A 72089-nucleotide genomic window follows, 5' to 3' on the forward strand; every position below is an offset into this window, starting at 1 on the left:
GAGAATGCCGGCCTGGCTCTCGATGTCGTGCTTGATAAAGATGGATCAACACATCGCATTAAGCAAAGCAGATCTCTTTTCCATCTCATTAAAAAGACAACACTTGATGATAACAGAAATATCCTCCAGTGTCACAGAGATTCATGTTGGCTTATTCATCTCCTGACTGTGTTTTATACCAAAGCAGGCGACATGTAGCAGCTCTGCTGTTGCCCCAAATTCATTTCTGTGTATATTTTATTTAAAGGACACTTTGACATGTGGCCCACATCCACATGTTCCTTTTCCAGTGATAAGTCAGCAAAGTGCAGCAGAGCAATATCTGTCACAATGAATGAACAAGCCTTTACAGCACCAGTGAAATGGTTTGCATGCCATTCCAAACAACTGTGAGGGTCATAACAGTAATAATAATAAAGATCAATTCACTGTTTTTGTTTATTCTGCCCAACACAGGCTGAGAACAGTAAATAGAGAGGCAGTGAAGTTGAAAAGGGTTTAGAGATTTTAAAGCTAAAACATGTTGACACTGCGAGATCTTCACAGAATGAAAGCAGAAAATTCATTATCTATAAATCAAATGGGTTGCTTTGGTTTTCTTGTCCTTTTCAACCTGTTTATCTGAGAAAATAAATATTACTCCTGAATGTTCACACGTCGCTCAGACATCTGCAGCTTTTACATTTTTATTTGATAAAACAGATGGAATACAGTCATCTCACCCTGTTGACTCAGATATCAAATACTAAAAAAGTAATGACATTACTTTGCTAATCACTCAACAGTAGGAGTAATACATCACAGGACCAGACTGACATCAACCCTCTGTCAAACTCCAAGAATGACAGAGATAAAACCAACCCCCACACCACTTGGTCTTGATCTACTTTTGACCAGGTCTGGACCATAAAGCCTGATCTGATGTGAACTGATGTGGATTCGACATGTCAGTCGCCACACTGTTTTCAGCAGCAGGCAGAAGTAGTAAGGAAATTAAAGCAAGGCTGAGAGGGTGTTTGGCATTAGATGACAGAGTGGGAGGGGGGCTGTCCTCTACCAGGTGTGGCAGCAGGTTCAGATTGAGTTACTGGTCTGTGATTGATGGAGAGACATCCACCACCCACTGAGAAGGAGATATGTAGAGAGAGCAGGAGGGAGAGTTTAGTGTACTGTCAGGAACAGACAGGGCATTGTCTGTTTTGACTGTGCACATCATACTCATTACCAAGCATTTGCCCTATGGCCGATGTTTTTCTGCTTGTTGACACTAAGTGAAAAATTCCACGAGCTTCTATATCATCAAATTGCCTGACAGAAGAGGAACAGAGCCTCTGGTGTTTCTGCTCGTGGGCACTGCTGATGCGCAGACCATCAATAGAGAGACTGAGAGGGCCAGCATGGTTGCATAGCATCCACCACCCCAGCAAGGCTCTGCAGCAACGCAGCATTTTAAGCTCCAATCAGCAGCTTTTTAAGATTGCAGTGTAGAGAGCATGAGTTCAAGGCCAGAAGGATGCTTTCTGTGAGGACTTGTCAAAGTGGAGAAAAGTATTATTCATTGCTCATTGTTGTTTACTACACTGACGTGTCAAGGTAATAGTCATTATTAGCCACAGATGTAAATAAAAATAAAAATCATCAAGTTTATAGTGAGAGAGGGTTATTGATATGTGGTGATGCAGGAAATATGCTGTGTGAGTCTGTATATAGTGAAATATATGGGCGATCATTAACTTTAATTAAGACTAATATCATTCTCAGCAAGTTGAAGTGCATCTGTACATCAGGCTCTCTGCCCCCCCCAATTCTTCCAGCAGTCATTGTGATTTGTGCAGCAATTACCACACAGCTAGAGGAGAAGAAGTACTTCAGTCAGACGAGTCTGTGTCCCATCTAATGCATGACATCCTCACGGTGTCTGCAAGCGTTTTTTCTGTCGAGCACCTGAGTCTGGAGCGGGAATTAAACCACAGTCAGCTGAAGCTACAGAGAAGTGGAAGAGTTTATTTTGGAGTAGAAGAAAGAAGAGTACTAAAATTGAGACATGAAATGGGAGTCATGCTGAGAGTGTGATGCTTTACTAACTGGGATTTAAGAATATATACTGTGGCTCAGTAAACAGTGCCCTGGAGCATAAGCTCGGTCAGTCAGTGTGTGGGAATGCTCTCAACAACACACATCCTGCAAACACCACAACAAGGTGCATCTGAACAAATAGGCAGGCTGAAGGCTGTGTTCCTGCATCACACTACCCCAGACCAGACCAGTCTTATCTGTGATCTAGGTGACCCAGTCTCCTGCAAGTGGAAAGTCAGGGGATCAGCAGTGTCACTGGGCTTTTACCTGTCAATGTTTCCACAAAATGTTACAGCAATGTGTTGAGTAGATGTCGAGATATACTTAAGGATGAACATTCAGTCTGAGTCACAGAGAGGATTTCTGCCAGACTCAATTTAAAGGTGTAGCACTGACACAAAACCCATTTTCACCACATTTTGACTGTGCAGTCCTACTGTAAGGAAAGCAGGATCTCTTGGGCACTGTCGATATCCTGGTTAACAGAGATAGATATGGTTATACTCTGCTGACTACAATAGTACACTACAGTACACTACTACAGCACAGATGTCACCATAACATTTTTATTATCATTTTCTATGTATTAACATCATTCTCTTGATCACAATCAAACATACATTCTTCACTTTAACGAAGTTAAAGTTTACCAAGTCAAAGTCTAAACTGTGTTCATTCACATACAGCACTGTTATTACAGTTTACAGTTTATAAAACATCCTGGTGGTAATGACTTCTCAGCTTCATTCTTTTCTTTAATAACTACATGATGCATAAATAAATATATTAGACTGATTCACTGCTTTGAACTCCAGCATTATACATGTTGTGTACTTTAAGGCACTGCATTACATTCACAATGGATTTGCTCCATTCCAGTATATGTAACATTAGTCTCATTCCAGTGTGTATTATGTTCCCTGACTGCCCTGAGCTGACCCACAGGGTATGTACTCTGCTGTCCAAGACAGCATCATGAACTTTAACAGCCTCAGGTTAAGCTGCTTTCCATCGTGTATGAAAAGTGACATCAGACCCTCCCCCCAGGCACTGACAGCAAATTGTCCAGAGCTCCGCATGTACCAGCACAGGACTTGTTTAACTAGTGTGCTGGGTCAGAGAGTGGATTAGCAGGGAACTGGGCACCAACATGAACATATCAGTGTGGACTCATACTGCCATCTTGTGGCTGAAGTGTGGATGTGAACAATAATGACAACATTTTGTTCAGGCCAAGCCCCAGCAGTAGAGGATGAAGACAGCAAGTGCCTCAGGAGCCATGTTTTGTCCCCTGTGTGAGACAGGGTTGTCTAGCTCTGCTCTGATTGGCCCATTCTGAGAGTCTCAATCAGCTAATTGATATATTTCTTTTCTTAACATAAACTATCTATTCTATTTGAAGTCTGATTAATTCTGTTGCTCTGGTAAATTAACTTTGCTAGGAGCTGCAGTATCAGTGCAGTGGGCAGATTTCAGTTTGTTGATCCAGCACCTGCTGTCCGCCCTACATCCTGTTTGTCTCAAGTGCATGAGGTGGGACATGGAAGTGCCTTTTGCCTTTTTTTTCCTATTGGAGAAAGAGCTGGATTGACTGATAGAGACAAAAAAGGGCATTCCAGGGGAGTATGAGCACTATAGGGGTTCAGCTGACAGAAGAGAGTTTGTTAACTTGTTTACCAATGAGGAAACACTTGACTGCGGTATAGTGATTAATTATTTTATTATTTTATTATTAATCATAATTATCTGTACGGTTTTTATGTTAGCTGACAACCTTGGTTGTATTTCATTGTTAAAATATGCAACATCACACCACACAACAAACACAGACCCAGGTACTCTGGTGTACTGTGGCATCTGAGGCCACATATTTATTCATCTTTTTTGTTGATGGTGCTGTCTATTGACACCATCCAAGTGGCTTTAAAGTGAGAGTTGTTCAGTTGTTACGTTTCACATACAAACCAGAGGGTGAAGCTGTTTCATCAGATGTGGCTGTGTTGCATCAGCAGACAGTTAGACCTGCAATCTAATAATCTGTGACTGGTTCATGATTAAAATAAACATCTGAGTTCTGAGACATTCAGTGAGTTAGTGTGAGGCATCTTTTCTTGTGAATGGAGAGGCAGCAATCACCAGTGACCACCTTCAGTTTACTGATTCATTTATCCACTGCATTTATTTGCTGCAGTCATTTGGGGCAACTTGCTGGGACAAAACTCTATTTAGGCTGTAATCTGCTATTTTGTTAGATTGTTAATTAGGTCTATTTTATTTTCTCTTCACTTTGTTTTAAATTGCACTGAACTGCTTCCATTTGCCTCACATTAAGCTATATAAATAGCCTTTGTTTGAAAAATGATATACAAATCAAATTTGCCTTATTTACAGTAGACAGAACCCACCGATCCCTGCTGCAGCAGTTAGGTTCATATGTTTGTGGACTGATTTATTAAATAAGAATTTAGAAAAGCTGCAAAATCAGTTATAGTGATATTCTGTGAGAATGCCGTTAATTACTAATTGATGTGATTTTGTTTTAAATCAGTACTTTTTTAATTCCTTCACTGTTTATTTTTAATATTTGAATTATGATGAAACTATTTTCTCTTTTTACACCCTAAATAACAAGTTACTGTAAGACAAAGTGAAAACGACATTAACTAAAACCAACAGACGTGCAGCCTGCAGGGCAAAGCTCCTAGATCATTATGACTCACGGGTGACTGGTTTAGTATAAGGCCTCATGTCTGTGAGACCTGGGTGAACGCAGATTTATCTTTCGATTCGCACTTAATATTTGATTTAAACCACAGTTTAGAAGAAATCAAGCCCACTTCCGTATTACGAGAACTTGACGGAAGACTGAGGCCCCTCCCCATCCCTAACTAATACGGAAGTAGGCGTGTTTCAATCTCAATTTGGTTCGAAAAAAGTTTCCTGCGGGAACGACTGAAAAGCTGTTTCACGGTGAAGCCGTGTATTTTAGGTTAACACCACAGTCTTATGTCAGTTCAGACCGCAGACTGTATTTAAAACGGGGGGTGGCTCCGTTTGACCGAAACTCCTCCCTCCTGACATATTTCCCAGCATGCCCTGCAACCCAGTACGTGGCTTACATTGGACATACTCAGCGTTTTAAGACAGCGATAACATCTTGATCTGTCTTTCTATGATTGTTGTTTGGGGATGTTTGAGTACTCTACAAAATTGGTACAGCGTCTCCCAGTCTGATTCCACCACCGTGTGTGTGACATCAACATCACACTAGGGCTATAAATAACCGGGAACTATGGTTCAATCACTGGCTGGTCCGAAGGCGGTGAGATTTCAATTGATTGCTACAGTGAGTTACAGAACCTCTACGTTTCTTCTCTCCCCTCCCTCACCGCCGGCCTCGACTAGCCTTTTATCTGTTTAAGCTCTTACGCTTTACGTTAGCCAAGCAGAACATACGGTAATCACTGTGAGACGGATGAAGACCTTCAAACTTGTAGGTCGGTCAACGGGTAATAAATCCCTGACTCATCATCGGCGAGATCACATCATTTTAAATTCACTCAGACAGTTTTTTATAAAGTGATCAGCTGTCTGTCATGTCATCTACGTTGAGCTGCTCCTAATTGTGTTTAATTGCTAATAGTTGTACAGCTCATGTACAGTGCTGTTTCTTTAATGCTGTGTTTGTATATTTGTCTCAGTCACAGTGAATTAATCCATAAATACTGTGTATTTGTCGCCTGAAATTAAATATAAGACAAACACATGAGTTAGAATGACAGAGCAATAGCAAATGTACTAAGTTTGGGGATATTTTCTAATTCCACTTATCAATGTGACCCATAAAGAGTCTGGGTGTTTTACTGCTGATACAGAGATCTTTGACTAAAGGAAAATTTATGAATAAACTGTCAATTTAATTTTTTCTTTCAGATTGACAGGGCCGTACACCTCCGCAACATCATTTTTGATAATTATCCAATTACAGTAATAGACTGTAAAATTAACACCATATCACAGCCACACTTTTTTTCTGGATAAAATCTATATTTTGCATATGTTTCACTGGTTGATAGATTTAGAGACTAATTTTGTGTCATTTTCTCATACATTTAAAATATATTATAAAATATAATAAATATATTTTAAATATAATATTTAAAAATAAGAATATTATTCCGATGCTATAATAGTAATGGCCAACAACAGAATACATTAGTGAATTTTGGGGATTGTGAAAGTCTCAAAAGTAAAATGCAGTGAAAACAAATGAATTCAAAAAGTACATAAATCTCAAATTTTCCATGAAGAAATTTGTTCTTGTCTAAGTAAATACACACACATAAATGTTCAGGTGAGAGAAGTCACCAGCTGATGTCTCGATCTCAAAGGAAGGGGGAGTTCATGGTTGCTGAGATATTATCTAAAACATTTTGCTATATTTGTTAGCTGATTTCTCACCATATGACAGTGCTATCACTACTAATTTAATGTAGTTGAAGTTCTTAAGTATGAGGAACTGTTCAACAAACTCCTTGTAGTCTTGTAGCCTTTGTAGTTTTTGACCATTCATCATTCAATCATTATTTCGTAATTCTTTGCTCATTTTTTCCCCTTAGAAAACCATCCAAAGAAAAAGTGTCATTAAAACATCAATGGTTACAGATATCTGCACCAGAAGTCATAGCACCTATCTCCTTAACATGTACAACATTTTAGCTTTGGAACCATGTTTTTGGCTGCATGTAGTGCACCCAATCAGTGCACTGTACACATATCAGTACACTGTAAGATATAAGTAGGGAGCACCAGTTAATAATCTGAGAGGCAGTAAACCATGTTACATTCACTGGTCAGGCCTTTCAGCCAGATTCATCTGTGATAAAGATGTTTACCACAGCTGCAGTTTAAATTATGGTCACATAAATATTGGCCACATTCTTCTTGATGACATAAAACATATAATCTGAGCCCCCAGTGTGACAAAACAAGTTCAACCACAACACTTAAATTATTTGTAAAAAAAAACCCACATTACGAAGAAGGTTATGAAGTTTATTAGAAATACCAGCCAGATTGGAATCATACAAAAGCAGCACTGAATGCCTGTTTCAGAAGACTCCACATCCACATCATTTACAAGGTCATCCTACCCCCCCTACTCCCAACCATTAAACCTGTCCATCCCAGAAGACAACTGACTACAAATCTGTGTCCATTTTCTTTCACAGCAATCCCAGTTTGTATTCCACCATCATGTGAGGCTCACCCATCATTTCACTCTGGGCTGGATCTGAAAGGTGACAAACACAAACACAGGGTGGTGATCAGATTTTATACTCAGTCAGTTCAGTCTGAGATGGTTTAAACAGGTTGATGTTCTCACCATTGAGGATGTCCTCAAAGCCAATGGATTCATCGCTGCCTCGCAGTGTATCCAGAGCCAAGTTTGAACTCTGTAAGAATGGTAGGCGCTGGATCTAGAGGGAGGAAGGACAGACATCCGGACTTAGGACTGACTTGGGGAACAAACATAAAAACATCTGAAAAGGGAGAGGAAAAGAGGGGGGCTTATCGGGGCTGAGACATGCAGTCACCTGTCTGGCTGCCCGGTACTCCATCTGCAGTTTGAGTGGAGCATGAAGACCCTGGATGTTTCTGAGAGTCGAGAAATTCATCTTGTCCTGGTTCAGCTGGAACTGTACACCACAGATACACAGAACACTTGTCAGTCACCCAGGAACACATTCATTCATTCAACATCTCCACCATTAAACCTTAATTTCCTACTTTGCTGTCCATGATAAAATCAAGGTCACTGAGAGCCGGGCTACTGATCGGCTTTTAACAGATTAAATGGGGCCCATCTGTTGTATAACTGGAAGTAAAGACATAAGTGAATGTGAATGTACAGGTAATTCTGTTTCATCGTTTTGAAAAAATTAATATTTCTGAATGTTTTCCATATATATGGCTTTTTTGTAGAATTTAAAATGAACACAGAATCCTGAAAAGCTAAGATACATTACAGTATTATAAAGATGTGTTGTGTGACATGTTATGGTTGATGAAAAGAACAGGTGTGATTAACACCATTAATTATGGTTGTACTGCAGTTACGGGCAATGCTCAATGGACATCTGGATGTAGCAGAGACATTGTCAGCCTTATTGTGTGTTTCCTAATATAACAGGTACAAATATGTGCCATGAAAACAAACCTATAGTGTGCAGTTTTTACAAAACTTATGTGGTCCCATGGAAGTTATCCCCACCAGTGTGGTTCACCAGTTTTATCACCAGTTGACAGCAACATTAAAAGCCCTGAAAAATCTCAAAAGATGTTTGTAGTAGTTGTGGCCAGCTGAAGGTAGACGGATGTGTGTGGACAGGAGCCTTTAACATTTGGTTCATTCATTTATCTCTTACAAAAAATACTCAGAATTACTCACGTTCTTTTCTGATAACTCCAGCGGGTGGCTGGGAAGGAGCTCATTCTTGACACTGGTAAAGCTGCTCAGAAAAAGCAACAACAACAAGAAGATGCCATGTTCATTTAATGTGCTTCAGAGTTGTACGACTAGTAGAGTATTATGGGATGACAAAAACATTTATATTACAAGCAAGTGAATTAACACTGACACATAAAGTGAAAAGTAAATGCAATGTCTTACATCAAGTTTTGACAATGCAGTGTCAATTTAACCAGCATTGAAATCAAAGACACAGTCTGTATTAGGGCTTAACATTTAATCGAAATATAATCAAAATTGCAATATGGCCAAGTGCAATATCCAAATCGCAGGAGCTGCAAAAAAAATAAATATTTTTTTTGGACAAAGGGTAAAATGTGTCACAACATTGTTCAGTTTAGTCAGCATCATAAGCGGTTGTACAGAGACGCTCCGCCCAACAAATCAATGATCATATTCTCCAGACGTAATGGAACATGCTTGTTTGATACAAGACCCGACAAAAATCACATCATCATTTTAAAAAATGAACGAAAAAAAAAAAAATCCGTGGAGATGAAATGCAAAAACGACCATTCCAAGTTAAATCACATATCTCAACCGCAGTCGTGTCAAAATGAACGCAATATGATTTATTTTGCATATCGTGCAACCATTGTCTGTATGAACATTGGACATTTTAATCATATAGAGAAATAATTATTCATCTCGAAATTAAAGTCTTACCCGCCCCGCAGGGAGTCCTGGACTCCATACTGTCCCTGTGGACAGAGACCGGCCACAGGTACGCTGTCTTTCAGCTGAGAGCGGAGTCCCCGAGTGTTCTGTCAGGTACAGACGACAGACAGCATCAACATTTACTCACATTAAATCTTAATAAATGAATCACAGGCGCTGAGAATTGACTTTATCTAACTCCCTCACTCACGGCGGTGCTAACTAGCATTAGCCGAGTGACTAATCAAATCCCGCACCATACACTCAGCAGCGAATAGGAGAGAGGAGAAAGGTACGGAGGCCTGAAACAAATTCCAGTATATCCACACAAAAAAACAATACTACTACCGACACGCTCAAAATTAGAAAATGATGGTAAATGGAGATGATATAAGTGTCACCGTACCATTGTGATTCAGTCTCTTCCACTTTCTTTTCGATCCGCTTAAACTTCCGGTAAAGTCGCGTTCTCATTGCGACACATCCGGTATGAGCCGGAAAGAAAGTTTTACTGGTAGATGAAGATTCAAAGGTATATAACACTGATGTGTAAGTGTGTGTAGTTTGTTTGTTTTTAGCTACAGAGTAATATACAGCACACTTTTATTTCTACCAACATAGAAACACCAACAGTGTTTGAAATATCGCTTAAAGATATGTTCGCTCGTTAATTTTATAAGTGGGGGTATAGCTCAGTGGTAGAGCATTTGACTGCAGATCAAGAGGTCCCCGGTTCAAATCCGGGTGCCCCCTCATTTTCTGTACGTTGTTTTGAACCCTCAGTTTCACTTATGCAATTGAACTCAAGCTTTTGTATTTCTTTTGTACTCAATAATGACAAAATGAGAATAAGTTTTCTGTCATTTTTTAATATTTATTGAAATCAATTCCTAAAAATACTTATAATTCACAAAAGTATTCAGTTAATTCAGTACTTTGTAGAAGCCACTATTGAATTAATTACACCTTTGAGTCTTCTGTAGGTCTCTACAAGCTTTGCACACTTGGACTGGCACAGTTTTATGTGAATCTTTGTCATGCTCTCAGAGACCTTCAAATGCTGTTTGGCGCTGGCACAATTGTATTTCAGAGAACACACAAGAACTGCCTAAAGTTATGACACAACACCACCATACCACATACTGTACATGACAAAGAGCAACCAAATTCAAGACCCATAATGTTAGTGAGTGGATGCAGGCAAAAAAAAAACCTATTGTTACAATTTTATTTTCAAGATAGGATGTTAAAAAAAAAACAAAAGAAATCATTTGAAATATGTTTACACAGTGCGCACAGGATTACAGCTGCCGGCGCCAATGGGCTGTCATATGCCTTTTACTCCTTCTAACCCAATGGCCCAGGTTTGATCTCATCTCTAGACTCTGGAGTTTCTGGTAGAGTTTATTGCTGCTTTTTCTGAACACAGTTAATGTTGCTGTTCTCTTCATCACAGTGTCTAACTACCTGCTGTATAATTAAAATTACATTTGTTCCTCTCCAGCACCCAAAGCTCTCTGCTTTAATGAATTCAGCTGTTGTTTAAATGCTATTCAGACCAGCTAGTTACTTTAGCTTAGCAGTTTGCGCTGGCTTCTCTCTCTCTCTCTCTCACTCGGTGTGTCTTGGATCAGCAGATGTACTTACACATCACAATCCTCTACACTGAAGTTACAACAACACCACACTGTGATGAATATTACAAATTCAATAATGTCTGCTGTCTTACTTCGACACACAGTGCCGCTCATTAACCGGAGCTTCTCTAGTCTGCGGCCATTTGTGTACACAGCAGACTTCAGCGTTGATAGGCTATTACTTGTGACATGTAACCAAACGGATGATGCTGTGGGCGGGAAACTGCTTCAGACCACAGAGTGCTGACTAGAGACTAGAGACAGGCGGCTGCATCAGAGACAAAGTAGCGCATTTTAGAATTAATTTAATTGATCAATTATGGTATTTAAAAAAATTATGATACCATGCCCATGCCTAGATCTGTGTCCTCATTGGAATGATCTAATATGACTTTACTCCAAACATAGTGCAAACAGGTTCACTCAAATATTGGTAGGGACAATTCTGTCCTCCCAAAAAATTGGTAGGGACATGTCCCTACTGTCCATATGCAAACCTACGCCCTTGGTCTAACCGCTCTGGCATAAGGCACTGATAGATGGCGTGCTGCTCAGATGGGCGTCCTTCCAGCAGGTTCTCAATCTCTGCAGGTACACTGAGAGCTTTAGAAATTGTTTTATACCTTTGTCCTGATCTATGCCTCACCACGGTTTTATTAGAGAGAAAGAATTCCTTGGACTTCATGTTTTTTTTCCTGACATGTAGTGTGAATGGTCCCCAGATAGCAAAATGAAACTTCTGGCCCAACATATGCCTGTGTTGTCGGCCTAAGTCTGGCCCATATACTTCTACATCCGGCCACATTCAGCTGTTATCCTCTGGTGCTGTCTCACAGCTGCAAGATTTTCTGTGTGTGCAACAGAATTGGTCCAGATGTGGAAGTAGCATCTGACAGTCATCCTGTATATGGGCCAGATTCAGGCTATGGAACCGGGCGTATACTGGGCCAGAAGAAAACAAGCATGTGGCCCAAGTATGGGCCGGATTAATTTTGCTATTTGGGTAGTTATACCGTTATTATAGTTATACCGTTATTATAGATACGCCACTCAGTCAAGTCAGTCAAGTCAATTTTTTTTTTGTATAGCGCAAATTCACATCATAAGTTATCTCAAGGCACTTCCCAGATAGAGCAGGTCTAGACCTTCTCTTTATAATATCATTTACAGAGGCGCAACAAGAGCAAGCGCTGGGCGACAGTGGAAAGGAAAAACTTCCTTTTAAGAGGCAGAATCCTCGAGCAGAACCGAACACAGGGTGGGCGACCATCTGCCTCGACCGTTTGGGTTGGAGAGATAGAGAGAAAGAGAGAGCGAGAGAGAGAACAAGAGAGAGCACAGAGGAAAAGAACAAGAACGTGCAATGATAACAATATTAATAATAGTGATAGTAGTGGCAGTAACAGCAGTAGTGATGTAATGGCAACTGTAGTGCTCCTACTGATAAAAATAGTAATGACTGCTAATAACATTAATAATTATCATTATTAATTATAGTAAATTTTAGCAGGTTTTGTTGAACAGGATCATGGGGGCAGTAGGTGGTTTTCAGTTGCAGATCCAGACTCTACAGCTACAGCTCAGGAGGTGGGAGGACCTGTGGAGAGTAACAGGAAGGAGATAGAGAAGGAGAATGGAGAGAGAGAGGCACACAGCCTGGGCGCTCATGTGTTTGAGGGAAAAACAAACGGTTGGAATGATGCATTGATTTCAGAAAATTTACAGGGATCTTGTCGGCAGGACCTGGACTATACTGTACTGAGTTTACTGGTTTATTGAGACTGAGACCCACCTGCCAATGGTAGTATGGCAACAGGTACAAAGCCTGAGTTTGTGAAACAATAAGAAGCTAACTGAAAGTTAAGGCATGAAAATATGTTTTAAGTTTAGATTTGAAAGTCTGAATGGAGTCAGACAGGGAGGTTGTTCCACAGCAGAGGGGCCTCATACGAAAAAGGCTCTGTAGCCAGCAGATGTATGGCATGTTTATTATGGTAACCATGACAACCAAGGTCCGATACACATGCAGCCGTAGGGGTGCTATTTCAGGAGACACTCCTATGGGTTGTAGAGGGTTGACAAAAAACTACATACAGGGTTGTTTAGGTTGGAAGACTTGTTGGTCCAGTATGCTGAAGTCAGACAGCGAGACTGGATTTAAAAGCAAAATTTTACTCAAATATCACTAAATGTGTAGCCTATATTTTTTTTAATTTGTCTCTTTACACTTGAAAATATACAGCTCAGCCTGACTGTTAAACACTTCATTCAGTAATGGATTTTATGTTGATAGCCATGTGTTTGTATTGTGGTTACGTTGCTAGGTAACGTAAGGACATGTTTCAGTCATCTGCTGTTAGTTTGGTAGATTGAGTTATTCACAGAAGAAAAAAGAAATAACATGAGGTACTGTATTATTTTCTTGTTGTTTGATAGTGAGTTAGTTTACCTTTTTTATTCTCAGGTTAAACTGTTGCATTGAGGTCAAATCATTTATTAAATCCTGCAAGCATATAGGCAGAGCTGAAGTAAGTTAACGACAGGAAAGTTTTCAGACTGACTTAACTTCATTACCTCTGCCAAAGAGATTATGTTTTCACCTGTTTCTCTTTGTTTGCTTGTTTGCTTGTTTGCTTGTTTGTTTGTTTCTGAAGTCTGGTGTATGTTGTTTGACATTGGTCTTGGCGGAGGTCTGCGCTCTACTGAGGGCATTTTCCAGTGTAGGCTGTTTTTCTGTTGAAGACATAAGCAACAACGACAAAGTGAGCTCTTAAAGCTTCCTGTCTATCATTAATGAATTAGCAGTTAAATACTGTGTAAGACGTGATTTCAAGTACAGTAGCTTAGCCACTCCAGTTTGTGAACTCCACCCAAGTCAGAGGTTGAGATGGCAGTTAGCTACTGCCATGTAAAGCTAAGATGACAGAACTAGTTGAGCTGTTTTTATTCCCCATGACTGGATTCAGCTGCCATCCATGTTAGATAATTTGCTTTATCTGGATTGGTAGCTACACCTGTGCATTTAACTCATATTTCATATGTTTTACTTGTGTTTTCTTTTAGCTACAAATTTAATTTGCTGTTTTCTTAAAGATTTGAATAACAATAGTGTGAATGCTGACTCAGCATTTGTTGTTTTTCAAATCTTTATTAAACTTATTATTTTTCCTCTGTATGTTTTTCAGTCGTTTACTACAGATTTTTTGCTATAGAAACCGTTCAACTATCAAAATGTTTAGCTTTTTTAGGACATTCCTGCTTACATTAACCTTTTCTACTATTCATTATTTTTATTATTTTAATAATAATATTAAGCTTTTTCTGCAGTTTCTTCCCATTCAAATGAATGAAGACGATGTTCAAATCCTTGAAAACCTTCTGCTCTTGGGCATACTTTTACCTAGTAGTAAGTAAATTAGCTAAAATATTGTGTTAAATTTAGTGTTCTTCAAATTGTCTGTGAGTGAACACAATGCCTACTAGAGAGTATTGTTTTCAGTATTTTTGATTTTGCAAGTCTGCGGTCTATCTAGCCATGCTTAGCATTACTTTAGCAATTTCTTCAAATATTCAATACATTTTCGTTTGTTCAGATAATGAACTTAAGATTTCAGGATGTTCTGCTTCCTCAGGTACTGACTTCAGCTTTTCCAAATCTTTAACAATTACACTTTGGTGTGCAGGATTTTCACAACTTTTTTCCAGCATTTTAAACAACTCAGCTGCCTTTTATTTGCCTTCAATTTTAGGCCATTCAACTTACAAGTTCTGCTGACCTACAGCTTTCAGCATTCACGTGCATTTTCCACAGGGAATGCAATTTCTATTTTCTAAAATAAATTTCACAAAATCAGATTTCGGTCTAAACTTAAATTCAGTATGTTATTACTGCGTTTCGTTTTGTAGTTAGGTTCACTTTTACCTCAGTAATGCTGCCACTTAGCAATAATTCCTAGAAACAGGACAGATTTCATCATAAAGTTGAGCCAAATGTTTCTCTACCTGCTGTGTAGTTTAATTTGAGTGTGGTTCACTGCCAAATGCTGTGAGCACCAAATGTTTCATTCTGTTAGATCAGCCCTGGTACAGCATACTAAAACCACCTGTATTTCCTACATAGAGTTTAATAACACCTCACTGCAAGAGAAACCCTGTTTTCAAAATATTACTGTAGCAAAATGTATTTATCCTACTGCAGAATGGCTCCTGTAAGAGTTCCGTTATATATTGTAGTGTAACTAGTTAATCTCCATGCGAGATCTTCTTTAGCGTAGTCACACGGAGATTAACTAGTTATTTAGAAAGGAATAGCTTAATAGATACTGCAGTACAGAAGGCTGGAATACCAGGTTTCGCAGGGTGTTTAGAGCACACTAGCATGATTTGGCATCAGATTTAGGCAGCCAAGACAGAGAAAAGAGACTTGCATGTCATATTTTTGGATTTAGCAAATGCGTTTGGTTCAGTGCCACATAGCCTTATTTGGGAGGCATTTGATTATGTGCCTGGAGTAGTGGTTAATTTAGTAAAATCGTATTTCCAAGATATTAGGCTATGCTTAAGCACAGCAGGCTTTATAACAGGATGGCAGAGGCTAGAAATAGGCATTATGGCAGGGTGCACGATTTCTCCATTGGCATTCACAATGGCGATGGAGGTAATCATTAGAGCTTCTAAGTGGGTTGTAGGTGGAGAGAGGCGGCAGGATGGGATACACCAATTAGGGGCCTACATGGATGACATGACGTTGATAACTACAACGGTGCCATGTATGAAAAGAGTACTTGAGAGACTTAATAAAAACTTTTAAAAGGTGGGCTAGTATGAAAATCAAGCCTAGTAAGTCTAGAAGTATCTCAATAAGTAGAGGGAAGTTAAGTGATAGGAAGTTTGTAATAGACGAAGATGAAATTCCAATAATTAGGGAAAAATCAGTAAAGAGTCTAGGTAGGTGGTACAAGGCAGACTTGAATGACGGAGAACAGGTAGTGCAGTTTCGGAAGGATGTTGCTGAGGGATTGGATAGAATAGATAAATCAGGGCTTCCAGGAAAGTTGAAGCTGTGGTGTCTGCAGTTCGGGTTATTTCCCAGGCTTGTAGCGTTAAGCCATATTTTAGGATTTACTCTCGTTGAAATGGGGTACCAGTCCTCTAGGAGGACAACAATGAATTACTTCATTGCCAAATTTATCAATCTCATATCGGAAGCCATGACTTCTCGATTCAATGGATCTCCAGTCTCTACGTCAAAAGAATACAACAGGACAACAACTGGGTGTAAATAAAAGAGTTTATTAACTAAACTACTATCTACAGAGTAAATGCAAGGTGTAATAATCATAAAGATGAAAATAATAATGAAATGAGCAGTGTGATGAGTTGGCAATGGTGGGAGAGAATATGTTATGGCTATACACTATGGCTATACAGCTAATGATACTACATCTACGAATTAGGTTTGATAATTAAATATCGCTCTATTTCGACATCAACCCAGTCATGAGCAGAGTGTTAAGACCGGCCTACTGTGAGTTGCGCTGTAGCTGAAGACCCTCGGCTGGAACCCAGGCGGCTGTGGTTGCCGTGGTAACCCTGGAGACGCGGGATCTAGGTGAATTCTCCTGGAGGCCGTGTCCCGTTATCACGATAACGGATTCTGCCTGTGTCTCAGCGGTTCAGCTCTGGTGGAGTTTGCCAGGAGACTTTCTGTCTCGGGAACTCTTGATTTCTGCTCGGCTTCTCTGCAGGAGGTCGTGCAGATGTTATCTGCTGGTGTCTCTTGCGGGTTGATGCGAAATAAACTTTAATGCTCTTCACTTTGGTTGGATACTTTAGAGGAGGCTGGCGTTGACCAGATGACTCTAAAGTTGTCAAAATCTTCAAAAAGGAAAACTTGATGATGATTAAAAGTTACAAAATTACTCTGAGGCACTTCTGTTGCTTTGGTTCAGTTGGTCTTGACTTGGCTTATTAAAATAACAGATTGCGCATGTAGACAAAAATCATGTTACTTGGAACTTGTGGCAAAGAAAAATAAAAGACGCGAAAAGTGCAAATATGAGTTTGTGGCGAGCAGCTTAGAACTAAGAGTTTACATGGCTACAGAGCCGGGCTTTGAGCCGGGACTCTGAGCTTTGAGCAAAGATCTCAGCTTTCAGTTTCTGCATCATTTCTCGCTTCTCGCACCATCTGACCTGACTTAGGCTTAGGCCTGGTTTTGGCTTAGGCTTTTGGCTTAGAAAAAAATTGTTCACGACCGTTTTATCCCCTGGGGGCTGGCGCATGTTTCATGGGCGTCACCCATCTTCTCCTGTGTTTCCACTTGGAAAAGAGGGTAATTTTCCACTGAACTTTGGAATAATCTAATTCTAGAGTTTACGTATAAACTCGCACATCCGTCTTCCACCATGACCAAAAAACATTAAATTAAATAACATAAAACTACTTGCACTAATAATAGCAGAGAGGAGTAATAGGAGTGTTGATTTCATATTACATCCTTCAAACCTAATTGTGGTTAATAAACAACAATATAAACATTTCCCAAAGCTAATGGTCTATACATAAGGATTACACAGCAGTTCTTCGACTGTAATAATAATAATAATATGGACATTCTGGATGTCATGTAGTGTGTTACCTCGTGTGAAGGATGCTGACAGTATGGTCACATGAAAGACATTGTCTTGAAATCTACATGTTACATTTCAAACATTCTATGGGATAGAAGTTTGGGGTTAAACTATTGCATAGGAACATCTCATGAGTCACAGAACAGTTAGATATTTAATTTTACATTCATCCTTTGATCTGTGTCTGTGAAGAGTGTTCTGCTGGTCACTACCCAGGATTGGAATGTGGGTAGTAGTTTATGACTCTTATCTAGAGAGGGACAGAGGAAGAGAGGTTGGTGTGTGTGTGCGTGTGTGTTCATGCATGGCACAGACAGTCCAGGATTCACACTTAAGTGTTAATCAGTCCTTTTGTTGTTACTTTTCCTATACAAGAAACAATCAAATATCAATAGACAAAGTCTTATTGTTACAAACTGGAGATTTTGCCTATATTCTCCAGTTGTCTGGTGTCCATTGGTTGATCCTCTGGAGCTGACCCTTTGATCTTTGGTCTGGTTCTGTGTCGTTCGGACATGCTAACAGCATGGTCTGTTTGTGAGATAAGGGTCCATGGTCTCTGTTTCCTATCAATTTGATAGTTTGATGGTGGGAAGAGTCGCAAAGTGTCAATTGCGGGTCCGTAACTCTGCATGTTCTTATAATGAACTTCCTTAATGGCTTGTGACTGATGCCAGGCCACGAATGTACGCTACAGGCTGATGTGGCCACTGTCTGTATATGAGATTCCATTATGTGCTGCAGAAAAAATTGAAAGATTTGTTAGCTTTTACATTAGGAAGTGGCTAGGTGTTCCTAGATGTTTAAGCACGGTGGCACTGTATGGGAAAGGCATACTTCAGCTCCCAGTAACTAGTCTAGTGGAGGAGTTTAAATGTACCAAGGTACTAGGACAGAGCTCCTGTTATCTGGGAGTAAAGATGTGGTAATCAGTAAGGTGGTTCCAAACCCAATCAGGGGGAGAAAGTGGAATCCAAGAATGGCAGTGCAGGAGGCGGAAGCAACGCTCAGGCATACAGAGATTGTGGGTAATGTCCAAATAGGCTGGGGAGGCTTGGGGCTTGGCCCAAGCAAACCGGTGTGGAGTAGAGCAGGTCCCAAGGAGAAGAGAAAGCTATTCGTGGAGCAGGTTCGTAGACAGGAGGAAATATTAAGGGGTGCAAAGGCAGTGGCCCAGGCTAAGCAGGGACAGTGGGTGAATTGGGAAGGTGTAGACAAGAAAAAGCTCAGCTGGAAAGAGCTGTGGAGTATGGAGGAAAGTAGCATTAGATTTTTGATAGGGGCAACTTATGATGTATTGCCAACTCCCCAGAACCTAAAACTCTGGGTAAATGGAGACCCACTATGTTCATTGTGTTCAGGTACTGCAACTTTAAAGCACATTCTGTCAGGCTGTAAGGTTAGTCTGTCGCAAGGCAGGTATACATGGCGACATAACCAGGTTTTAAAAAGCTTAGCTGCAGGAATTGAAGAGTTACGGAGGCAGGCAAATTTAGGAGGGCCTAAAATAAAGAGAGTTGCAATCAAGTTTGTTCATGAGGGAGAGAAAGTTGGTAAGACAACAAGGAGGCAAGGCAGCTTAGAGGGTGCTTGTGATTGGGAAATGCAGGTAGATTTAGGAGGAAAGCTTGTTGTTCCCCAGGAAATAGCCAGTACAAAGCTAAGGCCTGACATAGTCTTGTGGTCTAGGAGTAGAAGGAAAGTATATTTCATAGAGCTGACTGTTCCGTGGGAGGCCTTAGTTGAAGAAGCATATGAAAGGAAAAAGCTCAGGTATGTTCAGTTAGGGGCAGAAGCAGAGCAGCGAGGATGGAAAGTTAGGATTTGTCCAGTGGAAGTAGGATGTAGAGGATTTGTAGCAAGGTCTGTTGTCATTTAGTAAGGGAGTTAGGAGCAAGTGGACAGAGTGTGAGGAAAATAGTAAAGGACATGTCAGATGAGGCAGCAAGATCCAGTCAGTGGATTTGGATGAGAAGAAATAATGGTAGCTGGGGGCCCAGCAGGGGGAGCACTTAGGATAGACAGACTCTTAGGAGAAGCAAGGAAGAAATCCCAGTGTTTTTAAGTGGGGGGTGTGGCCTGTGTGAGCCTCTTTGAGACCATGCGGTTAGTCCAGGTGAGGTGGCCTGTATTGTTTGCTTGTATTGTTTGAATTGGTTTGTAGTGTGTCTTTGGCTGTTTAGGTGAGTTTGTTTGTTTTAGGTAAGTTGAATGGTGTGGTGTTGGAGAGTAGGGGGGGGGGTAGAGCACAGCCTAATCCGGCAGGGGAGAGTTTAGCTCAAAAAGGCATCTCTCCTTGACTCTACCTCCCTCATTCAAAATGGCCGCCACTTTCTCCAACTGTTTAGGGGAGTTTGTTTGCTGAATCTGCTAGTGTGTTTTGTCAGAGTTGATGATGGTGTTGTTTGTGGTAGCATAGGCAAGATAAAGAAAGTAGTCGTGGTGTGAGGAGCAGTGATGGCTGGCATTAGGGGAGTGACTCTGGGATGCCAGTGATCACTGTCTAGCCTCCTGGAGGTGTCGTGGCCAACTAGACGAAACACTGGTGAAAGGAGGTTCCCACCTGATGACCCCAAAGACATGTTAGTTATCACTGCTCATTAGTCTGTATAGCTAAATTAAGTTATCATAGGACATGTTAAGCTTAGGGAGCTATTCACTGAGTCTGGTCCATTTTCTGTAGCACAAGTTTCTTGTGTTTACCTTAAATGTATTATACAGTTTCTGATAAAATATGTTTTGTTTTCATGCTGATATGGAGCTAACTACTTTATATACAGTTAGAATAATGAATATGAATAATGATCATATGTTTTGTATGTAAAATCTCTGCCTGTAATAACTGCACCTGTTTAATACAGGTAATGAAGTAAAAAGTATAACTTGACAAGTATAAAGCAGCAGAAAATGAAAAAACTTAATTTAAGAACAAGTACATACCTCAACACTGTACTTAAAGATAGTACATGAGTAAATATCTTTAGATGTCAGAATTCACCACACACAGTTAGAGTAAAAGAGGAAATCTTAGTGCATCTGACTGTCTGCCTTTTCCTTATCCCCTTCTCTCTTCTGGACACACCTCCAGTTTACAGGAGGGAGGTCCCCAGCAGCCCCAGCAGGAACCCCAGCAGGAGCCACTGCAGCAGATAGGAGCCAGAATAATTCAGAAGGCCTGGAGAAGATATGTTGTGGGTACTCTGCTACTGCTGTGGACACACATACACTTGTACATGCTGCAATTAATGTACACAGACACATAGTAAAACTCTGTCTCCCACCTAAACTGTAGTGCAGGGAGGTCTTCAGCTATTTCAAAGAGCTAATCAGCCACTGCAACCAGCAGGATCCACAGTCAATCCTCAGAGCTGTCAATCCTAGAGAGGTAACAGCAACATTGATTTTCATAAAATAAAAACAAAATGAAAGAAAGAGTGAGAAAGAGAAAAGTGAGATTACATCTCCCTGTGGCAGGCAGAGCTGCTGGATGCTGCTGCTGGCGTGTTCATCAGATTTCGACTTGGAGGGGTAAGTGTGTCAAATCACTCAGTACCTATGAGAATGTGATGACAGAGACTGTTGAAGAAAATTCACTCAAGTTCTTAGTTTCAAGTTTGCTGTAGTGATGTGAGTTTATTGGTATCCCAGGATACGGTGAGCCAACTGACACAGAGTGGGTCTGAGGCAGTAGACTGACCCAGAGTGAAGGGCAGGGGGACAGTTACACAGTTGAAGACAAAGGGATAGACAACTGTATTTGCATATACCTGGAGTTACAGACTTTTGGTCAGACAGGGTAACAAGTTGGAAAGGAGGTTAGAAACAAAAGGTAATGTTCTCTAGAGGTTTTGTAGCGTAACACCTAGGTTCAAGTTATCAAGGGGGTAGGAGGGGCTCTTAGGCTGGATCAGCATATCCCCGGATAGGGCAGGAAGGGCCCCTAGACTGAATCAACATATCTACAGGTAAGATGCTGTTAACACAATGACGCGTTGGTGATGTAAGAGGGAAGAAGGGGTGTTATACGGGGACAGGTAAGTAGTTGCTCCTTGATCAAAGGATCAAGGGGCCAACTCAGTGGGGTTATAGAATTGTTCCTAGGTGTCAGCAAGTCTACACTAAAGAATGTGTATATTGTTCCTCAAGATGTACCTGCTAACAACTTGTCTTCAGATTACCTTTCCCCCCAACATCTATTACAAGATCTTCACCCACCGGCCCATCGCAGACCTGTGTGCCAGCAGCCCAAAGGACTACGCCCAGACAGGCATGAAGAGGCCTGTGTCCCGGTGGACTAACAATAGCAGGCTTCTGGTGCAGCAGGACCGGTCACGATGGTACCAGCGTGTGGAGAACAACAGCTGGAGGCTCTTCTTCAGCAAGGCAAGAACATGTCATCATGTTCTGCCTGTTCTTCGTCCATGTAGTCCTAAATATGCAATACTCAGTGTTGTCTTTTCTGCAATGTACCTGACCCCTCTGAAATAAAATGATAAATTCAACAAGCAGCTATTTTCCCTTACCAAAAAGTGTAGAAGCTGAAATGTAATGCTTTCAGACTGGAGATTCCTTTCAGAGCAGATGATATATATACTTTGTGTTTGTGCACTGCTTATTCTCTCTGATAGGTGGTTCCCATCGGTGAGCCGATGGAGATTGGAGCGAACAAGAAAAAGGACTTTCACTTCTCCAGGTTGCAGCGGCAGCAAGATGTGGACAGTTGGAGGAAGAGGAGGAAAATTGAATGGCTGAGGCACATGTGAGTTTTTGCAGCTCATGTTAACTAGCAGAGTGCATTGAACTGAGCTCAGAAAACTTTTACTGCTCACAAGCTCAACTTCTCATCTCATCGCAAGAGAAATAAGCTATTATTTCAGCTGTCTTGAATCTTGTTTTAATTGACCTCAGGCTTGTCTCACAACATGCTGCTTGGTCACAAAACTTCTAATTAATTGATGGTGAATTTTATACTGCCATCAGATCCTTGTACAGCTGCATGTTGGCAGTTCAGTCATCTCAGGACTCGCTGGTTTCCTACTCCATTTGGGTTAAAGCAGGGAGATGTGCTCTCCCCCAGTTTTTATAGACTGATTTAGTCATATTGATTAACAATAAGAATTTTGGTATTTTGTTCTGTGCTGATGACATTGTGTTGGTTGGTTGATGAAAAAACAGATTACACATTTAAGAAAGCAACATGAACAGCAGAGTAACCATATGTTTGAGTGTGGATCAATTCCTTTATAAATATGTGAGCTTTAAAGGGGGAAGACAAGTAAAGTCAGAATCAGCAGGAAGAGTTATGTTCTGTGATAAAGAAAATGAAACTGTCTCCTGAGCTTGATTTTTATGCTGCAGTAGTGTATGGTTTTAGAATGCCCTGACTGTAGTGCCATGCAGACACAACATACTGCAGTAGGCCATTGTAGGGGCCATGGGATGGGAGGCAGAGATGTGAACCACCTGTTCAGGTACCAGAGGAAAGGCACATAGTTATCCCTGTTGAAAATGAATCATGAATCATGAACATGAATCAATCCAACAAGAATGACTAAAGATCCATAGGCCGAAACTCAGAAAGATATAAAATTAAATTTACGGATCGGCAGAGGTCTCTGTATGCTCAGATGAGACCTGATACCTTACACCTGTACACTGAGGTAAGCAGATAGACAGGGGGATTTGTGAACAACAGTTTGTGGTCTGTTATTGGTATTGGTGTTGTTGAGGATTAATTTAATTTTGTGTTCCATGTGCTGTGAATTGAGGAATCATCGTAGTATGGAAAAATTTAGTTGAAGAACCCTCATTAGAATTGTTTGTCCAAAGGTGACTATGTACATATGTTGAGTTAAGTCTTTAAGTGTGATAGAGATATTACCTCTGGGATGCTGGCTTGATAGTTCTAATGACCTTTAGTTGAACAGATACAGGTTAGGAGGCATTGGTTGATGGTTAAAGTTAGGTGTGTACGTGTGTGTGTGTGTATATGTGTATGTGGTCGTAAGTAAAACAGAAATTAAAATACATTATCAGTTTTCAAACACACATATATATATATATATATATATATATATATATATATATATGAATACCATATTAATAGTAATTTCAAATAGTTAAATAAAATAAGCTGATTAAATTGAATCTAAACATTTTGGTTTGTACATGGAAAATCTACAAAGAGAAATACACTATAATTCAACTCCTTGCCATAATAAAGAATTCTGTGGTAAACAGAGCCCTCTAGTGGTGAAACAGTGTAAATACAGATGGTAATAATATGAACATGTGCTCCCACATAACACATAACACACAATATTATAGGCAAGATATAGGCAAAATAAGGCAAACTGTAATGTTCTCACTCAGAGTGTAGCAACTCTGTTTCAACACCAAGTTAAACCATGTCCAATGAAAACATGAGTCGTAGTCGTAGAGTTGACTGTTTACTCGGGCGTCTTCAATGATGTTTGGTGAAAACTGTAAATACAGCAAATATTGTATTTTAAACAACTGAAAACATGAATTAACATAATTATTGGCACAATGAATTATAGCCAGCAGAATGATTTTTAAATGTGTAAACAGCATAAGCAAATGCGAATCCTTTTTAAATTGTAAATAAAATATATTTCCTAGCGATCATCACGATTTATGCTCTTTAACACTGCAAACATTAAATGTATACACTTACTGCGTTGCCTGTACAATGTTTCTCAGTGGATGGCTACATTTAGCTCCAGCACATGCTTAGCATGTCTGCCTCACTCTTAGTCCAAGAGGAAAAGGACTATAAACAGGAAATGAACCAACACAGGTGACCTTTAAGGAAGTGACATCATCGGTGACTTGAACTTCAAAATAAAATCCTCTCAATAGACCTTTTTAACCTTTTAACAGTAATTCCTTTTAACAACATCACATATAAATGAATTGTTTAAAGCACACATTACAAATGAATAACAGAAATGCCTTAGAGGCAACACACAAACATAAGGGAAGTAAGCTACTGTCGTGTGTGCTGCGGTGTCGTGAAAGCTAGTTAGTTTCTCAGTCCGTGTGGCTGCTGATTGCTGGAGGGTTTTCCCTGGCCAGTAGGGGTCTTTTACCTGCATTACCTCGATTTATTGCTGTGTGTAAATGACAAAAGGTGAGTTGTACAATGTTATATTATAGATTAAGTACTAGACTGTATATTTGTTCACTTTGTGTTTGAGCTGAGTTGGGCGCCATGAGGGGCAGTGTGCTGGAATGCTAGTGATGCTAGTAAGCTAATTTATGTTGCTTATAAGCCTCGTGGGAGATGGTGTGTTTATGTTTATTGGTCATTAATACATTTGAATTGTCAATACATTTGTTAGTTAATACAGTCCTTTCTGTAATATTGATTGTATGATTGTGTCTTTATGTTGAAGTATTTTAATTGCATTGCTTTTGCTGTATTAATAGCCTTTATTTGTTTGTATTATTATTACAGACCGCAGCAGAATAAATCAGTCATAACTGAACAGGAAGTCCATCTCTGTGTTCTCTAATCGGGACACACATCTGTACCTTCTCACTCTAAACCAGCTAATTTCCTGGAGACCCCAATCTCCGTTTTAAACAATATGCTAGGAAGATTATGCATTCAACACTCAAGGGAACAATGTCAGAAAGAATAATAGTAAAGCAGTTGATAATTATATTACATAAAATATTCTGCTGTCCAACATTAACCATAAAGAGATGTTACTCACATTTGTGCATGAACGCACACATAAGGTAAACACCACCGCTGTCCCTCGGAAAATGCACCGGGCGATACCAGACTCGTCTCAGGGAAGTATGACATCATCAACCACGGCAAGTGGGCACAGATTAAACTCATAAAAAAACTCTATAGAGGATGCTGAACTACAATTATAATAATGAAAACGAATACCAGTATACTTTCTGACACAGCCGCCCTCAAATGTAAGCATTAAATTTGCACTTCAGAAAGGACAGTCTACCCATTACTTGGGTTAGTGTCCTCATCATTTTCCCATGCTGGCAGTTTCACCTGCTGAGCAACAGGCCAAAGATATGTCTGTCCTTTAATGTTCACCTCAACCACTCTGATGCGACCGTCCACACCGGGACAGGTCTTGACCACCCTGCCAATAACTCATTGGGGCGGGGATAGTTGAGAATCAACCATCATCATGACCTGTCCGGTGATTAAGTTGTCATTGTCCCACCATTTCTGTCACCTTTGGAGGTCAGGCAGATGGTGACGAAAAGTTGGACCAGAAATGGTCCGCCAGAATCTGGTTGTGTTGCCATCGCTGTCTTCTGAGTAGATCACTGCATGCATAGATTGCTTGAGGGAGTGATGCATCACGACGTCCCACAAGCAGTAGGTTTGTTCTGACCGGATCAGGGTCAGCAACATTGGAAGAGATGTATCCAAGGGGATTTGCATTGAGGACTCCCTCCACTTCTATCAGCACAGTCTGCAAAACTGTCTCTGTGACTGTTCGGTTACCCAGCACAACCTGGAGAGCGCTCTTAACAGATTTTATTTCTCGCTCCCAGGTGCCCCTGAAATCTGGGGAACCTGGAAGGTTAAACCAGAACTCAATCCTTTCACCCACCAACAGCTCTCTGATGGGGGCTTTGAGAGCTGCAAAGTTTGTCTTGAGTTCAGCTGCTCCTCCATGGACATTGTTCCCTCTGTCCAATAGAATGGCTTGCCTCTGTGTGCAATAAACCAACTAGGGCCATTAGAAAGGGATCAGTATCGACATTGTCCAAGAGGTCGAGATGCACACAGCTCATCATCATTCATTTGAATAATATTCCCGACCTCTTTTCAGTAAGTCGGCCCACTGACATTGTAAGGGCCAACTCAGTTTACTCAAGTAGACCAAAACAGTGGTTTGTACAGATGAAGCTTTGCCGGGGGTAAATCTGCCATCTGAGGAATCACCGGGTTAGCTCGCCACCTCTGACACTCTACACAGCTGTACTGGTGCCGCCTGATTGCTTCCCTTCCTCTCAGAATCCAATATTTCTTTCTTATCTCACCAAATACCTGTTCAGGGCCAGAGTGTAGTAGCTGATTATCGTAGTCTTTGATCAGGAGACCAGTTATATGGTGTTTTGAGGCTAGAATGATAGGGTGTATAGCATCCGGGTCCAGACCTTCCACTCTGTAGAATAGCCCTCCAACCCTTATCAGTCTGCATCATATTCAGGAGTGAGGGTGAATAGGCGACTTTGATTGGAAATGGGCTTACCAGCAGCTAGAGCCTGTACCTCTTCTGGGAAACTATCACCTTGAGCTTGTTTCAGAAGATGCAGCTATGCAGCTCAGCAGCTGCAGCATCAAGGTTCTTTTAACCATTGGCCGCCCCATGAAGGAACTGGAGGGTGGCCTTAATGAGTTCTCCCCAGCTATCCATGTCAGACATGGACATCATACTCTGTCCACTACAGGTGGTGTTTCCACAGAACACAGTCTTCCTCAACTCATCCTCATTTTCCTCCTGGGCCTCTTCTATCCGTAGAGTTGGCCAGGTGCCCGGGTGCTGGAAAAGAAACCATAGGCCCTGATTCGAACAGATTGCTTGACTCAGTTCACAGAGGGTTTTGCCATGGGTAAGGTCATCGGCAGGGTTGTCTGAGGTGCTGACATATCTCCAGGTTGATGCTTCGGTAAGATCTTGTGTTTCAGCAACCTTGGTACCAACGAAGACCTTATAGCGGTATGAATCTGATTTGAGCCATGTCAAAACTGTCGAGGAGTTGGTCCATAGGGTTATATCACAGGAGGGAAGGGATAGCTCAGTAACCAGAACCTTGGCTAGCTCTAACTGTGGAGATTCGTTTACGTGGGCTGACCCTTGACCTGGCCATCACAAATGCTACATGGATATTACCGTGGCAATGCTGTGTTCATAAGTAGCCAAATGCACCATATGCTCTTTCAGAGGCATGTGGTGGAACATAGCATCTTGTCATCTCCACTTGTGGCAGGTCCACCAATTCATCCTCACACCATCTCCATCTATCCAGTAGAGCTTTGGGTTGGATCGGCTTATCCCACCCAACCTCAGCTTTCCAATGTTCTTGGATGAGAATTTTAGCTTGGGTTGAGTATGGTATGAGATATCCCAGTGGGTCGTATTGTGATGCCATGACCTTGTAGACATTTCTCAATGTTGGCTGGCCATACTCAACTGACCGATGTCTGTATCCAAGGCGATCAGTAAGGCAGTTTCACTGAAGATCCAAAGCCGGCTCTTGTAGTTCTTGGCTTGTTGGGAAAGCCACAGTTCTGGGCTGGCTGCTCTTGCTTCCACAAGGAGATGCTCTATAACTGATGGAACATTACTTGCTCACTGCCTTATCTCAAATCCTCCTGCAAATAGTAACTCACACATTTGATCAATGAGGGTCCTGGCTTCATCAGCCGATGTGAGACTATGCAAACAGTTGTCCACATAGCAAGCTTTCTCAACAATATCTAGGACGTCATCATTGCCCTGACTTTACATGCCTCTGGAGAGCATATGTAGCGTAACAAGGGCTGCACGTTGTCCAAAATGGTAAGACCTGCCACTCATACATGCTCGGCTCCTCCTCCTTCTTTATGGCTCTCCAAAGGAAGCGAAGCAAGGGTTTGTCCTTAGGCAGCAGGTTAATCTGGTGGAACATCACCTTGATTTCACCACTTGGGTGCATGGAGGACATGGCTGCCTTTGCGATGGAGAAGAGACATTGCATATCTTTTCACACAATCCACTTCCACCTTAATTGTGTGCTGGTCCAGTAGTTCTAGGGCTTGCTGATCTTCCTTGAAAACCAGTAGACTTTCTGTCATTAAGAAGGAGAGGTTTGCTTTGGACAGATTTATAAAAAATAAAAAAAACATGGCAGGTGAGACAGATAATGCTGTGTCCATCATAACAGCACATTTCTGTCATGGAAACTAAATGTCTCAAATTGTTCTCCTTTTGAATCTGGAGCTGTTTGTCACAAGGCTGGACGCTACATTATGCAGGACACTCAAGTAAATCAGTCAGTCAGGTAAAAACTTTACCAGAAGAAGGGATTCAAGGACCGTATTTTATTTCTGACAGGTTGTTGTTACTGCAAGTCCACAAATTGTCACAGAAATATACAAATTCAGTAGCCATTTTCATATTTTTACCTCCTTGGATTCTGTTATTTCTTTCACAAAGTTTTGGGCAAGTTTTGTACTGCTGTGCAGATGTGTCTGTGAGGAAATGTGCTCTCTCCCATACATACAGTTATAACGAGGGTCATCTCCAGACTAATCCAGTGCATCGAGACATGGTGACTCTGGTGGGGAACTCAGCCCAGGAAGTGATATACACCATTGAAGAGAAGGAGGACAATGAGGTAGAGGAGTGGGAGTTGGATGAGCTCCAGGCCTGGATCACCACTCTCAACTTTGAGGAGTAAGACCCGCTGCTTGTAAACTTGTACACAGAAAACATTTATGAGGTTCAGATGCCTCAAAAGTTGTTAAACTGGGTCAGAGCTTATGTGTTTGTGCTGAAAGGCTCTGCAAGGCACTCCCTCTCTATACATCTTACACTGTATTATTCTGTGATATGTGTGTGTCATATTGTGCTGTTTTACCTGTGCAGGTATATGCAGGAGTGGAAACATTTGGGCTGCAGTCCCTCCTCTGAGCTGAGCAAAGGTCAGACTTTTTTACATAAATCTCTTCTTGTCTCATAACCTGCACTTACTTACACTTGACTGCATGTGTTACTGCCACTGGTGTCACTTATACTTGCCACTTATTTAAAGTGGCAATAGACACGTTTTTTTATCATTATGAAAAATGTTGATTGCACAATGTAATGGCTGTAGAATAATGGCACCATCATGTGTTTAGATTGGTTCCCTATAAGCCTTGCTTTCACAATGCAATTCTGTCTGAAATTTCATGAAAAAATGAAGGCTTAAATTACAGCAAAACAGAAATGGATAGTGCTTCTGTTTTCCCTGATAGCTGTGAGTAGTTTCCCCAGGTAGTGGAAATGGTAGACACTGGAACAACTGGAATAACTGGAAACACTTCAGTATTCAGTTAGCCTTATTTCTACTAGATCTGAAAATAAGTTTTTAACACATCTATCTTTATCATAGCACTGAGGTTGTGACTAATAAGGCTGGTTCCATTAGTGTATATCTCATCTACTGTGAAAGAAAACATTTTTGACTATTTTTGTTTACATGTCATTTTATTCATCCTTGTTCTTCTTGCTTTTCTCTTGTCATTCGGTTCTTCTCCAGATCTTCATTCATTAGAGCCGCATGGGTTAGTTGGTGTGACTGACAGAGAATAAAATAATTGATGTAAAAACCAAACCAGTCGTAATGTGCTAACTGAGCAGCCATATTCATTTTTAACATCGTCTCCATAGCAGGTCTGAACCCAGTTGTAGTTGGGACAAAAAGCAGTGAAATTAACATCTCCTTTTTTAGGGATATGAGAAAGTATTATCTGTGCATTCAAGTCATTATGTGACCCCTTTAATACCCCAGTAAAACCAGTTAGTCCAGAGATCCCTTAATGATACAGATGAAGAAAAGAAAATGAAGTGAGACAAGGATTTCCCCCAAGATTACACATTTATTCAAAAAAGGTTTAAAGGTCTATATTTAAAAAAATAAAATGTATTAGTTGGTAATTAAAAAACAACTATAGAAAATATAAAAGAGGTGCTTCAAGACCTAATCTGTCCAAATCAACAAAAGGCATGCAAATAAATAGTGAAGGAAGTGCAAAATTGACCAAACACACTATTATGTGGGGTGGTGAAGTACAGGTGAGGAACTCTACGACCAAACCCTACACCGTCAGGTTTGTTGCGCTCACTGCCGCACCTACAGCACTTGTACAGGGACAGAAAACCATGTATGTATGTCACAGCAGGGGTATACATTCTTGGGGGAAATAACCAAATCAACGCCAGGAGGGCCAACAGTGTACAAACAAAAGAAACAACTAACAGAAAACACCAAATGAACTAAAGACTAAGTGCAAAGCAATGTATCAAACAACAAAACTAAGCAAAACCGTTAACAAAACAGACACTTAAAACACAATAACTAAACTAACAAAATAACCAAACGAACATATATAGAGCAGCGACAGCACTCTGGAGGGTCACCAGGCAGCAGAAAGAGAGAGGGCAGTAGCATTAGGGTAAATATATAGCTATTACGTACAACATACGTGTTGGTTAACAATTAAAACCAACACGTAGGTGTGACTAAACCCCATGGTGACCTGGAAGGGATCTCACACTACCTGCTACATATGCTTTATTTGCATATGTTACGGCCGCTACTCTGGCCTCTTTTGTTGTGTTTAATTTTTCTGTTTGCCAGGCTGCCTGCCAAGCGGCCTGCTCCTGTCCACACGGATGCTCCACCCTCTCTAGCCTAATTGGTGCGGTTTGTCTGCAGCTGGCCAATCCCTGCCGCCCAATCAGGAACCCCCAGCTATAAAGCTCCGGCCCGTCTGTCAGTCGAGGCAGCTGACTGTTAGTGGCAGCTCGCCTCTTTGTTGTAAGAACATTTGTAGAGTGTGAACCTTATGATAGCACAGAGTGGTCGTTTGTTGTGCGACAGTTTTGTTTTGTGACCTACTGCTATTAATCTTAAAAGCCTGGAAGTGGGGTCAGGTTTAGATCTAATACTGCCACCAATTTTGCTGGTTTATCTGCTGGTAGCCATTTGTATTGTTAAAAGCACTAGGTGCAGGGGTGCTGTTTCCGGTGTATTTTGGTTCTTTAGTCGGCCTTGGTAGCCAGTTTTGTTTTTCCTTTTACTTTCAAGTGTATAATTCCTTGTACTGATTAGCTCATAAAGAGTCCTCCTTTTGTTATATTCTGTTTTTGATTTGGACAGCACCCATCGGCCCCATTCCTTGGTTTGTGTTTTTTTTCTTCATATAAACCATTATTTCTACTATTTACGATACAATAAACAACTTTATACCTATTACCAACTGGGTTTTGTGTTGCTTCCCTTTCCCCTGTGAGCCGGGTTGTAACAGCATATGATAAAATACGCATCATGCATGTTAAATTAAGCCTTGTGCCCCTAAATGTTGTTAAATGTGTATTTCTGCTGTATTTGTAGTGTCCAAAGAGTGTCACACATGTGTCACAACATGTGTTTTCTGCAGTTTTAATTACACTTAGACAATAAGCAGAGAAACATATCAAATCACTGGTTCAATACTGTGTGCCTCTTTCATCTCATATCAATGAAGACACCAAGTTTGAAATATCTTTATTCAGATTTTACACAGGCACTGAGCATTGTATTTTTAGAGTTATAGAGTTTTATTTGACAAATTGTGAAATACAACACAGCCTCTCATCTAAAAATAAGTAATTGATGTTTACAAATATTATTTAATGAATAAAGGGTCACAGCACTATGCAAGTGGTGGAGACAAGTCAGTTCTGGGTGAACAAAAGACCAAAGTTATGGTGTTTAGTCCTAAAAGAAAAGTGAAACTGATATAATTCATCTTATTTTCTACTTTGGAGACACTAAAACTAAAGGCAGATTAAAGTGCCTCTCCAGACATGTTTTAAACTATGTAAAAATACTCTGCTATGATAAATATTTTTGCTTGACAATATTTTCCACACATAAAAATTAAAAAAATATTAAAAACCACTACTACTCTCACTTCCTAATCGAAAAATCTGGATCAGGCCCTATGCCCCACCCAGACTCAGGAGCTAGACAGTTTGTCTTCCCTGATCAGATCCTCCAGTTTGATCAGTCGATCTGTCCCTGTTGTCGCTCTAGCTGTCCGCTTCTGCTGGGTATCATATTCTGCTGTCTTTTCTCTCTGGTTGGGAAATTGGTCTTTCTTTCCTTCCTGAGAGTTCACTCGCTCCTCTGTTACTTTTATCTCTTTTTTTTTTATTTATTTTTTCCGGCTTTTTGTGCCTTTATTGATAGTGCAGTAGACAGAGACAGGAAATGGGGAGGCAAAGAGAGGGGGAATGACATGCAGTCAAGGGCTGTCCGATGCGGGACTCGAACCGGGGCCAACTGCAGCGAGCACTGTAGCCTCTACACATGGGGCGGATGCTCATCCAACTGAGCTACTCAACGCCCCTACTTTTGTCTTTTTGTGTTCGAACTGTCTTGATTTCTTCTTCTGGCATATTTGCTTAATACCGTAGACTAAGATGTCCAAAATGTCAGAGGCAACAGACTCCAAGGTCGGCAGGCATGATCTGTGTTGACCCATCATCAGGCTGAAACTCTGTGGGGAGAACAAGGCTAATAACTTTGCAAGAAGACCCTTCAGTACCTGAAGACAGGAGCCATGAAACTCTGCCAGGTCGCTGCTGACCTTCTTGGAGGACACGTAACTCAAGGACATGTAATAGGTAAGGCTTCATGTACATCAGAATTAGAATGTGCAGATGGCTCAGGCTGGTGGCCAAAGCTCAGCCGCTGAGGGCAGGTCTGCAGCTCTACAGACTCTGAGCATCATTCGCCTACTTTGGAGATGAGGTCTCGCAGGATTCTCACAGATTTGTAAAAAAAAATTCTCTGTACAAATACAAAACATATTTACATACTAGAAAATTCCAGGGAAATTTTGAGTGCCACGGGGGCTACTGCTGGGATGAGTACATGATTTATTTCCAGTGTTCAAAAGTCACCCTGATCATACTCTGGTTTTGAGAAATGTCTTGATATAAAAGACTCTGATATAAAACAATGTCACATCCCTCCATCATGTATTATGTGGGAAATATCTCATATTCTGTGTTGTTTTTTTTAATAAAACAAGAGGCGACATGTCTTCAAACTGGCATTTAAAGGGTTAAAATCCCGAAAACTAATAAACATTTCATAGGTTTGAACAGAACTGAAGTGGTTTAAGAGATATATGCAAAAAAAGCAGAAAATAATATTGATATATGATGATTTTATAGCATTTTCTTTGTGTGTCCTTTTTTGGACGCGAGGAACCCCAGAGGGTACAAAATGTGTTACCAGTGTATAATAGACCTGTAACAGTAACTGACATTAGATTTTAAAAATATGTCAAAAAAGACACTTTCTTGCAGAAATCCATACCTTCAGCTGTAACACAGCCAAAATGATCAGCAAATCAAAAAAGAAAAGTGAAGAAAATGTCCAAAAAAGGACAGAGGGACCCCTGAGGGTTAATAAATCCCATGAACCGCTATTTAAATTACCACTATTATGTTTCTTTCTGTGCTAAATTTAACATTACTGGGGAGGAGAGCAACGCGACTAGAAGTGACAGCAAGAGAGGGCTAGTAGCTTCTCCTCTCCTCTGTCTCAGCAGAGACCGTCACAACTTCATTCACTCTTTTAACAAAACAAAACAAAAAGCAACGAAGGAAGCAGTAAATGGACTTACATATTTAAGACCTAACTAAATGTAATTTAAGACCTTACATGCGGCTAATGTAAAGCTAGCGGAGCTTGGAGAGTTGGTTATCTGGTTGCTAGACGCACGCACGCACACAGGTCAGGAGCTGCCGTTGCCATGGCAATGTGAAAATCTGCCCAGAATTTGGCTTCTACATGGCTTCAAACAACTGCAAATTATGAGAAAACCGTTACTTCTTTTCATAAACCGAAAAGACCGTGCCAGACACTGAAGCCAGAAGTTTCTACAGTCTCTATTTTATTCAGATATTCCTTAAAATGAGTGAGTAAGCTCAGTGCGAAGACAGAGAGAGATTCTTTTGAAAAAAAAAGACGATTACATTAGGTGTCAATGAGAGTGAGACAGGTATTGCTGCCGGACTCGGCACCCCCGTTTAATTTTTGTGCAGACCCTGCCTGTCAAAGTTACATTTTATGAATCCCAACAACTATGTCTACATTTTCAGAAAGAATTATTTGTCTCCTTTTTACGGTTTGGCCGTGAGCTCGAGTTAAAAATAAAAATAAAGGTTATTTTTTACTGCTTCACGCACTCTAGCCAACTGACGCTTTCACTCTAACTTTGAAGAAAAAGTGATTTGCACTCCTCCTTTGAGTGCTCACAGTGTGAAAAGTTTACATGTTATGTAAAAACAGTTCCTGTCTTTTTGAGAGAGCAGAAGTTTTCCTCCGTTTTATAGTTTGAATCACATTTCTACGTGCAGGTATGAGAGAGCTGAGTGACTCAGAAAAAAGGTGCAATTTTGTCGAAAAAAGGTGGGTTTCTAAAGAAAATTCCAATGCATTTCTAATGCATTATTTATTCCCAGTTTTTTGGGAATAATTTTGGGAAAAATTGGAATTTTAACACCAAAAGTGATAGCACCCCTTGCGGGATCAAGACGCACGCTCCGCCCCGAGGCACTAATAAAACAACACACATTAATGAGTGGGCAATTTAATAAATAACAAATAATATTAAATAAATATCCTATGTGCCACACATTAATTTAAATGGATATTGGAGCGTTTTTTTTTTTATTCAAGGTCTTTTTATTGACTTTTCAAATTTTACAGAATACATTACTTTCCAGAAAGTCTTATTTAACATTAAATATAAAATATAACCCCCACATGTCTTGCTCCAACGGAGCCCCATCCCTACAACAGAGGTATTGTACCACGTCGTGGCAAGAAACTTAGATGAAATATCCATACAGGTTAAGTAAAAACAAAGACAACAAGGTTAAAAAAGGACAAAATACAACATACAAAAATAATAAATAAAAATAAACATTGCAAATGACAAATAGGTAAACTATACAGTATAAGGGTCGGTGTTACAAAGCTGCAGCCTCAGTGGTGTCCATTTATTCTAAATAAGCTAAGAATGGTTGCCAGATATCGTGAAATTGCTGAGCACACCCTCTTGTAGAGTAGCGAATTTTCTCCAATGTCAAATGATATGCAAGATCTTTAATCCATAGCTTAAAGGTTGGTGGAAGTTTGTCCTTCCACTTCAGCAGAACAAGTCGTCTGGCTAAAAGAGATGCAAAAGCTATTATATTTTTCGCCTGGCGGCTAAGATGTATATTTTGTGGAGCTACTCCAAATACTGCAATGGTAGCAGAAGGTTCTATGGGTACTTCTAAAATATCAGAGAGAGTTTTAAATATTAATTGCCAGAAATTATTTAATTTTGAACAAAACCAAAACATATGTGCAAGGGTGGCTGGTGTTCGTCCACAGCGATCACACATAGGATTGATGTTGGGCACAAACTTAGCTAATTTTGCTTTAGACCAGTGGAGACGATATAAAACCTTAAGCTGGATGACTGTATGTCGAAGGCAAATTGAAGAGGAATGAATTCTATCTAGAGCTTTCAACCAGATTTCATCAGAAAACTGGATCCCCAGATCTTCCTCCCACTGATTCCTTATCATAGTTAAAGGTTCCAAATTATGCGAGTTTAACAACGAATAGACTTTCCCAATATTCCCTTTCGAGCATGGGTTAAGTTTTAAAATTGAATCTAAAAGAGAACTCGGTGGTTGTGATGGGAAATGATTGAATGAAGCTGATACAAAACTGCGAAGTTGTAAAAATCTAAACGGAAAATGTGATCTGGGGACATTAAATTTTAGTGCCAGTTGTTCAAAGGACTTGAATGTATTGTCCATAAATAAATCATTTATTGTTGTGACCCCACCTCTAGCCCAGACTTCAAATGCTCCGTCTGTAAGTGATGGTTTAAACATGTGATTTCTCACTATAGGAGCGTAGATCGAGAGGTTGTTGAGTTTAAAGGATCGTCTGAACTGTTTCCAGATCTTAAAGGAATGTTTTTTTTAATTTGAAGTATACTTAGATATAGGTTCAGAAAGGGGGAGTTTTGAACAGAGAAGGGCATGTAAAGAAGTGGGGCCACAGGATATGTTTTCGAGTTGTAGCCATTTGGGACCAGTGCCATGGGGTGAAAGCCCCTTCCAATATAACAGAATCCGTATGTTAGCAGCCCAGTAATATAATTGAAAATTAGGAAGAGAGAGTCCACCATCTTGATGGTGCTGCTGTAACACGCTCTTACGTATTCAAGGGTTTTTCTTATTCCAGATAAATCCAGATATCAATCTGTCTATGGATATAAAGAACGATTTCGATAAAAATACAGGGATACATTGAAATAAATACAAATATTTGGGCAGCACATTCATTTTTATTGTATTGATTCTTCCTCCCAGCGATAAGGGTAGTAGGTTCCAGCATTCTAAATCTTGTTTTAGGCGAAGAAGCAATGGAGGGAAATTGGCCTTAAAGATGTTTTTAAAGTCATGTGTGACCCAGATTCCTAAATATTTGAATTTATATGTACTTATCTTAAGGGGAAATGAGTCAAGTGAGATAATTTTGGCTGCAACATTCACCGTCATGATCTCACTCTTTTGTAAGTTGACTTTATATCCTGATATTTTCCCGAAGTCTTCTAGCAGACTGAGTGCTTTTGGTAAACTGATCGATAGGTCGGAAAGATATAAAAGCATGTCGTCGGCATAAAGGGATACTTTATGCTCAAAACCATTCCTCTGTATTCCTTTAATGCCAACTTCACCACGCAGTGCAATTGCTAATGGCTCCACTGCGAGAGCGAATAAAAGAGGCGACAGAGGGCAGCCTTGTCTAGTGCCACGACGCAGTGGAAAGTAGGAGGAGAGATTATTGTTTGTACGGACAGCTGCTAGCAGGGAAGAGTAAAGCACCCTTATCCAAGAGACAAATCTCAAACCAAAACCAAATTGTTTGAGAGTGTAAAAAAGATAATCCCACTCCACCCGATCGAATGCTTTCTCAGCATCAAGAGATATTAATATTTCGGGAATATCGGTTGGGGTGGGATCATAGAGAATATTGTACAGTCGTCGTATATTAAAAAAAGAATGGCGACCTTTGATAAAGCCTGTTTGGTCATCACATATAACCGAGGGCAGGACAGCTTCTAAACGGCAGGCCAGCATCTTCGAAAGAATTTTACTATCTACATTTAAGAGCGAGATCGGTCGGTGTGATCCACATTCTTGGGGATATTTATCCTTTTTAGGGATAAGTGATATGACTGCTTGTTGCATGGTTGGAGGAAGGGAGCCATTAGTAAATGATTCTTCAAATACGGAGAGCAAAATAGGGGCAAGTTGGTTTGAAAATTTCTTAAAAAATTCACTCAGGAACCCATCCGGTCCCTGACACTTCCCATTTTGCATGGAGTTGATAGCCTTTTTAAGCTCCTTTACAGAGAATTGTTCCTCAAGGTCAGCTGCAATTGGGGACGTCCAATTTTCCAAAAAATGAATCAAACAACGACTCGTTTCCAAGAGATTCTGTGGTGTACAGTTTTTCAAAACATTTGTGAAAGCAAGTATTTATCTCTGAATGATCTATGTGCTTAGTGCCCAATTCATCACCTATCTCAGCTATTGTTCGATCTGCCGTCTTTTGATGGAGCTGATGAGTAAGTATTTTCCCAGTTTTTTCACCGAACTCGTATGTCCTACTCTGTGTTTTATTAATAAGGTTTTCAGTGTGTCTAGTTGAAAGAAGGTTAAACTTGGTTTGAAGAATTAATCGCTGTTTGAATAAATCATAAGATGGAGCAACAGCAAGCACTGTGTCCAGATTTAAAATTTCATTTGTTAATTGTTCAAGTCTTACATTGTTACATTTTCTAAGTTGAGCATTGTATGATATGATTTGTCCCCTGAGGTACGCCTTCATTGATTCCCACACTATCGAGGGAGACATTCCTGGAGTCTGATTGTGTTCAAGAAAAAAAGTTATTTCAGTTGAGATATTTAATAATTAACGAAATCTTTATCAGAGTTGAGACGCCAAGGACGATAGTTGGTATGAGAGGTTGGTATTTTAAGAGTCATTCGTAAGGGGGCGTGGTCGGAAATAACTATTGCCTGGTATTCACATTTATTAATTAATGAAAGAAGCCTCTTATCTAAAAAAAAAAATGGTCAATGCGTGAGTATGTCCCATGGACAGGTGAGAAGAAGGAGTAACTTTTAGACGTAGGATTATGAAAGCGCCATGCATCAGATATCCCATTAGTAGTGAGAAATGACTGAATTGTAAGAGCTGCCTTTGATGTAGTCACAGTTCTGGTCAGTAGCGGCGCCAGGATTTTGTGAATGGGTGGGCCTACAGAAAAATGGATGGGCCAATTAAAAAAAGGAAAAACACAGCACCGTGCTGCAACCTGCAACGGCATCCGTGACTCTTCACCTGAGTGGCTCCTTTGTCGATGCCCTCAGCTCAGTGCTGAACTGGACAAGGACCTATAACTCAGCAGATTTCATTTCTCTCTCTTATTGACTACACAAAACATATCCAAACGGAAATATATCTTTGGAGGTTTTGTCTCCCTCCATTTATTTAACCAACCAAGCAACAATGTTACAACTCAGATCGAAACGGGGAGAGAGAGAGAGAGAGAGAGAGAGAGAGAGACGGAACAATTCCAATTAACAATGGGAACATTACTGATTATTTAGATAATGCAAGTTAACGGCTCACAGCTCAGAAATAGATCTATATAACTTTGGCGCTTTTACAGCTTGAGACGGCGAGGTTTGGAGTTGAACACTTTAAAAATGTCACTATATTGCAGTGAAGCGGTCAGTTCCTTTTCGAAAGACAGCAGTGACAAAGAGTTCAGTCTCCCTGTCAGCATTGTTACCCTGGTGCAAGTTTTTATCCTTTTGACAGCTGAAAACAGTCTCTCCACAGTGCATGAGGTCATGGGGAGGGTGAGGAGCGCACAAAGTAGTCCGTTCATTTTGGGGAAGATATCTCTGGGACATGCATCAAGCACCTCAAAAAGTGAGGGAAAATGTTCCTTTTTCTCACCAGAGATGGCTTGTGCCTTTCTTTTGAGCTGCTGCACAAATACGGTGTGCTCTGCATCCTCCACGGGGATGGAAAAGTGCGCGCAGGCTTGCTGGATATGCGCCTTATCACCAAAGGTCTCTGAATGTGGCATGCAGGCAGCAGTAGCTTTCATGAAGCCATATGAGTTGGGCTTGAAACGCGAGTTCAGTTCCATCAGCTGCTTGTCCAGGATATCATTCCATATATTTTGAAGGTCAGAGTTTTGCTGTACATGTGATGATTTGCCCACAGTAGAATCAACATATGTGCTATCTAACCTGGCCGGCAACCTCCTTTTTCGTGGCCCACTGGTATCCCAGCGCACAATCTCATGTTTATTCATCAGCTCATCTGTCAGTGCCATTACTTTATCAAATGCATCATTTTCGTTCCTGAATTTTGTGTAGTTGTCCTTGAGCCCTTCGATCAGATCTATGCAATCTGTAACTGATAATGTGGAAGATTGCAAGCCTTTAGTGGCAAAGTCGCTGACTTCAAATAGCTGGTTGAATGTGATGAGGAGAAACAGAAACTTTTTTGTTTGCATTTGATGCAGCAGTGAGTCGGCTTCAATTTTTGTTTGGCCAGAACTTTCAGAGAATGTGGCCAGGGCCTCCAAAATAGGTCCTAGGAGTGTTAACACTTTACTGACTGCATTTGACCACGAGCTCCACCGCACATCACAGGATTGTTCCAGCTCCAGCGTTTTTTTTCCAGGTCGCATCTGCTTTTGAATTTCCAGAAATTTTGCGTGTCTGTGCGCCCCCGTCATAAAAGTATGCAGGCTATTTATGACATCAAAAAAAGTTGAAATACCAGGGGACACTTTCGCTGCTGTGCACAGGACGAGATTAAGTCTGTGTGAGTTGCAATGCACATATACAGCGTGAGGAAACGTCTTCTTCAAAATCACGTGTACCCCTCCTCTGTTCCCTGACATGACAGATGCGCCATCGAACCCAAATCCGACGCACAGAGCCGGGTCCAGCTGCAGTGGCTCCACCACTTCTAAAATCTTAGCTGATATTGCCTCTGCATTCATGTTGGCCATTTCCACAAATCCCACAGCCCGTTCTTTCATTGCCCCCTTTGTGCAGGTATCTGATGCATACTGCCACTAGCTCTCTTTTTGACAAGTCTTTGCACTCATCTGCTAAAATGGCATAATGTGTCGGGCTCATCATGCAAATCTGATTTTATTTTCTTGATAAGTAGTGATGCAGCGATTTCCAAAATCTCATTTTGTATATCGTGGTGCAGTAGTTTCCCATTGTTAGGTAATTCATCCAGGCGCCTTTTGATTTCTGGGTCATATTTAGAAACTAGATTAAGTAGTTCTAGGAAGTTACCCTTGTTTAAAGTATCTGGGTTTTCCCGATGCCCACGCAATGGGATTTCTTGTTTGGCACAGAACAGGACGAGATCTATTACCACCATAAGATGCTGTCTATTTCTCTCAATGAAGGACTGGCTGGCATCATTGTTCAGTTGGTCAATAACATTTCCCCGTCCTGGCTGATGACTTTGCTTATATCCATCCATTTTACCCAGCGCTGCAGCATGTGCCCTGCTGGCTTTATGTTTGGCACAAAACTCCGAAAAATGTTTCCAGTCTTTGAAATCATTAATAGATCGCTCATGTGCTGCTTCAGGGAAATGACGACAGGGCTTGCAAAACACAGCATCTCTTGAGATGCTATATTCTAGCCACGGGAATTTTGAATACCACTTGGCAGAAAAACTTCTAGCTTTCCCCAATATGTCTGTGGATGGGAAGGAGCTGAGGTTGGGCTGGGTCGCCGGCTCATCTATGCTTGACAGGTCTTAGGGCGCTTGTGCCATGTTTCTGGGTCGGGGAACTTGCGACGTGCTAGGCTGCTGCTGAACCCTGCCTCCTATAACACATAACGCCATCATATGTTACCTTTGTCTGCTGCTGCCAATAGTGTTCCCCCCAGAAAAACGTGCAGACATACAAACAGACAGAGACACTGCCGTTAACATTACTTGCCTTTCTCTTTCCCTTGCTGACATGACTGTGAGGGGATGGATGAAGGAGGAGGAGGATTAGCTTTGCTTTGGGATCGGGGCCGGACGGCTGAACTGGCCTTTAAACTAGCACTTGTATTTAACTCAAGTGGAGTTTCCTCTTCCTCAACACGACGTCTTTTGTTAAAAAAGCCAAGTAAGCTGCTCTGTTTCGCCATCTTAAACTCTGTCCTTCTTTTTTCTTTACCTGTAAAGTTTCACATTTCTTTCTTCCTGACTGTTTGCGCGCAAACTAACGCATTCATTTAATTGGGTCCCATGCTGATGACGCAGCCTGGGGGCGGGCACTCACGTATGATAGAAAGCTGCTGATTGACTGAGAAGTTAGCTTTCACATGAGCTCAGCTAAAGCTGGCAATTGGATGAACATTTTAATCAAAAACATATTCTTCTGATTGGCTTGAATGGGTGGGCCTGGCTCAAAATGGGTGGGCCCGGGCCCATTGCTGGCACCGCCTATGGTTCTGGTTGAGCTGTGGTCTAAGGTAGGTGATAACGCACAATTCATATCACCCCCCAGAATAAGATGGTGTGTCCATATTTGGAAGCTGGGAGAAAATTTTTGTGAAGAATGAGCTGTCAACCCAATGCGGTGCATAAATATTAGCCAGAATAACTGGCATGTTGTACAGTCTGCCAACCACAAATATGTAACGACCAGAACTGTCTGTCTGAACCTTTGACATAACAAAAGGGATGTTTTTATTTATAATAATTGCTGCGCTCCTGGACTTGGAATGAAAGTTAGAATGGTACGCCTGACCTATCCATCCTCCCCTAATTTTTTTTAGTTTTTCCAAATGAGATAATACTTTTTTATGTTTAACACAGATATTAAGAGATTTGACATTCCAGCTTATAAAGGTTACATCACAACTGGCTGATCTGTTTGGAAAGTGTAAGTTAGTCATGGTCTCAATTAAAAGAAGAAGAGATTGACTGCATATTATGTTTTAGCGGACTTGAGTTATTTGCAACACCGAAAAGACCTGACAATAAAAATAATAAGAAAAAAGAAAAAAAGAGAATCAAGAAAGTCTGGTACAGTAAGTTCCCAACCCCTGTCACCTAACAGAACAAGGTGACTCTTAAACCCCCCGCAATAGTATCCACACATTCAAGTGTTTACTGGGTTCACTAGCACCAACAGACAAGGCCCTACTGAGTATAATAAAACTTAAGGCACATTGAACAACAAGTTGGAATATCAGAATATTTCGGCCAAAATACACTATTCTATGTATATAGAGAAAAGACATTTGTATTTAGGCTCAGTCTTATTCACTGGTCTCTACTGGAATAAATCCAGTAGCAGCACTGCCATAACAGTATCAGTTTACTCAACACTTGTCTATGGATAGGAATGTCAGTCATAGATGAGTAATTTATCATCCCCATAATATTAAGATTAATTCAACAAGAAGAGGAAAAACTCAGCCCAGCGTCACCGTTTCATTGCTTAGAATAAACAAAAAATAAATTAGAAAAAATTAAAAAATAAAAAAATAAAATAAAAATCACATACTGACCAACCTAAGCTGCATGGCTCCGTAAACATAAGTATCGTTTTAGGACAAAATGAAAAACAGAAAATGGCTAGTAATAAGTACTGCCGATGTTCATCCTTCTCCCTTTAAGGTAGTTTACCGCTGAACTGATACTACATGGGACCTTTGTGGTGTCTTGACATAGAGGTGAGACAGAGAAGAGCTAAGAGAGAATCATATTTGGTATTCATAAAAAAGGATAGGATGTCACATTTTGGCCAACTATAACGGTAGGTCTACACTATTATGCATGTAAAGAATGGAGAAATAAGAGAGAGAAAAAGTGTAAGTAAATAAAAAGGAGCCTATACTCCAAATTTGTCTTTCTTATGTCAGCAAAGGTGATGATACAGTTATAAACACAGGAAGGTGTCCTCTCCACATGTATCTTATTCCTTCTAATACACTGGTACCAATTAATTAAATAAGAGGTAGATGGCTTTTGTAGTCACAGTGCTGGCTGCTTACTCACCGAGTGACAACATCAGCATAGCTGGCGTGAGTTTAAACCCCCTTTACTTCAATCATGGTTAGTTCTCCGGTACTTCTTGTAGGATTTTGGTTTTCACATAAACCATGGCGTCCTCCGGATTCTGAAACTGTCTCTCAGTGCCGTTATACGTGATGCGAAGTCGCGCTGGGTAGTTGAGACCGTACCGGATGCCATCTCGTCCACGGAGCAGCCGCTTGACTTCCATAAATGCAGATCTGGCTTGTGCAACACTCGGTGGAAAATCCGGGAATATGGAGATGGCGGTTCCCTTGAACTGGAGAGGTCCGGACTCCCTGGCACGGCGAAGCACCTCGACGCAGTCTTGGTAATAATGTATCTTCGCCACAATGACACGGGGCTTACCGCCTGGTCTTCTAGCCTGAAGACCCCTGTGTGATCTGTCCACCAATACATCCTTGTCCAGGTGCAGAACTTCTTTCAGGAGTTTGGAGACTGTTCCTGGAGTACTGGAGCCGGGGGTCTCTGGCACATTCAGTATGCGGATGTTGGAGCACCTCATCCTCCCCTCCATATCCAGGCATTTCTCCCGCAAGCTGGTTACCTCCGTCTCGAGTTTGCCCATCTTTGTTTGTAGTGAAGTCACATCGTCCGAGCAAGATGATAATCCCCGCTCCATTACCGATATGGTTGTTTTCATCTTCTCCACCTCAGAACGGATTGTAGCAGTGTTGTTAGCCACCTCCGTTTTTACAGCGTGTAGCTCGGATTTAACAGTTTCAAATTCCTCAGCCAGCACATTCTTTAACTCCGACCTGAACAGCCGGGCGATGTCGTCTTTAAGCGAGGCGAGGATTTCGGCTTTAAGGTCCGCCTCTTTCATTTGTTCACCTGGCCGAGAGGGGCTGCTGCTGCCACCGGTGCGGTTTTAGACCCCGCAGTAGGGTCGAACTTGTACTTCCGCAAATTGTTGGCCATTGAAGTGTTAAAACCAAAACTGAACCGGCAAAAAGTTTAAGTAAACAACTTAAAGCAATATTTTTTTTAACTTTTTGTGGGTATACGGTGCCTTAAAAAAACTTTTTAAACGGATTTCAGCAGAGCTCGTCAAACACACAGCCTACTCCATTGCTGGCTCTGCGACATCTCTAACAGATAAGGTTGTGTTAATAATAGGAGGATTAAAAGTCGTGAGTGCCACAGGAGGACAGTAGGGGGGCTAGTGCTGCAGATAGTGGGCTGGGATGACGGCTACCCCACCTATTTGGATGAAATCCGAGGACCTGTTCCAAAACAAATTAAAATTGTCAATAAAAACAAAACCATTGACTCTACAGGCCAACTGGAGCCAGGAGTTCTAAAGTCATTTTTTAATTTTTTTTAACCTTCTCCTGGACCTGTTTCGCAGTGTGGAAAAAAAAAGGTACCTTTTTGGGGGTCGATCAATTACCCCAGAACTAAATTTAGACCCTGGTTCCAGCGTCTCACCTGCTGTTGTTACTCTAAAGCTCTTTCTTGCTCTCAGAGTCAATATCAATCAATATCAATACATTTTTTTCTATTGATATTGATTGCATGGCTGCATGGGTGGCTGTCAGTTGAACTTTGACCGCGGTGCCTGAGCTAGCTCGCTAACAGTCATGGCGCCAGCGCTTTCAGAGCACAGTGGTGCCGTTACCGCGTTTTGTCTGAAAACAGTTGCCATGAATGAGAGAGAGAGAGAGAGAGAGTGCAAGTGTGTGCGTGTGTGTGTGTGTGTGTGTGTGTTCTGGTGAGATTCTCATTTCTTTACTTCTGACATACTTCTTACATTGTTTACATCATAACACACTCAAACCAAGTGACACCAAGTGTCAATAACAGTCAAAGAATTAATTAATCAAAACAATTATTTTATCTGTATGTGAATAGAACATAGGAACAATTCTGAACATTTCTGCCCGTCAGCCAGTAGATGAAGCTGTTTACCAAGCAGCTCCAGCTTATCTGTGGCTTTCCACAACTCACACAATCCTCAGTATTCAGTATGAGTGTATGCATGCATGCATGCATAAAGCTAAGGACAACCCCTCCTACATACTACATTTGATTTTAATGCTATTTGAATTTATTTTCTAGTAAAAACTGACAATAATGCAACGTGTCTGTTTGACGTCGTCATTAAATGTAGAAGAAGCTGTGACTTCTCCTGGAAGCTCCTCCAATGACTGTACATCGGACTGACAATCTCAGATGAATGAGATTTAGAGAATAAAGTTGTGCACTTCATCAGAGCACTTCAGCAGGTAAACACTGAATTCAATACAGATTCTTCCAGTAAAACAAATAAAAGAGTCAGAAGGAGGAGGACATACAGTACTTTTGCCCTTTAATTCTCCTCCTTCTCTGCTGACTGTTGTTTGTTCTTTCTCTCTTATGTTCTTTCTCGCCTTCTTTCCTGCAGCCTCTCTGCTGCCTCTGCAGTGGGTTCTCTCTCTCTCTCTATCCTCCAAGCTCTCTTCATCTGAAAGTTGCATGGCCGTCGATGGTCTGAAGCAAAAAGCAGCTGTTTCATCCCGATGGAGAGCTTCCATTATGTTTCTCTTCCTTCTCAACCCTGCATCTCACTTCATCTCAGGTTAAACAGAGCAGTTAACTGAACACTAATGTGGCTTTTTCATGATTTAACCAGTCACCTTTCCTGTTCCCCTCATTTTCTTTACATACTGTATCTACACCTCTCTATCGGGCTAAAACAGTGACTGTAAAATGTTAATATCAAAAATAAAATTTGGCATTAAAAACAAAATCTGAACTGAAAAAGTGTTTTTTTACACTGTCGGTACTCCCTCAGTGCCACTGGTTTTCAGTTTCAACTTTCTGTCACTGTTTTGCTGTAAGGGGTGGGGTGGGCTTGACTGGAGGGGCGAGGAGCGCATGATCTACACATAATCTGCATATAATTTGCATACTAAGAAATTGCGTCACTCTGGTTGAACCTGCCGTCCACTCACTTACTTGACCGCATATGTAGACCATGGCCTCAACTAGTTCACCTGGAACTCCCAAGGCACAGATAAGTCTGTTTCTCTCTGCTGCTGTTTCTGTTGTTTTTTCACATAAAACCAGGCATTGAAGTTAATTTATAACGGACGTTATGCTGTTTTGAGGGAGCGCTAGTACAGCACTTATTCACCAAATACACATACACACTGATAGGCTTAATGTTACAGATTTTAGCTTTCCCTGGAGTGGTTTGTAAGCAAGAAAAATGGTTCTTGGTGTTCAATCACCCTTGCCTCCCTTGTGTCTGTTTAGTCTCTGTGTCGATTCGTCTGCAGTTGTTATCCCCTGTATACCAATTAAGTCCTTGTCTTCCTCGTGCTGTGGCCTGCTGTTATTCTCCCCTCTGGTATCTGTTGAAGTTCCTTGTGTTATGTTATTATCCCCTGTGTTTCCTCGTGCTTCGGCTTCTGTTTAAGTTCCTTGTGTTACCTCGTGCTTTGGCTTCCTGTTTTGGTTCGTCCTCTTTTTCCCTGTTTAGATTTTGAGTTTCGTAAGTAGTCACTTTTTGTTATTAAAACATTTTGCACTTACACCCTTGAGTTGGCTGCATTTTGGATCCAGCTTACCACAAACCGTGACAATCTCCTCCTGCACTGTTTGTTTGGGGGGTTGCCCTTGCCGATTAAGCTGCTCATGTGTCGGCACTGAATTGTCCTGCGCTGGGGTTGGACGCTGCTGAATATTTTGCGTGAGTACATTTATGAGACCTTGTGCTGCGGCGATTGAACTTATAACGTCCGTTATAAGTTAACTTCAACGCAGCCCGGTTTTATGTGAAAAAACAATACCAATGCCAATACTTGGTTCATTGCCAGTACATGTTTTTCCAAAGTGTTTCAATGCCACTGTTTCCTTTTTTCAGTTGAGATTGTTTTCAATGCCAAATTTTATTTTCAATGTTTTACTGTCACTGTTTTAGCCCCATACCCACCTCCTCAGTCTGTTTGTTTGCTCTCTCTCTATGGTCCATTAGCAGCTGTCTGCAGACAGTCTGTTGATGTGTGGAGTGTGACGTCTGGCAGAAATTCACCATATCTCTGACTCAACAATTACAACAACTTACTTTTAAGTTACAGAAATACTTCTAATACTTACTGCCTAACATGCCTGTGAGGTTTAGAATAGCTATGGCCGAGGTTGTGAACAAACTGAATGCAAAGTAAATCTTTCCCTAATGTTATTTGCACGAATGTCAACTCTGGAGATTTATTACAGTCTGTGTTTATTCAGCCCAAAGAGCCAAAGTACTGACAGAGTAGCCTATCTAGCAAAACAATACTCAATTCCGAGCACAGCATTTCCAATAAACTAAGCACTGATGCATGCAGGAATTCATCCTCTTCTTTTGTATGATTGACTTCCTTTTTTGTCTCTATTAGATTTCATTGAAGCAGAAGCCTGACAGGACTTGCTGTTTGCCACAGAATGAAATTGAATGTAAACAAATATCTGCTGCTAAACAAAGTAACGTGAGAGTCTTCATCACAACTTCCTTTACTGTAATAATTAGACAAGTTTTTGTGTGGTTTTCATTATGTTTTAGGATGACTCAAAGATGATTGTTGGTTGGTATAACGTCTTTTATAGTGAATCTTGTATGAATATAATCAATGGCAATGTGCAACTGCATGTTGCGGTTGAAACATTAGACTGACGAACAGACTGTTTGATCACCCTTTGTTCAGAATGTAAACTCGTTTCAGCCTGTATCTACGATTGGCCTGATGTGTTTGGTTTGTACAGTGTTCAGGATGGTTTGTACCAAAACGGTTTTATTAGTTGAGCCTGGCATCTCATCTACCACAAGGAAGAGTTGTGGCGATTCTTTAAGATGGGTGGAAACTGTTGTCTTTGGGGCCAGAAAGGATGCCAACCCTGAGCTTGAGAATTAATAACAGTGTGCCTCATTATTACTCCCTGAGTAGGAAATATATTTGCAAATCTTTGACCGAAACCTCAATCATGTGGATTTAGACTTCCTCAGTGTGAAACAGCAGGAGTGTACCACTAAGCCTCAGAACAGAGCTCAGCAGCTAATGGAGCGTGGAAGTTTGGCTCTTTTCCAAAGAGTGTGAAGTGTTTGCAAATTACGTTTTTTTTTTTTATTTCTAACATGTACTGGTCAAAACTGAAGTCACATTGTCAAAAGTCTTCACACAGTCAGTGAAACAGAAGTCTATTTGGACCAAACTGTGAATAATTTTTCGTTGATTTCACTCAAAATGCATTCAATTACCACATTTTCCAAAATCCTTGAACTCTTTTCTCATTCATATTCCACCAGCAGCAAAACACTATATATTTGCAGCACATTTTTCAAATGCCAGCACACTGTTTTCAGAACTATTGAAAACACATGCAAAACAGAATGATGGCAAATTTCATGCATTTCTGCAGTAACCATACTGAAATATATAGAAAAACTTAGCAGAATATTTACGAACTCAAACAGGGTACATACACAGGTATGCATAATTTAGAGTAATTAAAATTGTGGATTTACTACATTGTGGAGAGTAATGGAGATGGAAGTCAGGCAAACTGCACATACATTCATCTTTGCGGATTTAGCTGGATTCAACCTGGCAAAAACTAGAATCCTCACAGTGCTGCATAGTGTTGGGACTCAGTCATTCAATAGACCAAATGTTTCTTTGCTCCACTGGACAAAGGAATTCACACCCCACAGTTCCTCACGGTTCACACCTGGGGATGACCCTTCCCCCCCATGGACCCCACTGGCCAGCCAGTGTGGGCCAGCGTGTGACATGTGACCCCCTAAGGTGTCACAAACAAAACCAGTCTTCTAGACCCCTTCTCTCTCTCTTCCCTTCTTGGCTTGCTCTGGAGAGCAGCTCCAGCCCTCTCCTCTCGGTTCTTCAAAGGGCAACAAGGCCCCAGCCCAGGTCAGCTCTGCTACCTGAGAAACTAGCTCTCTCGCCGGCCTGCAACCAGCAGCCTGCAAACACTCTTCTCCTCCACAACAGCGACCTGCTTCGGATTAACTGTGAGTGAACCAAATCCTCTTCAGAATCAGCGGCTACAACACAAGGCCAGCTGATTTTCCAAGCAACAGGAGTCGTAGCAGAGTTAGCATGGAACAGCTAACTCTGTGAGGGGAACAAAGGAGATACCAGCAAGCAACACAGCCAGACAGGACTTTATTCCACCAGGAAACCCCCCAAACTCACTGGACTTTACAAGACACTGGAAAGGACCTCTTTGCTTGTTCCAAGGATTGGGTAACGTTAACGGACTGGGCCTTACCTCTCCCAGCACAGCATAGCACCGCATAGCTAATCAGCAGAAGTCTTAACTTGTTAATGTACTTGTTGATTGATGTCTTGTTGTTGCAATGTTTGCTTAGGTTGTGGTCAGTCATACAGTTAATCGAGTACTCGTATGTTCACACACATAGCAGTACGTCTCAGTCCTAGAACCTGCATGAAGGTAACCTTCCCCCTCTAACCTGGTACCTTTAGATTACATGAGCTAGGCTAACAAAGAAACTCACACCTCCCCTCTCACACACACTAGGTGGTCTCAGCGGCCATTTTAGTAGTTTCTTTGTTTACCGCCATCTTTGTAGTCTTCTTTGTTCAGGTCATGTGGTCACAGTGACCACTTTGAGTCGGCCATCTTGCCTTTGTCTGTGTCCCCACAGACACACACACACATACACACACACACACACACACACACACACCTGTATATGCTAGATTAGACATTGTACTTTACTCTGCTCCATTGTAAATAAATGCCTTTTTAAGTATAACTACTGGTGTGTTTAATGTTGCACAAGCGTGAATATTGCCAACCTCTACTCGGTAGAATTCCAATCCTTCAACTGTAACTTACTATTGATTTGGTAATTTGGTTATAGTTAGTAAGCTAATGATTAATCAGAGTTCCAGAATAATTGTAATAAATTGAGACTAAAAGCATATTGGCTATTTTGCCTATTAGTTTAGGCTGGTGCCCCGTGAACTTTAATTCATTTTAAAGTTATTCTTTAATATTAATATTTTTAATATTAATATTTTCTTAATTTGTGATAGCCAATAAATTGATAAACAACCGAAATCTAACATATTTGGTGTCCAGCTCATGAGGTAGAGTACTGTTAACATAATGGTGCCGCCCGGGTGAGGCCGAGTACTAATGATGCCCCCGTGTGAGGCCGAGTAATAATGATTTCCAGTTACTAATAGAGCTCAGACCCAACAATAGTATGACTTATTATACTATACATGTTTTGGATGTTTTTTGTAGTTATGTTTGAGTGAGTTTTGAGGTGAGATTAACTGTTTGGCTGAGATGCATGTTAGTAATGCGGACTGTATGAAGAGTTTTGAAAAATTGACTTCAGTATTGACCAACGCTTGTTAGCAATTGAAAAAACTGTAATTCGGAGCAGCATTTTGTGGTTTGCTGCTTTTTTTATTCTCCTAAATTCAATTTTTACTAAATCAGTAAGGGCTGACAAAACTAGAGTGCATATTGGTAATGAAGAGCATGATAAATTATATTATCTACTGCACTAATGTCCCTCAAGGGTGTTGTCAGTTTGTTGGTCGGCCACTTTGTTCCAGGCTGAAACATGTCAGCACCTATTAGCAAGATGGACTCAAAACACGGAAATTCATGATCTCCAGAGTATGAATCCTACTGACATTGGTGATCTTTCGACATTAGTGGTTTCTTATGAAGTGTGTGTAGATGTGAGTATGTGTGTGTTTGTTGAGAGGGCAACAGGTGTTTCCCCTTTTTTTCAGCTTTTCTGATATCAATAGCATACACACACACACACATCCAGATTTTGTCCATTATTTTTAGCAGCCTGACTCACAGCGTCCTCCATTGTTTAAGGTGAACACTTCTGTACAGATCTGTCCATGAGCTCTGATAAAGCCTGAAAAAGTCTGTTCTTATTCCTGTTGCACATCTTGTGCTATTTTAACATGGCCTTAACTGGGACAATGAGCAGTGTTCTCTTCCTCTCCAAACAAAAGATCCCCTGTAACTCCAGTTCCAGTGGAACAGCATGAGTAGAGAGTAAATAGGTCCTGCGTATAAATGCTGATAAATTACCATTATATAAGGTATAACACCTTGTTAGTATCTTTTGTTTTTTGTTTTGACCAATCAGCCCCCTGAGAATAATTACATTATTGTATAGAACGGTTTAAAGATGAGACATGTGCAGGTAGCACACAATATTACTTTATAAAGTGCAGAATCAGTGGAGTAACAACATGAAGATGCTTCATTGGAAGGGACTCAGCACGGGAGAACACTCAGCCATCACTCCTGACACAGATACAGCAGATGCAGCAGTAATTTCCACAGGACGGGTGACTCAGTGCAGGCACGTGCAGGTCAGCCATATTTAGAAAGTCTGGTAATGGCTTTCTAGTCTGTCCAGAACCTCCCAAAGACTCGCCCTGGCCAGAGAGGACAGGAAGAACAGTCTGAGCTGCAGAAGGCTAAATATCAAAGGAAACAGGAACAGGTCTTTGTAAAGTTCCAGGTGCTGCTGTTAATGCTTCTACAGTCTGACTAACTTTTCCTCCGAACACAGTTCACAGACTGAATCATATCCTCTATATGAAGGAAGAGGAAGCTTTTAAAGTGGTAGTAAGTAATTTATGAGCTCTATAGGACCAGTAGGAATTACAGACTACTTCAGTAGTCAAATGCTTTTGTTGTGTTGTGACTGGCAGAAGCTTGTGCACTTGTGTCCAGCCGAACGTGGCCACTAATTTTACAAAAGCACCATGGTGTGAGAGGTTTGTGTTGGTTTCCATCAGCTGCCTTCTCTGCTGCTGCACAGTTTCTTGTGGGAACATCCCAATAAGAAGCCAAACCTCACTCCACTAGTGAGTTCACTGCTACATAAATGATGTTCAGTCTATGCCTAATGACTGTGCAGCCTCATTAAGCTGGGGCAGGACATAGACTCATAACCCTGACTAATTGAAATGAGTTTTCTCTGAACTTCAAAGAGCCCAGAGACTCAGATAAAATCTTCACTAAGATACATACCGGTGAGCTCTGACTTTTCCTCCTGCTAAGAAAGCTCTCACATCTCCATAGGCACACAGAAACAGTCCATTTAAGCTATTTATGAACAAGATGAACTCTTCATACATCCTTGACAGTCAATCTGCCTTTCGTGATGCTCCTTAAATCCAGAGCGTGAACTGTTTCGGATTTCATGTAAGAATGAAGCTTGATGAGATGGTGCTTAGTAAGTGAGTGTCTTCTCAGCCACATCTTTATTCCACTTACAGAGAGTGCTGAACTTGTTGAATTTACTCTGGTCATGCATTATTTTATATATATTTTTTATCCTTTTTGTTCTTTATACAGTCGTCAAATGCAATCACAACTAATCACTATCATCACACTACATATGAGTTGCAGACTGCAAATAATACGATTCAGTGATTCAGCTATTAAACTTTTTTATTCAATCATTTTGAATTCTATAATACACTAAGTTGCCACTCTGTTGGGTACACCAGTAGAATCTAATGCAGCTACTTTACCATAAATTATGTTTATAAGTTGTCAATTAATAACTGAGCTCAGAGTCAAAGGTGCTGGTGGAATGGACAACACTATACTCACAGCAGTTTCTAATATTCACACACACACAAGGTAGTGGGAGTTTTATAACCTCTGACTATAATGACGCCAACTACAACACTGACTATGAGGTCAGTGTTAAACACACAACAAAACTATATGGCAGCACTGTTGTGTTGGACTGTATTAGACTGTAGAGGTGAACCAAATTAATTTTTTATGTGCAATGTTAAACAAGAAGAGTCTACATTTGGTTTGGATCTGGAGGAAAAGATGACATATTGCTGTATCGTAGTTCCACAGTTAAATGACTGACATGACAGGGATTGATTGGACCATTCTGTCTTCAGAATCTAGGTGGGATATCAGATTCTGGTGTCAGTTCAGTGTGTACATGTTACGGTTCCCAGAATGTGGTACCACAGTAACAATGTATAAATCTGTGAAATACAACAACAACAACAATGAGCAACAGCAATGAAGACAAGAGTTTTCAGATCGTCATATAAGTCTGTATTCAAATTCACAACAAAATATTTCAAACATTACATTTTCTGAGTGTCAGTCTCTGTCCCAGTCCATTAATAACTGTTAAAAGTCAGTGCGAATGTGGCAGCATAGTCTATGCGTTGCATATAATATACCTTGAATGCACCCTGATGGCCTGATAGCCTATCCGTGAGCAGGGGCCCGTATTTAGGACGGCCCTCTCCCCTGCTCTTCCGTTTTCCGCATCACTTTCGTTAAGAGGCCGGCTCCCTTTTCACCACAGCGTGTGTATGGCTGTGTGCTGCTCCGTGCCGCTCCTATGTGCTCCCGTTTGGCTGTGGTAAGTGTCCTCTCTCTCTGCGTTGTGGTGTTTGCATTCAGACGGCTAATGCTAGTGTGGTCATAGGAAATGCTGATGTCCGGATCTGTCCCTCTCGTCTTCCTCCTGTATGAGTGTGTGTGTGCGCGCATCCATTTCTGCTGAAGGCATGGTCTCTGTTGCAACTGCATCATTTTCAGCTTAATTGAACAGTGCTAACAATATGTTTTGGTTAGGTGAAACCACAGATCGGACTCCTGCTGCTTTGTCTCGGCTCTATTTCCAGCTTGCTTCCCGCTTTTTGCCTGCTTTGCTGTTGCTGCTCTGTTGCTTTACCTGCTGCTTGGGTGGCGTTTCGACTGGTTGCAGCTCTCGACGGACCTTTTTAAAGCTATTGGCTTTTCAAAATAAGACTTGTTGCTGCAGTCTACCTGAAGCCGTCAGGTTTCCCACAGTACCTCTGCATGGCATTGCTACGCATGTTTGGACCGAGCTTGATTTCCCCTTTTACTGATTTAATTGTATGAGTAAGGTGTGGGTAGTATAAATTAAACTTGGGTTAATTACTTAGGTTATTAATTTTTGTTTCTTTTCTTTGGGTTCCTTCGATTAGTGTTAACTTGATTTCCTTTGTTTTTCTCATGTTAAATGATATTTTGAATTGTGTATTTTCTTTGAATTAGGTATTTTGTTTTGATTTCAATTGGGAAGTTATCAATTAGAAGGTTTTTTTTAGTTCTTTGTACATCTGTTTTCTAGGTTTAACCTGCCCATTAGTTGTTGTTTGTTTCCTTTGTTCTGAGTTGCAACTCCCCTAATTATATTTTATCCTTGTTTCAGTTGTCGGAGGCTGGTGGTGGTGGCAGTGTCGGTGACTGGTGGTGGTGTCCCCTCATTTGATGTGCTGTGCTCCCTGGTGTTGGTTACTTCAAAGTGTGTGGGTGATTTATTTCTATTTATTTATTTTGGGTGAACCACTCCCCGTTCACTAATACCTGTCCACCTGGTAAGCCTCTGCTCCTGATTAGTTGCCCTTTTTGTGTGAATGATTTTGATTATTTATTTTAAATGACTGCAATAAAAGATATATTTTTATACCTTGAACCACGTCTTGTGCCAAGTGAATAGAGCGAACCTGTGTGTGTCCAGTAGTTAAAACCAAAATTCCCTGGGTGAAATTCCCAGGGTGGCGTTGTCGTGCAACCGTGTAAATTTCTCAAACATATTTGACATGTTAGTGTGAGCATCCTCCCTACCCTCACCACATACACAAAGGAAGAACTCATGGCTTTAAAGTTTACCAGATATGGAGTTAAACAACCAATACCGGCTAAGCTGAAGAGGCTATACCGGGGATGCAGTGCCGGGGCTAAGCCAAAGGCTGGAGGATGGAAATATAAGCCTTTTCTACCATCGATCCTCATGGGAAATGTCAACTCCCTGGCTAACAAGTGTGATGAACTGGAGGCACATGTGATGAACCAGTTAGCACATCGTGTAGTCTCATGTGTTTTACGGAGACCTGGTTAAACAACAACATTCCCGACTGTTGTGTGGATTTATCCGGCTTCACTGCAGTACAAGCGGACGGAGATGCCGGAGCAAGTGGAAAGAATAAAGGTGGAGGACTGGTTCTGCTTGTAAACAATAGATGGTGCAACCCCCGGTCATATCACAGTGAAGAAGGAGATCTGCTGTTGGGATATTGAACTGTTGCCAGTTGGTCTTAGACCGTACTGTGTACCGAGGGAGTTCTAACACATTGTTGCCATTGTTGTTTACATTCAACCACGAGCTGAGTCTGCAGTCGCGTGTGACGTCATTCACGAGACTGTTGAAAGAGGACAGACCCAGCACCCTGATGCATTCATTGCAATGTCGGGGGATTTTAACCATATCACTCTCACCTCTCATCCGTCTGGCTACACTCAATATGTTGACTGTCCCACAAGGGAAAATAAAACACTGGATCTGTTGTATGCAACTGTCAAGGAGGCCTACACTGCTTAAGCTCTACCACCACTTGGCGATCAGATCATAATTCTGGGTTTACCTTGATAGAAGGGTTGAATGTACCACGGGCTACAATAACTTCTGTATGGACACTGTAATACCAGTAAGGACTGTACACTGCTTTCCAAACAACAAACCCTGGATCACCAGTGACATCAAGATGCTCCTCAACCAGAAAAAGGAGGCCCTCAGGGATGGAGACAGGGAGAAGCTCAGGTGTGTTCAACATTAGCTGAAGAAGAGATTGAAGCAGGCGAAAGAGGACTACAAAAAGAAAGTAGAGAGGAAGCTGCAGCACAACAACACCAGAGAGGTGTGGAAGGGGATGAGGACCGTCACTGGATATAAGGACAAGAACAGCCAGGCAACATCAGGTGATGTGGACAAGGCCAATGAGTTTAACCTGTTCTACAACAGGTTTGACACAGCCTCAGCTGTTCTCCCTCCCACTGCTTCAGCTACAGCTTTTCCTACGGCATCTCCTCCACAACCCGACACTGCAGCTGCAACTCCCTCCTGTCCTTTACAGCAGAGAAGGTGAGGGCGGAGCTCAAGAGGCTACGTCCTGGAAAGGCAACAGGCCCAGATGGTGTGTGTCCAAGGCTGTTAAAGGACTGTGCAGCCCAGCTGGCTAAGCCTCTCCGGAGGATCTTCAACTTAAGTCTACAAACAGGGAGGGTCCCAGTTCTGTGGAAAACAGAAGGGCGACTGGCTGAGATAAATGACTACAGACAGGTGACCTACGCATCACACATCATGAAGACCCTGGAGCGGCTGCTTCTCCACCTTCTGATCCCACAGGTTGAACATGCACTAGACCCCTACATTCTCCTACAAAGAACATATTGGTGTGGATGATGCTGTCCTTTACATGCTCCACTGGGCCCATTCTTAATTGGATGAGCCAGGTAGTTACATGAAGGTTATGTTCTTTGATTTCTCAAGTGCATTTAACACAATCCGACCCCCCATCCTTAAAGACAAGCTGGAAGGGATGTGGGTGGATTCCTGCTCCACGTCCTGGATTGTGGATTACCTGACAAGACGACCACAGTCAGGCTGGGTAACCATGTCTCAGGGACAGCGATGAGCAGCACTGGGGCTCCACAGGGGACTGTTCTGGCTCCGTTCCTGTTCACCCTGTTTAAAGTAGACTTTAAATACAGCTCTGAGTCCTGCCACATCAAGAAATATTCATGACACTGCTATAGTGCCGCATATCGGGAACGGACAGGAAGAGGAGTACAGGGATCTGACGATGGCCTTCAGTGAATGGAGCGACAAGAACTGCCTTCTTCTGAACACCTCCAAGACCAAGGAGATGGTCATTAACTTTCGGAGGTCTAGGCCCACCCTTCAACGAGTCAACCATCGAGGGAAGGATATTGAGGTGGTGCACACTTAAATACCTAGTTGTGCACCTGGACAGTAAACTGGACTGGTCCCTGAACACAGATGCGATCTACCAGAAGGGTAGAGCCGGCTCTTTTTCCTCAGGGTGCTCAGGTCCTTTGACGTCTGCAGTGAAATGCCTCACATGTTTTATCAGTCAGTGTTGGCCAGCGTACTCTTTTATGCTGCATTCTGCTGGGGCAGTAGCATGTCTGACAGGTTCAGGAGATCCTTTGTTCCCACTGCCATCAGGCTATACAAGACCTCAGCCAGACATGTGGACTAATCTAATTATTATTGTTTATTTATTATGAACTGTTTTTATTATTATTATTATTATTATCAACAATAAGCTAATGGATACATGAATTTCCCCTAGGGGATAATTTATCTATCTATCTATCTATCTATCTATCTATCTATCTATCTATCTATCTATCTATCATTTCTGTGTAAGTGGAGACAAAAAAAGCAGGAAACATGTATATTTTCACAACATTCAAGTCAAGTCAATTTTTATTTGTATAGCGCCAATTCACAACACAGGTTATCTCAAGGTACTTTCCAAATAGAGCAGGTCTAGACCTTTATTTATATTTATATTATTTATAGAGACCCAACAATTCCCACCATGAACAAGCACTAGGCGACATGGGGCAGGAAAAACTTAATTTTAAAAAGCAGAAACCTCCAGCCTCAACCAGCTGGGTTGGGAGAGAGAGTGAGCGAAAGAGTGAGCAAGAGAGAGCACAGAGGAAAAGAACAAGAACATGCAATGATAGCAATAGTAATGATAGTGATAGTGGCGGCAGTAACAGCAATAGTAATGTAATGGCAGCTGTAATGTTCCTACTAACAAAAGTAATAATGACAGCTAATAACATTAATAATATAATAATAATCATTATTAATTATAGTAATATTTAGTACGTTCAGCAGCAGGTGTGGGGGCAGTAGAGACTCTACAGCTCTGGAGGCGGGAGGACCTGTGGAGATTAACAAGAAGGAGAGGGGAGGGAGAGAGGCACACAGCCTGGGTGCTCTTGTGCTTAAGGGAAAAAACAAATGATTAGAATGATGCAGTGATTTTCAGAAAGTTTACAGTAATCCCGTTGGCAGGACAACCTGGACTATACTGTACTGAGTTTACTGATTTAATGAGACTGAGGCCCACCTGTCGGTGGTAAGATGGTAACAGGTACAAAGCCTGAGTTTGTAAAAGAATAAGAAGCTAAGTGAAAGTTAAGGCATAAAAATATGTTTTGAGTTTCAATTTGAAAGTCTGAATGTAGTCAGACAGTCTGATATCAGCAGGGAGGTTTTTCTAGAGCTGAGGGGCCTGATAGAAAAAGGCTCTGCAGCCAGCAGACGTCTTTTTAACTCTACGAACAGACAGGGATTCTAAGGAGGGAAAAATTCTGGGAACAGAGAGCACGAGATGGAGTATAAGGTTTTAAGCAGATCAGACAGGAGCAAGTCAATTTAGAACCTTATATGCCATCAAAAGCACCTTAAAGTCTGATCTGATATGGACAGGAAGCCAATGAAGGGAAGCTAAAATTGGTGTAATATGGTAAAATTTTCATGATTTGGTAACAAGTCTAGCTGCAGCATTCTGAACCATTTGAAGACTTTCAGTATGATCACGTGGCAGGCCAGAAAACAAAACGTTACAATAATCAAGTCTTAATGAAACAAAGGCATGAATTAAGATTTCAGCATCAGTCTCAGACAGAAAAGACTAGCTATGTTACAAAGGTGAAAAAAGTCTTGGTGTGACAAAATAGAAAATCAAAACTGCTCTTTCCTTCATATCAGCCAATGATCTGGAAATAGCTGCAGATGAAAGAGAAAACTGATGAAGGGAGGGCTTCACTCCAAAGAAACTCAAACCAATGAGCTTCAAAACTTAAATTAACTTTGTTCGAGCCCTGTCTGTGTCAACAAAACACTCTCCTGATACCTGGCAACACATATCTCTTCTCTCTGTTGGTTACAATTTAGTACTGCAGATGTTACAACCAAAGTAAAAATGTGTTTCTTTGCTTAACAATTCTGTTATTGTCATTATTGATATTAAACTGTTTTTGGATGGGGGAAAATAATATTAGACTGATATGATCTAGTACTGGGTTGATCAGATATTAAGCTAGTTGATAAAAACAAGTTTCAAAATAAGGTACAAATTTATACTGTATCTGATGTTGTGTTAGATTGTATTGTATTGTTAACAGATCGACAAGCAATAGTTAATTATTTAGTTTTAAATAAGTAGTTCAGCATTCAGTTGTTCTAAAAGACACTCAGAGGAGTCAGCGGTTCAAATTTCTTTCTGGTAAGTACATTTTGTTTTAAGCCTGTTGTTTGCTAGCCAAAATTAGCATCCCTGTTAATATCACAGTTCAAGTTAAGATGCACCTGGCTAACCAAGCTAGCCAGCTACTGAGCTGATAACTTAACTAGTGATTGCTATGGTAATGGTACCTGGGCCCGATGGCCAGGTAACCTGTGTCAACCTGGGTTAGCCCGTGGAGGTGTTCAGTCAAAGCTCAATAAAAGGTACATTTAATCGACGTTAATCTTACAGCGTTAAATTTGTGTTTCTCGCACTCGTGACCCAGTTTAAGTGATCTGCGTTAGTGTAATTTGCAGCATTAATGTGAGTTAATACATTGTCCATCAAGACGTCGTGATAGTTCAAGTTAAGATAACGTGAAGTATACAAAATGTGTAGAAAAAATATTTGTCATATAGAAGATTGATCATTTAATACTCAAACCAGTCCTCAACTGAAGCAGACATTCATGTAACTTTCCTGACAGCTGATAGATGTTTGTGATTAACTTTGATCATCGCATTCAACTCAAGTGATTGTCTTAGAAATAGAAATAGTCACACAATGCTGTATGTGTTACTATTGTTATAATTCATACCAGATGTGTTCTATAAAAACCAATCACAAAGTTAAAGCAAGATCTTCATAAATAACTTTATTGGACATTATAAACTACATTAATTTAAACCATTTACAACACTGGAAACGTATAAAAGAATGTAATAAATGGATTAATTAAATACTGTAGTTGTTCTGAAGGCCGCATGACAGAGCAGGTGACTTAGCCAGGTCCAACCACTAGGAGCGCTGTCGCGCTCAATAGGGCAGAGTGCCACCGCTTGTGAGAGGGAGAAAAGGAGACTGACGACGGTGAGACGTGTGTATGGCCAGTAGAAGAAAGTTGTGTTGCTACTTTGTAACGGTTGATCTGCCGTTTGTGGTTCAGTGTGCATCCAGAGAAACGTAAGTTACATTGTTTATTCGCTGGATGTATGTTTCATTGTTGTTATATTTATCTGTATATATATCTGTTAACTGAGGTTATATTTGGGGCTCTAGTGTGTATCTCTAGCGGTGTTAGCTTCCATTGCTAATGTAAATGCTACTGACCGTTCCTTTGTCAGTCAGTTAAATTTGTGATGTTAGTAATTATATATATATACTAGAAAATTCCAGGGAAAGTTTGAGTGCCACAGGGGCTACTGCCGGGATGAGTACATGATTTATTTCCAGTGTTCAAAAGTCACCCTGATCATATTCTGGTTTTGAGAAATGTCTTGATATAAAAGACTAATATAAAACAATGTCACATCCCTCCACCATGTATTATGTGGGAAATATCTCATATTCTGTGTTGTTTTTTTTTAATAAAACAAGAGGCAACATGTCTTCAAACGGGCATTTAAAGGGTTAAAATCCTGAAAACTAATAAACATTGTAGGTTTGAGCAGAACTGAAGTGGTTTAACCTAGGACCTGGCGTCCACATATGTGGACCTCACATTTTGGGTTCTCTAGACCACAATACTAACTTTTTCTCAACAAGGGCCTGGTGACCACATATTAGCCATGTTCAGAAATTGAAATGAACAGTTTAAAACAGTAACAATGCAAAATGTTCAGAATGTTTTTTACTTTGTTACAGACATACGTCTTTCTGCAACTGTTAGCAGTACTTCAAATGAGCCATATTGCTCAAAGGGGCACAATTGTTCTTTCTCATTTTGTTTTTGCACTCAGGAAAATGCTGCTGTGTTCTGGCACCAAATAAATAGTTTTGCACATCATTACTCAATTGTCTCTTTATTGGTTTCTATCGAAATTTAAAACTAATGTCCTCATATGTGGACATCATTTTTCTCAGAAACTACATCATGTAAAAAGATAATTCTTTGTTGTTACACTCATCAGGTCCCAATCAGCCTAAATAGCAAAGACAAATTAAAAATGCACGCCATGCAAGAGTTCGGGTCTTAGGAGGTTAAGAGATGTATGCAAAAAAAAGCGAGCGACCGTCACAACTTTCAACATTCACTCATTTAACAAAACAAAAAAAAAAGCAACGAAGGAAGCAGTAAATGGACATACACATTTAAGACCTAACTAAATGTAATTTAAGACCTAACATGTGGCTAATGTAAAGCTAGCAGAGCTTGGAGAGTTGGTTATCTGGTTGCTAGGCGCACGCATGCACGCACACAGGTCAGGAGCTGCCGTTGCCATGGCAATGTGAAAATCTGCCAGAATTTGGCTTCTACATGGCTTCAAACAACTGCAAATTATGAGAAAACCGTTACTTCTTTTCATAAACCGAAAAGACCGTGCCAGACACTGAAGCCAGAAGTTTCTACAGTCTCTATTTTATTCAGATATTCCTTAAAATGAGTGAGTAAGCTTAGTGCGAAGACAGAGTGAGACATAGTTGTTGGGATTCATAAAATGTAACTTTGACAGGCAGGGTCTGCACAAAATTTAAACGGGGGTGCCGAGTCCGGCAGCAATACCTGTCTCACTCTCATTGACACCTAATGTAAAAATCTTTTTTTTTCAAAAGAATCTCACTCTGTCTTCGCACTGAGCTTACTCACTCATTTTAAGGAATATCTGAATAAAATAGAGACTGTAGAAACTTCTGGCTTCAGTGTCTGGCACGGTCTTTTCGGTTTATGAAAAGAAGTAACGGTTTTCTCATAATTTGCAGTTGTTTGAAGCCATGTAGAAGCCAAATTCTGGGCAGATTTTCACATTGCCATGGCAATGGCAGCTCCTGACCTGTGTGTGTGCGTGCGTGCACCTAGCAACCAGATAACCAACTCTCCAAGCTCTGCTAGCTTTACATTAGCCACATGTTAGGTCTTAAATTACATTTAGTTAGGTCTTAAATATGTAAGTCCATTTACTGCTTCCTTCGTTGCTTTTTTTTTGTTTTGTTAAAAGAGTGAATGAAGTTGTGACGGTCTCCGCTGAGACAGAGGAGAGGAGAAGCTACTAGCCCTCTCTCGCTGTCACTTCTAGTCGCGTTGCTCTCCTCCCCTGTAAAGTTAAATTTAGCACAGAAAAAAACATAATAGTGGTAACTTAAATAGCGGTTCATGGGATTTATTAACCCTCAGGGGTCCCTCCTTCCTTTTTTGGACATTTTCTTCACTTTTCTTTTTTGATTTGCTGATCATTTTGGCTGTGTTACAGCTGAAGGTATAGATTTCTGCAAGAAAGTGTCTTTTTTGACATATTTTTAAAATCTAATGTCAGTTACTGTTACAGGTCTATTATACACTGGTAACACATTTTGTACCCTCTGGGGTTCCTCGCGTCCAGAAAAGGACACACAAAGAAAATGCTATAAAATCATCATATATCAATATTTTTTTCTGCTTTTTTTGCATAAATCTCTTAAACCACTTCAGTTCTGCTCAAACCTACCAAATGTTTATTAGTTTTCAGGATTTTAACCCTTTAAATGCCAGTTTGAAGACATGTTGCCTCTTGTTTTATTAAAAAAAGCAACACAGAATATGAGATATTTCCCACATAATACATGATGGAGGGATGTGACATTGTTTGACATTTCTCAAAACCAGAGTATGATCAGGGTGACTTTTGAACACTGGAAATAAATCATGTACTCATCCCGGCAGTAGCCCCCGTGGCACTCAAAATTTCCCTGGAATTTTCTAGTTACATTATATCATTACTTCGGATTGTGTGCTATAGTCAAGCTTATTGTGAGTTGTTTATTAATGGCTTTATTGTTTGGTTTATTTCAGAACCACATACACCCACACACATCAACCACCCACCTTCAACACATCTGTATGCTGTCTACACCATTAAAGCACCATAAAGAGGATTGACTGTCTCCTGCTTCATTCTTCACCACTAAAGTCTTGGGGGAACTTTATAGACTGCGTTCTAACAGACGCATACTCTGCGATTACAAACTAGAGAAGCCAGTCTACTAACCTAAGCCTCCGTCACAGTAGTGTATAATTAACAATCAACTGTAACTATTTAAAATCAAAAAATAGTTGTGGATGAGGTTAAAGCTGAATTTCACTGTCATATGTAAGTTTGCTTAATAAAAAGAAGTAGTTGAATCAACAGTGCAACAGAATTTTTAGTAACAAGTATAATCATAATTCATCAGTCCTAATGTGTGAGACAGTTAATATTTATTTGCTCCAGTAACAGTATCCCTCTAAATAAGTGATGCTGTTGGAACAACACATTGATATAAACTATAATGGCTGAGGACTATGAAATATGGACTCTAATGTTTTAAACTATTGAGAATTTGTTACAGCTACAGTGGAGTCCAAAAGTCATCTGATTGTATGTCTGACATGGGGCAGAGAGTGTAATAAGACAGTGAGGGTGTAGGGAACAAGGAAGAGCTGATAAGACTGAACAATGTTATGGCCACAAGTGTTACATTAAAAAAATACTATATTATCATATAAGACACTGTGTCTATGTTTGGGAAGAGAAGATCTTCATGTGTGGAGGTGGTGCAGGGCTTCCATCATTGCTGCAAGAGGTTGCAGGTGTCCCCAAAGATCCAGACCTTGGCTGGATGGAAAAAACATTAAAATAGAGAGAAATCATATCATTATCATATTGAATTGAGTATAGAGAAAAAGACAAAGAGACAGAAACAGCACTCTGATTAGATGATCACAGATATCTGAAAATAAATTATTCCCTCGTCTTAATTGTAATAAACAGTCTGCTGAACTTTTACATTAAATAACAATAAAATAGAAACTAATACTCACTTTGGTGTCATTGTGGAGGTGCACGTCATGATGGTTCTCGGCTCTCAGTGATGTTCTTTATTTTGAAACAGAATCATTCCAACATGTTTTGACTCCTGTATTTAAGGTAAACACAAGAAACTTGTGCTACAGAAAATGGACCAGACTCAGTGAATAGCTCCCTAAGCTTAACATGTCCTATGATAACTATTAATTTAGCTATACAGACTAATGAGCAGTGATAACTAACATGTCTTTGGGGTCATCAGGTGTGAACCTCCTTTCACCAGTGTTTCGTCTAGTTGGTCCCACGACACCTCCAGGAGGCTAGACAGTGATCACTGGCATCCCAGAGTCACTCCCCTAATGCCAGCCATCACTGCTCCTCACACCACGACTATTTTCTTTATCTTGCCTATGCTACCACAAACAACACCATCATTAACTCTGACAAAACACACTAGCAGATTCAGCAAACAAACTCACCTAAACAGTTGGAGAAAGTATGAATGAGGGAGGTAGAGTCAAGGAGAGATGCCTTTTTGAGCTAAACTCTCCCCCGCCGGATTAGGCTGTGCTCTCCCCCCTCTACTCTCCAACACCACACCATTCAACTCACCTAAAACAAACAAACTCACCTAAACAGCCGAAAACACACTACAAACCAATTCAAACAATACAAGCAAACAATACAGGCCACCTCACCTGGACTAACCGTATGGTCTCAAAGAGGCTCACACAGGCCACACCCCCCACTTAAAAACACTTCCTCTTCCTGGATTTCTTCCTTACTTCTCCTAAGAGTCTGTCTATCCTAAGTGCTCCCCCTGCTGGGCCCCCAGCTACCATTACTTCTTCTCATCCAAATCCACTGACTCAGAAAGAAATCAACTGCCCGGTACTGTATGTAAGTCCCACAGCGTCTGAGGTTTTACTTTCTCAGCAAAATGGTTCAATAAAGGGTTTATATCTTGATGCTTCATGTGAACAGTGCGACATCTACTGGCCTGAATGCAAAATGGGCAAATACAAACGTTTGTACATCACAAATTGACTGCAAGTATAAGGGAAAGCATGGCTGTATTTTATATTCTAAGCATAGATTTATATACTGTAAAAGCAAATCAAAATATGTTTTCTATGCATCAAATGTGTCAATATCAGTCAAGTTAAGTTCAATGTCTTCGTATTAACTTAACCCTCGTATTATCCTCAAATATTACTAACACATTTTACCCTTGGGGTCAATTTGACCCCAGGGATATTTGCCTCCAGAAAATGATTTACAGAAAATTGTTGACCAAGTTTTTGTGTCAGGCACTTTGTATATTTGTTGAATACATAAATAACCCCTTGATAATGAAACCTATCAGTGAGTTGACCTGCCCTCTAGCGCCACCATCAGGCCAAACTTTTAAATTTGAATTAATTTATCTTGAAAAGTTTTCATACAAATCTTCTCAAATTTACTGACAACATTAATGACCACAAGAGTATGAACCCTATTGGTTTTGGTGATGATATGACCTTCCTTGTAGTGCCACCATCAGGTCAAACTTTCAGTTTTAGAGTCAGTTTATCTTGAAAATCTTTCATACAAATCTTTTCTAATTATGGGTGCACATTCATGACTCTCACAGAATGAACCATATTGATGGATGTTGGTCGGCCCTGCCTTGTTTGTTTGTCATCAAAGTGTATGACAAAACTTGGAATGTCTTCAGAGACATGGTGGCTGGAAATATTGCCCTTCCAGTCTCAGCGTTCCAAAGGCTTGCTGTTGCTTCACCTTTTGATTTGTAAACTCCTGTCAAAATGAGCAAGTCAATGTGGGCTTCCAAGTCAACTACATCCAAGTCTTTCCAACTGTCCCCATACACGCGCTTCCCTCTAAATTTGTCATCCCAAGAACAATATTTTCAATCGATGGTGTTATGAAGAGCTCTAATGATGACTTGATGTCTTCAACATGGCTGATTGCATATCTGTGGGGCCTGGAACCGTTTTCATAATATTAGTAGCACTAAGTCTACCCTGCTGTCTAAGTGGGGAAAGGGACCATATTATCTTTCCATTTTTGGAAGGGATCGTGTCTGCTGGTGGTTGAGAGACAACAGGAGGGTCAACACTGTCATTCTCATCAGATGAGAATGCCTCAAAATCAGGGTACTCCTCAACACAATCTTCTGTCTCAGACACATTCTCCTCTTTGTCACTTTCACTGTCAAAATATCAAAAATATCAGTTCTACTTCACACACCTTCATGCCCATGGTTTGGGAAAGTTCTCATGAGAATATTGCCCCTCCCCCCATGTCACGTTAGCACCAAAAATGGAAAATTATGGTCCCTCTACTCACTTCAACAACAAGGTAGACGTGCTGCTAAGAGTGTGTCCCACCAGACACACAGTCAGCCATGTTGAAGACATAAATTCATTATTTGAGCTCTTCATATAACCATCAATTGAAAATATTGTACTTGAGATGATAATATTAGAGGGGAGGCATGTGTAGTTGGAAAGAATTGGATGTGATCAACTTGCAAGCCTACATTGGCAGGAGTTCCCAAGTCAAGTTGTTTCCAGCATGCCCACACCACGAGAAGTATCAAAGTTCTCGTGGGAATAGTTGCCCCCACCCCCCTGTTATGTATCAACTCAAAAGTATCAACTCTGCACCTGCAGGTGTGGGGATGTTAGGTCACACACACAGACAGACAAGTTTTACACAGCTAAAACAGCTTGGGGTCAAATTGACCCCAGAGGACCACCAATGCGTGCAATATGTGTTCAGCACATTAAAAAAATATCATCATGAAAATTTTATGCTTAATCAGTTGTTCCCATCAAATTAGGAAAAGTCATGAAATATGAAGCAAAAAAAAAAAAGCCAACTATTGTTTTTTGAATGATAAACATTGAATGGGGTCAAATTGACCCCAAGGATAATAGGAGGGTTAAGTGTCAAAACTGTAAGTTAGTTTCCAATGTGGGCAAAGAACATGTAGCTTTACTTTTAAATGTTAGCTTTGGTGGTTGTGCTGTAAAGGTGCAATATAAGATCTGGCCAGAACTTGAGTTTAAAATGTTCAAAAATTGAATTAACATTATCAACAGTGTGTGTGAAGAAGCCACAGTGATGATGTCATGATCAAGACCTCCATATGTTGTATTTCAATTATCTACTGAAATGAGCATTCTAACCAGCCAGCCCCGACCTATGCCGTGTTGTAATACCACTTTGTGACACTAGACGCTGTGTGAGTCAGTGGCGTGTCAGGTCTGCTCTCAATCCTCCTAAAAGGCAAAATTCATCTGCATCCCAAAGGACTGCTCCCAACAAGAAACCACATTCAACGGCAAAGAAAAGAAGCAACACGAGTAAATCTCGGTGTGGCTTTCCACCGCTGGAGACAGCTCCTGAGAGTAAAGAAACGCAGTTTGAGGCCGAGCTCACACCTTCCCTGTTAGCCTGGTGATTAACATCTAATGTTAGCTCTTTAGCGAAAAATATAATCAGTGCAAAACTGACAAACCGTATCGAGAAAACATTTCAGGTGGTGATATTGACGATGTCGACATATGTTTTAGTGTTTACTAGAATTGTGCCTGTTCCTGTCGGCTGTTGTACAGCTAGTTACGTCAGTAACTTTAAGCTCATTTTGTAACTGATAACTGTAAATTGAGACTGTTTGGACCCAGTAGACTGAGTGAATACACATCGATCGGTACACCATGTTGTAACCACTTTACATTACTGTTAGAAAGATCAGGCTATTTTGAATGTGCAGTCTTTACATTTCTCAGGAGATTTCAGCATACCTCTGTCTTTATCAGGAGCTGAGCCAGTACAGATGCAATACTGTATCCACCTGTCTCACCAACGGCAGAGAATACAGACACAGTGAGGAGGGTCTAGGTGAGTAAAATGCTATCACTCACTTTTAAAAGTAAGACTTGTCTATACCACTGTAATTAAATCAGACCCACAGTGTATATATGTTCATACTGCTGATTCTTAATAATGAATATACCACTGCCTATATTGGTTATGTATTTTACAGTATATCCATATTTGTACTACTCAATTTGTTGGTTATATAGTGTGTGTACATTGAATTCTTATCATACTTGTAGTTGTTTACCCTTCATTTCCTTGCATTTACATTTTATAATATTCATACTATATTTATTTTTAGCATATTCATATCTATACACACACAACAGACCTAACATGTTTGAATATCAAGAGCTTGTACGATCCAAACAAATTGTCCTATCACATGTTTTCTGTGTCAGGACCAGAATTCCAGTCTAATCATCACCAATGATGGACCAGCACCCTGCCTTTTCTTCTACATCTAACCTCATCAATCAACAACCACATCACAGTAACTCCTTGAGCTATTATCCCTGCACATAACAGATATTGTCTATACTGTGAACTTTTGCACAGTCCCCGCCCCCACTGTAAACAGTGAGAGCAAGTTGCCGCCTTCCCCCCCTGAGGCGCTGGACGGTTTGCCAGAACCTTTTTGGAGCCGATTGATAGTCTTCCTCCAACCACGCCCTGTAGGCCTCCTTCTTCAGCCTGACAGCTTCCCCCACCCCTGGTGTCCACCAGCGGGTACGGGGGTTACCGCCACGACTGGCCCCAGCTACCCTGCGGCCGCAGCTCGCAACAGCCGCCTCAACAACAGCAGAGCGGAACAAGGCCCATTCGGACTCAATGTCCCCCGCCGCCCTCAGGACGCGATCAAAACTCTGCCGGAGGTGTGCGTACCCTCACAACCCGTTTGGGCTGTGGCGCAGGGACGCAACCCTTTCGTCCACTGGGGTAAACTCCAACATACAAGCAGAGAGCCTGGGGGACACCAAAAAGCCCACCCCGGCCCTCCGCCTCTCACCCGGAGCAACTCCAGCAAAGAGGAGAGACCAGGCCCTCCCAAGGACTTGGGTTCCGGAGCCGACGCTATGTGTTGAGGTGAGACCGACTATATCTAGCTGGTATCGCTCAACCTCTTCCACAAGCTCCCGCTCCTTCCCCGCCAGAGAGGTGACGTTCCATGTTCCAGAAACCAGTGTCCGTAACCGAGGATCGGACCACCAAGGCCCCCACCTTGGTCTGCTGCCCAATCCACACTGACTCTTCCTGCAGGTGGTGAGCCCACTGGGAGACGAACCCATGTAGCCGGTTCGGGCTGGGCTCCGCCGGGCCCCATGGGCCAAGGCCCGGCCACCAGGCGCTCGCCCACGGGCCCCAACCCCAGGCCTGGCTCCAGGGCGGGGCCCCGGTGTCTCTCCGGGTTGAGTACTCAGGTCCTTTTTATTTCTTTTCATTGGGATCCTCTGAACCGTTCTTCGTCTGGCCCTTCACCTGGGACCAATCTGCCTTGGGAGACCCTACCAGGGGCAAAATGCCCCTGACAACATAGCTCCTAGGGTCATTAGGGCTCTCAAATTACTCCACCACGGTAAGGTGACGGTTCAAGGAGGAGAGAAACCCAAACCAGTTGTTTTAATTGGGTCTGTACTCCACTTGCACCCTGCTGTTTACTCTGAGCAACAGCCATGCTGTTCAGATGACTCTGAATCATCAGGTTTTGAACCATTTATAATTGATGTGGATGTGACAGAAAATCCTGTGCCCTCTATACTGCCTGACCCTAGTGAAACAACACCAGCCACACCGTTTACCCTGCTTGTGTTATGACCGGTTCCCAGTCTTGAAAAGCCGATTCTGTCAACCTCTCTGAAACATTTATGATCCTCCAGATAACGCTGAGTTAAAGCTGGTTGATGTTGAAACAGCCAAGTCTGAAAGTGAACCAAGGATAATTTATCCACTGCCTCTAAAGTTGTTGATTTGACATTGTGTAACCCTGGTGTTTTTGCTGAAACTCCACTGCTTCTTTAGCCAAATGTTTTGCAGCTGTTATGCCAAAGCAGGAGTTGTTGTCTGGCTCTGTTGGCTTTTATGTGGAAGGTGATGTGCTCATGCGTATGTGGACTGCTTCTCCTGATGGATCTGACTGGAGTGCCACTTACCAAGTTGTTGTTCCCTCTGTGTACCGCTTGCAGATACTGGACTTGGCTTATGATAATGCTATGGCTGGTCATTTGGGGGTTACAAAGACCTAGATTCGGGTATTGAGACACTTCTTTTGGCCTGGTTTAACACTAGAACCGCCAAGACAGTCTGATGGACTGTTTGAGTTTTTATTATGTAAATAACTTTGTTCAAATAAAAACTACAGGTCTCTTACTCCATGACTTTTCCTAAATATATGTTTTTGATGTTTTCTGAAGCCTAACAGGTATTAAAATAAAAAAACAAAAGATTTCTGAGCATTTATTCCTTGGACTGCCAAAGCAGTCATATAGACCGCTGTATGGATTATTACAATGTTTCTATTTCACAGTTTTCGCGTGTCTATTTTTTTTCACTTAGTGTTTTCATTATTACATTTTTATATGCAGGTCTGGAGAAAGAGCAAGAGTGACTTTCTCAGGACCTTAGCGAGGGGGAAGCTGATGGTTTAGTGATGAGGAAAATCACTGTCGGCTGGCACAGCTGTCAGCATGTCCACTCATGACGCAGCCACTTCACAAACTTTATTTTGTGAGTACAAACTAGACCTTTGTAAATAGTCAGCTTGTAGGCTATAAACAGTAAGCAACATCTAAAATCACCCCTTCTATTATAATACAGCTTAATAAATCTCAACTGTGCTGCCAGTGCTGTCTAGTCCAGTAAACACGCCACACCGGTCTCTGTGAGAACTTGTAGGCTAGGTCAGATCCAGGTGGAACGATTGTAAAAAAAAAAGAAAAAAAAACCTCTGACTGCTGATGATAAACAATAACAAAAAAATAACAGTCCGATTATCCTCAGAGCGAACAGCGACAGCGGCTCTTGACAAGAGAGCATACACACTGTCTCCAGATGCAGGTGTGTGCCAATAGGTGCGTCAGGTGCTGCGAGATCACTATTAGTCAATCATTCTCTAATGTAATCTCTCCCCCTACCCCCCCCCACACCTCACCCCCGACCCCCAACATGACATTATATGAAGAAGATCCACTAACAACAAACACTATTTTTTCCACTTCAAGAGCTGCTTGTAAACCTAAACAATGTAAATACATGTGATGGTCTGGGAGATCGTTGTGGCAGCTTTAGGGGGTGCTAGAATGTGGCTGAGTATTGCCACACCTGCCATACTTATCAGTTAGCAGGCAAACCAAACCAGGTGATTCCTATGGCACCCCTACAACCTATTCCTGTAATAGGAGAGCCCTTTGAAAGGCTTATTGTAGACTGTGTAGGCCCCATACCAAAGTCAAAATCTGGTCATCAGTACCTTTTGACCATCATGTGTGCCACCACTCACTACCCTGAGGAGCAATACCCCTATTTTCTCTTAAGGCTAAGACAATAGTCAGGGAGCTTGTGAAATCTTGTACCACTTTTGGCTAGCCTAAGGTCATTCAAACAGATCAAGGGAGTAACAAACCAAGGTATTCAACCAGGCGCTAGTGGTTCTGGCTGTGAAGTATCAGGTTTCTAGTGCTTATCATCCTGAGAGCCAAGGAGCTCTCGAGAGATACCACCAGACTCTCAAGTATATGTTGCGCACTTACTGCCTTGAACGTGGTACAGAGTGGGATGAAGGCATACCTTTT

The 72089-nt window shown here is 41.1% G+C and overlaps 2 protein-coding genes, 2 long non-coding RNA genes and 1 other non-coding gene across 6 annotated transcripts; 3 read left to right on the top strand and 2 right to left on the bottom strand.

Moving 5' to 3' along the window:
* Nucleotides 1-7117: 7117 nt before the first annotated feature.
* On the bottom strand, nucleotides 7118-9777 carry pomp (proteasome maturation protein). The gene is made up of 6 exons (XM_056364759.1): nucleotides 9672-9777; nucleotides 9275-9372; nucleotides 8528-8588; nucleotides 7674-7775; nucleotides 7463-7556; nucleotides 7118-7369 (listed from the first exon to the last, which is right to left on the bottom strand). The coding sequence occupies exons 1-6, from the start codon at nucleotides 9672-9674 to the stop codon at nucleotides 7302-7304; spliced, it is 426 nt and encodes a 141-aa protein (XP_056220734.1). The 5' UTR covers nucleotides 9675-9777; the 3' UTR covers nucleotides 7118-7301.
* A 169-nt stretch (nucleotides 9778-9946) lies between these two features.
* On the top strand, nucleotides 9947-10018 carry trnac-gca (transfer RNA cysteine (anticodon GCA)). Its single transcript has one exon. It is a non-coding gene; the product is annotated as a tRNA-Cys (tRNA).
* Nucleotides 10019-13224: 3206 nt separating this feature from the next.
* c20h11orf65 (chromosome 20 C11orf65 homolog) lies at nucleotides 13225-31553 on the top strand. 2 transcript variants are annotated; one of them, XM_056364756.1, is made up of 9 exons: nucleotides 13225-13308; nucleotides 20623-20725; nucleotides 20827-20919; nucleotides 21009-21062; nucleotides 21708-21917; nucleotides 22163-22293; nucleotides 28817-28987; nucleotides 29180-29235; nucleotides 29835-31553. In XM_056364756.1, exons 1-9 carry the CDS (start codon nucleotides 13304-13306, stop codon nucleotides 29885-29887), a joined length of 876 nt encoding a protein of 291 aa, XP_056220731.1. In that variant the 5' UTR covers nucleotides 13225-13303; the 3' UTR covers nucleotides 29888-31553. The 2 variants fall into 2 exon arrangements, with proteins under 2 accessions (XP_056220731.1, XP_056220732.1); XM_056364757.1 differs by having other exon boundaries at nucleotides 21738-21917.
* A 22053-nt stretch (nucleotides 31554-53606) lies between these two features.
* Nucleotides 53607-55014, top strand: LOC130161450 (uncharacterized). Its single transcript, XR_008826153.1, has 2 exons — nucleotides 53607-53931; nucleotides 54751-55014. It is a non-coding gene; the product is annotated as an uncharacterized LOC130161450 (long non-coding RNA).
* Nucleotides 55015-63124: 8110 nt separating this feature from the next.
* On the bottom strand, nucleotides 63125-65338 carry LOC130161449 (uncharacterized). Its single transcript, XR_008826152.1, has 4 exons — nucleotides 65104-65338; nucleotides 64890-65017; nucleotides 64425-64519; nucleotides 63125-64218 (listed from the first exon to the last, which is right to left on the bottom strand). It is a non-coding gene; the product is annotated as an uncharacterized LOC130161449 (long non-coding RNA).
* Nucleotides 65339-72089: the final 6751 nt, after the last annotated feature.

Source organism: Seriola aureovittata, chromosome 20 (assembly GCF_021018895.1).
Source record: "Seriola aureovittata isolate HTS-2021-v1 ecotype China chromosome 20, ASM2101889v1, whole genome shotgun sequence".
Lineage (NCBI taxonomy): Eukaryota > Metazoa > Chordata > Actinopteri > Carangiformes > Carangidae > Seriola > Seriola aureovittata.

Coding starts and splice junctions, on each gene's coding strand:
- c20h11orf65 (XM_056364756.1), top strand. Junction 21,918..22,162: donor GGAGGCTCTTCTTCAGCAAG/GCAAGAACATGT, acceptor TCTCTCTGATAG/GTGGTTCCCATCGGTGAGCC. Junction 22,294..28,816: donor ATTGAATGGCTGAGGCACAT/GTGAGTTTTTGC, acceptor CCATACATACAG/TTATAACGAGGGTCATCTCC.
- pomp (XM_056364759.1), bottom strand. Junction 7,776..8,527: donor TGGAGTTATCAGAAAAGAAC/GTGAGTAATTCT, acceptor TGTGGTGTACAG/TTCCAGCTGAACCAGGACAA. Junction 7,557..7,673: donor AGTACCGGGCAGCCAGACAG/GTGACTGCATGT, acceptor TCCTCCCTCTAG/ATCCAGCGCCTACCATTCTT.